Raw genomic sequence first — 64,631 nt, forward strand, 5'->3', positions numbered from 1 at the left:
GGCGCTCAAGTGCAGCGGCGGCGGCCCCGCGCTCGTCTCCCTCCCGGCGTCGTTTTTTGTGTTGTTTTCTGTGATGTGTGGTGATGTTGTGAATGATTAATTTTGTTGAGTATGTGAATTTGTGATGTCAATGATCTGTGAATTTGTGTTGTTATTTTGATATGTGAATTTATGATTTGTCGAGTTTGGCGTGAAATCAATATGCAAACAGAAGAAAAGCAATAAAAAAAGACCTTTTAGTCCACCAACCAAGACTAAAGATGAGCATCTTTAGTCCCGAATTGAGTGTCCCGGTTGCATACCCGGGATTAGAGTGGGTTGCGAACCGGGAGTCTTGTGAGGTTCTCCAATAGTGTACGATAATAGTTGCAGTAACTTGAAAAAACTGAAAGGGAATGAAAACATATGAGGACAAAAAAAAAACCTAGCGTAACCAAGCAAATAAAGTAATGTTAAAGAGGAAAAAAAAGGTTGTGATCCTAATGTAGGCATGACATAAGCATTGACATGGTTCATATAGCTTCAGTATTAATTAGTTCTCTTTTCGGTAATGAAATTTAGTCCAACCTTTTGAAATTTATCCAGACATTAAAAAGTAATGAGTTGGTGTTACTAACTGAATAATATTTACTTCGAAAAAAGGCTAACTGAATAATATGCTATGCCCCACTTCGTAGCCCTAGTTCTTCAATTTGATTACTGAGAAACCATCTATGAATATTTGGGGATAGAAAAACACAAGCTTGATGGTTTTGAAAAACCGATTCCTTCTCAGCCAAATTAAAGGATATTAAGAAAAAACTATTCTTTGAAATTTTGTTCACTTTCTCCCAGCGAAAAAAAAATGTTTCACTTTCCCCTTCAGATTCATGGGTTTGATATATCCTCTTTTCTGCATGACTCATTAGGAAGATCACACGATCATACCTAGCATACCAACCTTGAGCATCCATTCAATACGCATTGATATCTACATAAGGTTATAATGATGTCTTGGTTAGTTATGAACTTTCCTCGTATCTCTGGTATGTATACATATATAGTGCTAGAGTATTATAAGTCTCTTCATAGGACACAATATGATGTCTTCACAGGGGAAGATATGATGAATTATCATCCGAAATTACGTTTAGCACTTCATTTGAGATATTAGAGAAAACCAAACCAAAAACCACCATATATCATATAAATACCAATCTTCATGTTTAATCTACATATGTGAGGTGTTGAGTTAGATTGCCCTCCTGATTGTTATTCACGTCATAAATAAGACAAAAATCCATCCCATTTGTAGCCACATTCGTCAGTGTGACTACTGCCAATCCATGTTAAGGAGGAGCTCTCTATCTTAAATCGTCACAGTCCTTATCGATGTCAAGATCGTCGCAGTCCTTATCGATGTCAAGGAGGAGCTCCATCCTAGATCGTCGCAGATGTAGGACAGGAGAGTATCGACATCTGTGATGCCTATACACGCCATGCAAATTCAGGAGAGTATCAACATCTATGACGCCTATAGAAGGATGACAATTTATAGAAGGATTGCACTGAAATCCTGATTGCTAGCAAAAGAATGTTCCTTTTTTTACAAAGCAAGTAATTACGGTTGACGACCAAATTTGGTAAATCATGCATCAAATTCGAAGCTAAGATCAAAGCTGATTTGGCGAAAGATTGTTTCTTAGAAGCAGAGTACGTATCGGCTATGGAAGGTATCGGCTAACGACTGCATCGGCTAACATTGGATCAAACAGAGAACAGCCGATGTAGCCGATCTTGGTAAGGTAGTTCTAGAATCATCTTCGGGATCGATTGACGTGCTACACAAGTATTGCCATGATTGGGATAAACCCACGGAGGGGCAATTGTATCTATTAATTAGAATATTTTGAATAGTTTCTTTAGAAATATTTGTTGGCAAGAGTCTGCCTAAAAGGCTTGTTCGTATATTACGGTTGTAACAGATTTGGAGTCATGTCCAGCAAGGACATATTATGTATTTTGGGTACAAATATGACCCAAGACCATGCAAATAACAACAACAGTTCAATAACACTTTCGGCACATCGCCACCTTTTTCTACTTTCATTGTTTCAATGAGTTCTTGCTTTCGAGTTGGGCTGTATCAGGTTTGATCTCCGACAAGATGTAAATCTTGTCATGGCGGCTTGCGTTCTCGGGATTAGTGCTTACATATTTATGATACTCTAATCTTGGTTATGTAAATCGTCGAGTTATTATCACATGTACTATATAATCTTTATCAATATTGCTATCTAACTCTAAATTGGCTAACATCTACCATCAGAGGACAGCCGATAGGGTTAAGTATCAATGTTGATGATTATATAGTATATTTACCATCTCATAGAGGTTTTCATCAACTTGTTCAGATCTTATGTTCCTTTTTATGCTTAATGCTGCATCGGTTAGGTTCGATCTATTAAGTAATATCTAGAAGCATAATATTTAGCTTGTCTTATGATCATTGATAGAGATAGTATTAGGGTTTCAGCCGATCTTACCTGATTTAATTATCTTGCCCTCTATATGTTTACTTGATATGCTAAATCTGCCCTTTATATTAAGATCTTATTACATTGAAATATATTAGGCGTATTGTTTCGTACATTTTGTCCATTTTAAACATCTTGGTATAAGGTGATATCGGAGTACTAGCCGATACATCTTAGATTTACTTCATCGGCTATGTTATGAATATATATAATCTTTGTCTTAAAGTACTTTTAAACACAAGTGATTTATACTGTCTCGGCTCACTGTCCGATCTATCCTAATCACTTGGTTTAAATATATTTTTAGGAATAAATTATATATTATTGATATCTACAGCCGATCGAGTAGATTTAACTTTATCTTGCTTTATTCTTCATTGCCGATCTAATGCAAATAATATCAGCATAATATTAAACAATATGTCATCGGCCTCTAGCTGATCGGCTATCGTTTATGTATTTAACCTTGTTTTCTTGTTTTTCTTTTCTTGTTGATTGTAGGATCAAATCAACTAGCACGCCTTTTAATCCGAGAGCAAGATTTAGCACCTGTACTGGAGCTAAGCAGATCTCCTAGGCCAGTATGTGTTTTTTGCATCAACAATTACCCAGCATTTTGGAGAAAGCCAAAAGAATGAAAAACAGAGTCTTTCAAAAGAATCCAAAAGAGATTGTTTGTTATAAACATGTTACTGATGAATCCTGAATTTCATCTGTTGTTGCAATCGTGTTGGTTTAGTTAAAAATTGATTTGTTGTTCTTCCAAATACTATACATAATCTCTTCAAGGTGTACTTTCATGGTCATAGGTATATATTAGTAGTACATTTAAGCCTAACTTTTCTGATTTCTAGATAATGTGAAACTTCCGGTACTACTTTTGCTGAAGAAACAGTCTTTGATCAATATTAATATCGGTATGTATCATATTAAAGCTTATTACTTTCAGTTACAGAATGGAACGGTAGAAACTCAGATTTCAGAAAGAACTGATATATATAGCACATATATAAATTCAGATTTCAGAAAGAACTCTGTACTATTCAAAACAGAACTGTAAAAATTCAGATTTCAGACAGAACTGAGATATAGTACTTATAAAAGAATAAGAGATTTGCTTACTGTTTCGAGCATCACAAAATATCCACCCTAGATTGTTATTTTTTAATTATCAGCCATGGATGTATAATTCATCGTCACAATTCATTAACTCAACAGTTCGTCATTTCAAAGAAACAGAAACTAAACTATGATGGAAAATTATATCTAGAGGAAAACAACATGATATTACCAAAATATACAGATTCAGTATGCCAATTTCTTCTGTCCTAGAAAATGCCCAATTATTTTTCAAAAGAACAATCTTTCATAGTCTTTGTTCCGCTTTGCCGACTAACTTTTATAACAAAGCCTCTAACACTGTGTTCATCAGCCAAGCATTATCCTCCAAGAAAAAAGCTAAGCGAAGAATGCTTTGGTAAATCAGTTGTTCGGACCCTCAGGGTTGGTATATATATGAAAGAAGCTAGTAAAAGCATACTAGTATCAAAATATGAACAACGTCATGGAGTATTGGGGCAGCGAACATGTCTAGATAAATGATAAAATTATAGGCTTAAAAAGAATAAAAGTGGAAGGTACAATATAGTGACAGATCAAATAAAGATAATTTTCTCGCATCATTTACCTGATATGGTGGTAATTAAGATTATTTGGCTGCTCCATAGATGAAGGATTCTTTTTTCTTTTCATGTTGTTCCTACATCAATGGAGATTGGATGTCAATTCATATTAATGCGAGAGGGAGGGTGTTGTGTGTTCGTCGCGCTTTGATTTATTTTGCTAGAGAGAAACATCTAATTTTATCAATTACTTAGCTGTTAATTAATCATTGTGATGGGACAAGCCATGCAGCCGTTGATCCTACTATCTGTGGTATGGATGAAAGCAATCGCAAAGACTGCATTTGGTCTCAATGGCAGAGGATGTGGACCCAACCCTGAGCATTCATCGAATAAGCATTGATTTCAACATAAAGTTGTGATGACGGCTTAGTCAGTTATGAAAATTCCCCCTTATCCCTTGTATGTATATATAGTGCATAGAAGTCCTCCGTGTTTGATACCATATAATATTCTCACAGGGAGAGGATAGATGAATTATTATCTGAATTTATTCCACTTTTATTCGAGATATTAGAGAAAACCAAACAAAAACATCCATACGGCACATAAATACCCATGTTCAGGTTTAATTCACACATGCTGAGTTAGATCACTCTCTCAATCATTATTTATGTTATGAGTGGTCACTGGTACAGAGAGAGGCTGCCACTGCGAGGGACGAGCACGAAGCCCGCGAGCGTCGTTGTCGCTGGATCTAAGGCAGATTTACCATAGGGGCAGGGTCATAGACCCCACTACCACGAGAACACCATGGTGACCTCCAATTCCCCACTCTCCCAAATCCGCGAGACCACCATGGTGACCTCCAATTCCCCACTCTCCCAAATCCCTAGGTGGAATTGGTAGTTGGTAATCTACTATGCTTCAAAAGTTCAAAACTGTGTCTTTCAAGTTCAGTGAGGTAGTGATTGAAATTTATAATTGTTTTCTATACATTACAAGATTTGTGATAGTCAATATGTCAAAAAGAACATTGCTCACGTATTATTCTAGTTCAAGAAACACAAATACCAGTGGTCCTCCACACAATAATGAGAGTGTAAGTCAACCAAAGAGGCCTAGGGCAAACCCATTGAAGCAAATCTACGTGAAATTAGAGATCAAGTAAAGAGGGCATATGCATTGAGTGGTCCAACTCAACCTGATATTAGTATATTTCCTCATAAATGGCAATGTGGTGAATGGGTATCCTTTCAAAAAACTTGGTTCAATGAGTTTGATTGGCTAGAGTATAGTGTTTCAAAGGATGCAGCTTATTGCTGGTATTGTTACCTTCTCTTTGAATCGGGAAAACCTGAAAATTTTGGAAGGTTATGTCAATTGAAAGAAAGCTTAAGATATGCTTACTTTACATAGTAATTGCAAGACTCACAATGATGCTAGGAAAAAATATGAAGACTTTATGAACCAAAGAACAAGTGTATACTACAAAAATTGAGATTGTTAGCAAAACGGAAGAAATTCGATACATGATTTGCTTGACATCTTCTTTAGATATTGTAAGGTTTCTCATTGAACAAGGTGATGCTTTTCGTGCATATGATGAATCTAATACTTCCCTTGCTGCTTTTCGTGGACATGATGAATCTGATACTTCCCTTCCCTCAGCAAGGGTAAATTTAAAGAGATGGTTGATTGGTACAAATATAAGGTTCCTAAGGTGAATGGTGCATATGAAAAGGGTCTTAAAAATTTCCAAATGTTATCACATCATATTCAAAAGGACCTTACTAAACCTTGTGCAAAAAAGGTGACAGCAGTGATTATGGATGAGATTGGAGATAGAAATTTATGTGCGCTTATTGATGAGTCTCGAGATGTATCAATTAAGGAGCAAATGGGTGTCATCTTGAGGTAGTAGTTCGCACTATGTATTTTTATATGGTTTAGTTTTTCAAATTCTATTATAAGTACTAACTTAAAAATAATTGTTGTTGTGCAGATTTGTGAATGATGAAGGAAAAGTGATGGAGAGGTTTCTTGATCTTCAACATATTGAGAGATGTACCGCTATTGCTTTGAAGGAAGCTTTATTTGGTATGCTTTCTAGTCATAAGTTAACCATTTCTAAGATTTGGGGCAAGGTTATGACGGAGCTTCTAATATGAGAGGGGAATTTAATGGTATGCAGAAATTGATTCGGGATGAAAATCCTTATGCTTTTTATGTCCATTGTTTTGCCCAACAATTACAGCTAGTAGTTGTTGTTGTTTCAACTTCTACACCAGCAATTGCATATTTTCATAATTATGTGCCTTTAATAGTCAACACAATGGATGCATCTTATATGCAAAAGGTTGCCTTGTTGCAAAGCATCATGATGTATTGTTAGAAAAGGTGGAGAATGGTGAGATTACCACTAGAAGTGGTCTGAACCAAGAAAGTAGCCTAGCTAGGCCTGGAGATACTAGATGGGGGTCACATTTTAAAACTTTGTTTCGTATTTTGGTAATGTGGGAGGCTATCATAGATGTACTTGAGATTGTTAGGAAAGATTCTACTAAACCAACATTTAATGGTGGAGCATTTGGTTTGATGGGTAAAATGCAAAGGTTTGATTTTGTATTCATCATGCATTTGGTGATAGACATGTTGAGCATTACAGATGACTTGTCACGTGCTTTGCAAAGAAAGGACCAAGATATTGTTGAGGCAATGAGTTTGCTCAAGGATGTGAAAGAGCTCTTGCAGGAGAATGGATGGGAACCATTATTGAATAGGGTGATTTCATTCTATAATAAACATGAGATTAAAGTGCCAAAAATGGACAAGGAAGTAAATGAAAGAGGGGCATCTACACGTCGAAGGCACAAGGTAACAAATAAGCATTACTATCATGTTGAGATCTATCTTGCAGCCATCGATGCCATTTTGGTTGAAATGAATCATCGCTTTAGTGAAGTTAGTTCAGAGCTATTAGTATGCATGTCATCTCTTAATCCACATAATTCCTTCTCCAATTTTGATGTGGATAAGCTTGTGAAGCTTGCTGAAATTTATGTTGAAGCTTGCTGAAATTTATGTTGAAGATTTTTTGGTTGGTGATCTTATGCTACTACGGACTCAACTTAGAAATTTTATTAGCAATGTTAGGAGAACTAAAGAATTTCTTGGATATAAAGATCTTGCAAAGGTTGCTGAATTAATGGTTTAGATTGGAAAGAACAGAACTTATCACTTGGTGTATAGGCTCATTGAGTTATCATTGATACTTCCAGTGGCAATGGCTTCGGTTGAGAGGGTCTTTTCAGCTTTGTCTCTTACAGAAAGATTTGCGAAACAAAATGGGGGATGAATGACTAAATGACTAGATGATTTGTTACACTGAGAAGCAGATTTTTAGAAGTATTAGTGATGAAAAAATCATCCAACACTTTGAAGAGATGAAAAGGCGTCGGACGTTATTGCCTCAACAGAAATGAGCGGTATGCTCCATGCCTCCATTATCTTCTTAGTTTCTAAACTATTTGAATTCAAAATAAGTATGTTTTGTTTATTTATTAATTTGCCATTTTCTTTGTATAGAATACTAGTCATGAAGAATAATAGGCGATTGGGCGACACACGTCATCTATTGGACATTGGTTTGGTATGGACAAAATTCACTATATATCATTAATTTGGTGTATGTGTGCTTTGAACTAGACATGTAGCCAATTTATATGTAAGACATGTTTCGATTTATACTGCCCTAGTTTGTTTAGTCCCCACTATTATTTTTTCCTGTATCCGCCCCTGAATCTTGCCACAATATTTGAATCTAGATTAACAGTGCCGTGCACACAAACTAGCTACGTATGAATCTAGATTAGAAATACACCGGTCTCTTTGGAATCTGAGATTAATCAAAAGGGTTTAACTTATGCAGTCACTGAATAGATCGATGAAGATCAGTGAGGCAAAGCAGTGCAGTCACTTGATCTACACCAACGAGTCAGGGAAGATGAAGACGATCGATGTTGTGCCTCCGTGCTCGCAGCGATAACAGGACAGCGATCGAGTCGTTGAAGACGTCGAGCGGCCGCATATTATATACATTGTCCAAAAACCTTTACACCGCCCCCATGCAGGTGCATATGCAGCGAAGGTTTGAAGACACCGCTCATGAAGATGGTCGTTGCACGACGAGCACCACGGTCAGCTTGGATCTTATGGCAACGCAGCACGATGGCAATAGAGAATGTAGAGAGAAGATGATTGTTGTTCTATTTCTTTTTCAAGGACATCTCTCTGGCTCTTTTATACTGTATTTTTACGGTACAATATACTGCAAGTATATATGATCTAATGGTGTAGATTGATTTGATTTTTTAGTTAATTAGATTGCATTATAATGTTTGAAAGGGTAATTTTGTCTTTTCTTCGTTATTCTATTATCAGATCATGCTATCGTCACGTGTTTTGTCATCAAATGGCACTCAGAATGTTCCTTCCCTAGTGTACAATAAGATTTAGGACGAGGTACTCCCAATTAGATTCAATTTGAACAAAAAATTACTAAAGTGTTGTTTTATTTTCTATAAAATTTCTAACATGCCCTTCTATAGTATATTGTACCGTAAAAGTTCTCCTTTTATATAGCTCAATGCAAAACGGCAGTCCACGCTCATGTTGCTTCTCTCCCGTCAAAGCCGGATCGGCTCCGCGCGAAACGTCGCCACCAAACAGCCACTAGTTGAGGTTGTTGCATCTGCATGCAGGTGTCAATCCATCTGGCACACATATCATGCGGCTAGCATTAGGCACTGAAATTAATGAAATGATCAATGTCTACAAGCATATTATTTTCATCAGTTTGTCCTTATGCAGTGTAAGAGCGGGTACAATAACCGGTGATAGTACAACCATCTCAGCAAAACTAATGAACTGGAGAACAGAGAAGAAGAAAGGTGATAGGAACGGGCGACTATTTTGTCGCCAGCTCTACGTGAGCTCCAAGGTGAAAAAGCCAGCAAGGTAGGAATTTTTAACTTTTAAAAATGGTTATGGGTCCACACACAGTGAGATGAATACTATGAAAGATGCTTGTCAGTTGGATCCCACAGAAAAAAAGAAATGCTTCTTGGGGGCTGTGATGTACTGGATAATTTGCTCTCCATATTAACTGTTAGCTGATGTGAACATGGATATCGTCGGTAGCCGGTGATACTATTGAACCTGCTCTAAGAGGGATGGAGCTGTACACACAATAAATAGCAACTGTTTTACCACAGCATCATTGCGTTGCAAGTAGAGATGACTAGAACATGGTGATGTTAAATTGTGGTCACATTTTGCATGTTAATTTAGACATGTGAATTATTGAGATGTAAAATAGGTTATGTACTCTGAGTTATCGTTATCGAGTAGGTGATTACTAGTTTGGAATTGTGATTACTATGCCGATAAGGGTAAATAAGGGTTGGTGGTTATTCGAACGTATGCACATGCTTCCACAATCCCCACACTTATGGAATAACAGCAGATTAGGGAATTAATTGAAGTGCATGTCAAGAAAATATTAAAAAGTTAAGAGAATGTACTTTATTAGGGTCGGTTCATTTAAGATAAAGTATTTCTATTGATATGTATTGAATTAAATAAGAAAAATCGTATCACTTCTGAATAATTTGAATTGTTAGCAAGTAGGCTTAGTTCGAATAGGTTGTTAATTAACTGCAGCTTTTTATGGCACATAAAACGCAGCAAGTCATTAACACAAGAATTGATGGCACATAAAACGTAGCAAGTCATTAACATAAGATTAATTAAGTATTAACTATTATAAATTTGAAAAATAAATTTATTTGATTTTTTAAAGAAATTTCTATATATATTTTTTTGAAAAACAATACTTCCTCCGTCTCAAAGTATAACAACTTTTACCCTCAGGATTTGTCCCAAAATATAACAACTTCTCCACCAACATTCTCTTCCCAACCAATCACAACCTACCATTCACTTTTCTTAACTACCTCCACTACTCATCTAATCACAACCCTCCACCACTCACTTCTACCTACTTTCTTAATAACCGTGTCTAATCCTAAGACTTCTTATATTCTGGGATTTCTTATATTCTGGGACGGAGGGAGTATTATTTAGCATTTTTGAGAAACGTGCTAATGGAAAACAAGCTAGCAGCCAAACAGAAATCTGATTCAAACTCAGCTTAAATATGTTGGCTGTAGTCTTCCAACCGGGTAATTAGAATGGAAACTAGCCAATTGATATATAGTATTTAGTATTTACAGATAGATACATATTTGAAAGGTTCAATGTTAACCATCAAATGGCGAGAAAACTGGGCGGTTCGTTTGAAATTACTATTTAATTTGGTATTTTAGAGTTATGGGATAATTTCTATAGCTTAAAAACTTAATATTTACTTCATCCATCCCAAAATATAATAAATTCTTGCTATATTAGTTAAATATATGTTCAGATACATAGTCAAAAGTTATTATATTGTAAGACAAAGATAGTATATAGTTTTGAACACGGAAAGAACGATGGAAAAGTGAGCACGCCAGATCAAGGAAACACCGCAGGGGCCAACAAAATAACGTGAAGTATCAACCATACTAGCGTTAAGCGGGCGGAAAGCTTCGTTTCTACTGCTATCGCCCGGCTACAGATGAAGCGCCCGTTCTATTCTCTCTCTTTTTCTCACTCTTCCACCTAGGATTAGGCTAATGTGGATCAATCTACCGCCTGCTAAGTCAGTCTTACTGTACCTGTTCTAAAACCGTCCCTATCCTTTGTCAACAGCTTACGCTCATACAAGAATGTTGTTTGTCACAGTTTTGCTGCTAGCACACACTTTCGACCCACCAAACCCATTGCCTTGTTGGCCCATGTAAGCTTTTTTCTTTGATACATGGCCAAGGAGCAATGTCCTTTCAAAAAAAAAACTGACCACAGTCGTACATTTAGACTGTGTTCTTTCCCCAACTTTTCCAACTTCTAATTGTTTTTCGCGTGTACGTTTCCCAAACTGCTAGATGGTGTAATTTTTAGAAAAACTTTATATATAAAAGTTACTTTTAAAAATCATATGAACTCATTTTTCAAGTTTTTTTTGGCAAATACTTTATTAATCGTGCGCTAATAGACAATACCGTTTTCCGTGCGGACAGGTGGACTTTCCGAACGCAGCCTTAGAACCTGTCGAGCTAGCGGTTAAACTGTTAGACCAGTAAACGTGGAGCACGTACGGGCAGTTCAATGACCAGTTGGGCTTCTCCAATGAACATTGCAGCCTGCGCTTGGATGCAATTTCAAACCATAACCATTAATCAGTGAAATTACGCCTACGGTATTTAGATTTCACTAACTGTCACCTGTATATTAGAGTGCTGTTATTTCAGTGGTAACAAGCTAACTTGATGAGTAAGCAAATATGAGTAACTGAACGATATCAATATGAGTAATTGAGTAATGGAACGATCTCCTTCTACGATTTTGGTGAGGGAAAAGAGAAGCTTGAAGGTTCAGAAAATCTGAGCCAAAGGAATTTGTGAAAAACAGTTATTTTCAAAAAAAAAATGTTTCATAAGATTGATGCACAGGTTTTTCTTCAGATTCATGAGCTTTATCCTCTCATTCGCATGACTCATGAGGAAAAAATCACACGATCATACATACCTTATCAACCATGAGCAACCATCCAGTAAATATTGATATTTGCACAGAGCTGTGATGAAGTCTTGGTCAGTTATTATGAATCTTTTTTTGTGTGTGTGTGTATATATATATATATATATATATATATATATATATATATATATATATATATATATATATATATATATATATATATATATATATATATATATATATATAGTGCTTGCGCTATGCTAACCTGGCATTCCTCTATGCAGTAAATATCTAGACGAAAAGTAGCAAATATCATCTTAATCTATTTTTAGCAATTCTAATTGAGATATTAGAGAAAACCAAACCAATAACCACTGTACAGTCGATGAATACCCATGTTCATATTTAATCCATTTATTGTTAAGTTAGGGTGTGTTTGAGGAGAAGGGGATTGGGGAGATTGGGAAGATATGTAAAACGAGGTGAGCCATTAGCACATGATTAATTGAGTATTAACTATTTTAAACTTCAAAAATGTATTAATATGATTTTTTAAAGCAACTTTCCTATATAACTTTTTTTAAAAAAAACACACCGTTTAGTAGTTTGGGAAGCGTGCGCGCGGAAAACGAGATACTTTTCTCTCTTAATCCCCTGGATCGCACGGGAACGAACGAAGCCTTTGATCACTAGGGTAATAATCATTCACGTCAGAACTAGCATAAGCTCTCATCACGGTTGGCTGCTTAGCTGATTTACAATACCAATTGTCTGTTCTAATTACTGTACCAGTGGACATAGATGGGCCAAAATTTGACCAATCAGTTGGCAGGAGACCCACTAGCTTTAGATTGACAGAATGATTGTTTTGTTGATGTCTTGGACCAAATACAAGAGTCATAACTTTTGTGATTGAAAGACAAAGTGAAACTCCTAATGCTTATAAACATAGTATTGGAGCTCCTGCCGTCTGTGCCATCTGTTTTGAACATCACAAATTTTATCCACCCGTAAATTGCACCCTCAATTCTCAACCTTGGATAATTCATAAAGTCCGGAACCCCCAACGGTGGTTATTGATGAGGACTTGGATAATTCATAAAGTCCGGAACCCCCAACGGTAGTTATTGATGAGGGACATAGCCCGTAATGTCCATTGTAAACAACAAATCATAGACAAATGAACTACTCATTGATTAGCAATTTTGATGTAATTTAATAAATCAACACTTTTATTCAATATGCCTACAAAATATTACTGTAGAACTATAATGTAGTTGACAAACATTACTTCATCTTCCAAGTACTAGTAATGTCCTAACCATTTCCGCACCTAAATATTAGGACCATACCCAAAAATAACCCAACATTCATTCCTTCTCCATTATGTACTAAACCCTACCATTACCACACTAATATCCACATCTACACTTCAAACAAATGATACCAAGTAGGTCCAAACACAATTCCCCACTCCATAAAACATAAACAACGGACAATAAAACTCAAATAGATTGGAACTACTCAAAACCTAACCATAAACTCTAATCTATGGAAGGCATGAGGTGGCAATACAAGTTCCAACCTAGAATAGATAGATCAAACACTATATTTTAGATAATTGCATGGGAAGAAGTAAACTCACTTTTGAAATCACCTAGGCTCCTCGGAAACCCTTGTTTGGTTGCTAAAAAAATGAGTGAGATATGGATGGATATAAGCAGGGAGGGGCTATCAAGTCCCCTACCTTAGCACCAACGGGCCTAGCGATGAGGTTGGGAGCTCAACGCCAATCGGGTGATTGGCGTTGAGACATTGCCACGTTGGCGAGGGGATCGGTGCCCGGGCCACATTAGTAGGGGTTGGCGCCAATTCGATTGCCGTTGAGCCATTAGACCTTAGTGCCAATGGGCCTAGTGCTGAGCTTTGGCCTATTTTTTGTTGAAGTTTTTCTTTTGTGAAAGGGTAATTGAGTCAACACGATAATTTGTTTAATCATGGACCACGAGTACATATAGGCACTTACATCCTTATCTCTACAACTGACTTATAAAAACATAATCATGAGAGAATCAAGGAAAACCGACAAGAGATAAGAATACAAAATTGTATCTCTATCATTTTGCATAGTCTAGTCTGAAATAAGTTTTTGAAAAGAGCCAATCTATCATTTTTTTGGCAAAAGCGGACCTATAGCTCAGCGGTAGGCGTAGAGCATGTGGATTTTAACCATGTGGTCATGGGTTTGATCCCAACGGTCGGCGCTAGCAGAGGTGCTGACAAGCAGCAGCTATAGGTTTGACCCCTATAAATTGGTGCTCGGACGTCCCTCATCCCTTTTCGACCATCGTCGTTGCCCCTCACCCTCTCACACGAGCTCGGGCCTACCATCAAGTGCATGTGGTTTTTTTTTCGTAGTCTTCCATGGTTTATCGTTTCTCCTTGGGTGTTGGACCTTTGGTCGCCCATGTAATAAATACAATATGCTTTCGCTTATGTACTTTGATATTTATCAACTTATTGTGTACCTTGTCTCCCGATACGAGGATTTATGCATGATTGGAAAGCCTGATTGGGTTATTTCCGGTCGTGACAAACACCCCAGCTTCACTTCCAACACTGCTCTCATCGCTAGCTAGTTGTCTGCCTGCCGCACCACTCACGCTCCTATGGATGGCTGTCCACTCATATGGATTTGAACCCGGCGGGATAGGGTTTCGCCATTTCACACAAACTACGGATTGGATGTGGAGTAGAGATAGGGAAGTTGAGGAGTAGAGATTTTTTTTTCTTATGGGAACAACCTTATCGTCTGCTTTGCCTATAAACATTTTGAGGTTTGCCACAATTAATTGATGCCAATTGTTGTGAGACCCATATATATATATATATATATATATATATATATATATATATATATATATATATATATATATATATATATATATATATATATATATATATATATATATATATATATATATATATATATATATAAAACCTGATCTCTATACATTGTCTATGCCCTAAGGGTAATAGCAGCACGTCCGGGCCTCAACAAGAAGCCCAACTCTCCAGGTAGGAAAAAACAAATGAAGCTCCCATCTCCCTGGTGCACGCGTGGCTTCAGGTGGGCCCACCACCAATTTTTTTTTCCCAAGCCAGCCCCACCATGAAAATCACTTTCCTCAATCATCTCCTTCCCCCAGCAAATCTCCCGCACTATGTTGGAGGCGATAATGCAGCTTGGAACGATCATCGCGCAAGCGCCGATCCTCTCCCTTCCCTGAGAAATCCCTGACGAGAAACTCACGACCTATTTTGGCTCCCCGTTCTTCACTTGGTCAGAGAAGCATATGTGGCGTGAAATCTTTGATGTGGGAGGCTGAGGCTGAATGACACCTATACGCATTGTGAAAGCCCTAAGAAAGGGCCTGTTTGGCACAGCTCCAGCTCCACCCCTCTCAGCTCCATTAAAACTGGGAGTGGAGCTAGGTGGAGCTCTCTCACAAAATGAACGAGTTGTAGAGCTGGGTTTAGGCAGCTCCAAAACTCCACTCCAGACTCAACTCTTGGAGTTAAATTTAGGAGTTGGAGCTGTACCAAACAGGCCCAAAGTGAGCTAGTAAGGGCACCTTGATATTTTCACAGCCTTTACCGAAATTACGTGCATATTTGAAAAATGGATTTTTATAGTTGAATAGATGAACGGTAAGCAACAAAGGAATAGAGGAAAACCAGGTTACTTCTGTTTCAGGGCTAAGGTGTGCTCGTTTCTCCTGTTTGAAAATATGTATTTATTCTTGGTTTTTGCAAAAAGTGTCAGAAGCCGACCTAGCTCAGTGGTAGAGCGCGTGGCTTTTAACCACGTGGTCGTGGGTTCGATCCCCACGGTCGGCGCTTAAACTTCATTTTTGGAAAATTTTTCCCTATTTTTTAACTGTTTTCCAATTCCCATTTGGTACTTGATCATATGAATGTTGAATCAGAGTACGTCAATTCAGGCTAAATTTGTTTTTCGGAAGTTCTTCTCTGTTTCTTTAACTGTTTCCCATGTGATAACTTTATCATATGAACTAGCCATATTAGTCGCGGTTTGCGCGACTTTTTACATACCCGTATAAATGCTCTGTACATATAAACTGTTACATACGCTGATGGTATGGAGCAAAGCAGTCCGATGGACTGAAGAATTCATTAGGAGCAAAGCAGTTAGAAGCTTCCCCATGGTTAAGCAGCCTAAGAACATATTAGTCTCAATTTTTTTTTTGTACTGTTCGATGCACGAGATGTCATGCTTTTTAAATATTTGGTTTGCAGGAGATCTCATTCTTGGATAGTGAAATAACAGGGTGATTACAACGGGTAAAGTCTCTGTGTATCTCCGGTTTTTATCCAATCTGGTATTGTTTTGTGCTGACGAAATTCCTGTCCGGTTCTTCAGAGTGCTGAACTGCAGTAAAATGTCTCTATTGTGACCTGTATTGATGTCTACTACTCTTCTATACAAAAATAGCAATACCAACATTGTAAAAGTACCTTCTCTATTTTGTCATCGGGAATAGATATCATGTAGGCAATTGTCAGGAAAAATAATTGAGCTGCACCTATTTAATGCCCAATGATCTGAATGATCAATTTTGAGTTAGTGAGAAAATTTTCGATGATTCAATGAAATATTATTGTTAGAAATATCAAGAAAGGATGGCATATAATCTGCCCTCGTTGTCTCTGTCACATCCGTGCTAATTCAATGTTGAGTAGTGCAGTAAGCACGTCCACGGAGGTTTAGAAAAGGTTGATTTCCTTATTATGTAGTTTGAAAATTGCTTTATTGCTCTGCTGCAACCATCCTGCAATTTGTATGCCCAACAATTACATTGGAAACACTGACTTTTAACAATACATGGTGAGATGGAACCTCTGCAGCTTATAGCGCCTGAAATAAAAAGGTGAAGTATTTAGTACTTCTATCACAAACAACTTGAATGAGGGATTCATAACCTGCATGATAGCTCTGGATTTCCACTAAGATGCATGTCTCCATTCACAACATGAGTTAGAAAAGAAAATTGGACAATTCGACTCACTGTGATACACACCATGTCTTTGATTTTCTTAAAAGAATATCACTTTGCCTATATCCACCAAACTCCAGGAACACTTCACATGGCTTCTCTGCAAAAACATGCAATCTGAGGTGGATATATAAGAAGTGTAATCAGCTATTACCTTGGCCCAGGACCAGGTATATACGTACAACTGCTACCAGTGTGTTCATGCTGTAGATTGCCCTGAAAAGGATTATGCATGAGAGAGAAATTATGTAAACAAAATTAGGTGGTTAACGCCATGATTTTATAAGTAATAAGCCAATTGCAGAAACACTAAAAGACAATAGCAGAAGATGCTTAGTAGATTCGAACTAAAAGACCATTTATGCTCTGGAAGGGAAGGGGCATAGGAAATAAAGAATAATGGCATATCAAGCAAAGTAGCAAACTATCCTGTTAAGTATAAATAATGTCATACTCTCAACATAGAGGCTTCAACTATCCATGATCCGCCAAAAAAAAAAAACAAACCTTCTCCTAATGCATTGTATCCATTGGTTAATTCTGGATATGGCTTCAGCTTTGTTCAAAAGATCTACAAATGACAGCCATTACTGGCAACAATGAATTTGCTGCTTCCTAATGAAATTATTGATACAAAAAATTACATACATCAAATATATTGCAATCATTTTGACCCATGCTCAAGATTTGCAGAGAAACTCACGAATTACATAAGTAGGGGTTAACATTGTGACACTAACTCACTCTGATGCAAGAATAATCCTATTAAAAATTCGGATCACTATATGAAACCAAAATTAAACAACACATTTTCCTATTTTTTATAGAATTTCCCTTCTATTGTCTACACAAAGGTTCGGACACCTTCATCCGAAACAGACACTAATCAGGACAAACTCATGGTGATATTCAGAAGTAGCAAGTTGCAATTGTTGATGCTTCAGCTGAACATAAGCATCCATATTACAAATCCAAATACTACTACCTGGTAGTTCCTCAACTGTACTCAAATTACTTAATGATAATCTACAATCGTCTCTGGCCACTATCGGATCTGAAGCATTGTTCGCCACACCGGCGTTTTGGGTCTTCTTGAGCCGGCTCCGTCACTACCTCCCTCTAGTGTTGCCAGCTCCAAGCCACTAGGAGACATAACCATGGAGGAGGAGCTGGAGAGCGGCCAGGAGGGAATGAATCGACGCAGTGGCATTTTGGATGGGAAGGACAGGAGGTGTGGCCGCCGCCGGAATAGGGGATCGATGGAGGATACTGTGCAGCAGTACAGATGGAGAGGGGGCCAGTGGTGGCGATGGCGTCTTGGAGAGGAGTCGATGAGGCAGCGGCAGCGGCAGCGGCGGGTGGCTCCAAGGTCGACAACGACGATGAGTGCGAGACGGCGCCGCGAGTGCGAGAAGACAGAGCGTCAGGGTGGGTGCCTCACGGTGTGGGAGGAGGAAGGGTGAAAATGAAAAACAAAAGAGTTATAAGGATGTGTAAGGACTAGAAGTAGATAGGAGTTTCCTCAAGGGTCTAGAATATACTATGCCAATTATAGGATCCAACGACCACCAACGTCTAGAGTGAGAATCGAACGGCCCTTATTACTTTGATGACGTGGCGAACGGCCCTTATTACTTTGATGACGTGGCGCAATATGGTGACGAAAAACTTTACTTTTTTCACTACTTTAGATATTGAATCCGAGTATGTCAAATTCAGGCTAAATTTTGTTCAAAGGGTTGAACAGCAGAAGGAATGTTGAATCAGATTACCTGAATTTAGGCTTAATATGTACAAAGGGTGTTACTCCCAATTTAGGCTAAATTTGGTCAAAGAGTGAACAGCAGAAGAAATTTGGTCAGTTAGTTTTCCTCGTATTTTGATCATGCTTGCTGCGTGATCTCAACAACGAAGAAAGCGACAATAGTACAGCTTGAAATTGGCAAATAAAAACCAGCAACTTAAGAGGAACAAAGCAAATAAAAACCGGCAATTAATAGAAAACATTTGGCCAAATAAACCAAATAAACAATCAAGAAATGGAGTAAAGCAACAACAAAAAAACAAAATCCAAACAAATTCAGTTAAAATTTCGGGATCAGATGGTAAAATGATGGGGATGCCCCTGTTGTCGTAACAGGCTTGGGTTGGGGCGGGCACCCCTCTCGCAGTAAAAGTTGCGAGATGTTACCACTCCTCATCTCCCTTTAACTGCCTGAAGGATCATGCCTATGTAAGGCGAGATCGACCTCCTTTTATAGCCTGTCTCCGATGCCCCCTCGCTCTCTCCCGCCGAGGTGGGACTAAACCTGCTGCTTTCTACTGCCAAGTGAAGTGGCATCACCACATTGGGCCGTAATCTCACTAGGCCCAACTTGTTAATTTTACTTGAGTTATTATGATTTGAATTGTTTTTATCATAAAAGGGGATGTAGCTCAAATGGTAGAGCGCTCGCTTTGCATGCGAGAGGCACGGGGTTCGATCCCCCGCATCTCCAATATTTTTCTATAACTTTTTTTGTAATTTGGTTCTGAACTGAGTTTTATGTTTTTTTCAACTTCTTTTAATTTTAAAAATTTGGTACTGAACTGATTTTTCTATAATTTTTTTGTAATTTGGTACTGAACTGAGTTGTATGTTTTTTCAACTTCTTTTTTTTTTTTGTAATTTGGTACTGAACTGAGTTGTATGTTTTTTCAACTTCTATGTGATAATTTAAAAGCTGAGTTTGGTACTGAACTGAACTATATGTTTTTTCAACTTCTTTGTAATGGTCTAAAAGCTGAGTTCATATGTTTGTGTTTATCAGCTCCGTAATTGAAAACTGACCTAAGATGTTAGTTTTTTTTTTTTTCAATTGTCTACTCTGAAACTAAGCTGAGCAGCCAATTTTTGAGTGCTAGGTGTGTTATTTGGATTTGGAGTTCTTATGTAGTTTGATTTGGAACTGAAGTGAGCAACCAAAATTTGAGTGCGAGGTGTGTAATTTGGATTTGGAGTTTCTATGTAATGTGATTTGAAACTGAACCGAGCAACAAAAACTTGAGTGCGAGGCCTATAATTTGGATTTGCAGTCTTGCCTCTGTCCTTTTCCGTTGAACATTTCAATTGATCCACTCTTTAATTTCCTTGACAGTATAAAATCATATACCCCTCAAAAAGGTTGCAAATTTTGAATACAAAAACAATATAATCAGATATACAACTAACACAGACAAGGAGACTTCTCAGACAAGCACAGAGATCACTGGGCGTGGAGCTCACAAGAACGCGGCGAGATCAGCCGCGTCGGCGGCGAGCTGTGTCGCGCCGCCCTTGCGCCGCGCCAGAGCGAGCGCCAACGCGGCGGCCGCCGCGGCGAGGACGACGAGAAGCAGCACGGCGAGGCCAGCGGACAACCACAGGCGCCGCCGCCGCGCGGCGACGCGCAGCCGCTGGGCCTCCCTCAGCTCCCCCTCGGCGGCGCCCACATCGCCCGCGGCCGCGGCCACGTGCCGCTCGATGTCGTCGACGCGCGCGCCCTGGGACTCCACCAGCGCCGCCATGTCGAGGAACAGCTGCTGCAGCTCGAGGAGGCCGCCCTCCACCTCCTCCGCCTCCGAGGAGGACTTCATGGCCGCCCGCACCGCCGCCTCGGCGTCGGTGTTCGCCCCGCCGGCGGCGACGAGCCGGTCCAGCTGCTCCTCGGTCGGGGCCTCCCCGGCGACGGCGAGGTAGCAGCGCGCCGCGTCGCCGCGGCGCTCCGCGGAGACCTGGCGGCGGAGGACCTGGACGCCCGCGGTGAGGTCCTGCAGGCAGCCGCGCAGGCCGGCGGTGGCGGCGGTGGTGGCCGGGGCGGGGGCGCGGCGGTCCATGGACGCCAGCCGCGCGCGGAGGCGGCCGGCGGAGCCGAGGAGGCGGACGAGCGCGGCCTGCGTGGCGGCGCGCGGCGCGCCGGGGCGGAGCAGCGCCTTGGACGCCTCGTGCGCGGCCTGGAGGCGGGACAGCTCGTCGCGCAGCGCCGCCATCTCGTCCTTGGCGGCCTCCGCCTCCCGGAGGAACGCCTCGAGCTTCTGGTCGCCGGGACCCCCGCCGCCGTCTTGCCGATCCAGCGGCGCCGCCGCCGCAGCGGCCGCGCCGACGAAGGAGTCGGTCATGAGATCGTTCATCTTGGGCGCAATTGGGGGAGATTGCTGAGATCGATCTCGCAAATCTGGGGCAACAAAAAACGCTGACTTTTTTTCCATTTCTTTTCGATTAAAGACGACGGCGACGGCGAGGTCGAGTTGTTGGTTGGAATTTTGATTTTATAAGATAACCGCACATTCAAGTTTGAATATCCATAGAATTTTTGAGGTTTTATTTTCTACGTATAGTGCGTTACTAACGTTACGGCAAAATTTGGTAATACACGTGCAGAGCATATGATAAAAATATAAGTTAAACTGAGAGCATAAAGCTTTACTGGTAATGCAGCCAGAAAAGTTTACCTGGCACATGAAATTCATGTCACCAAGTAATAAATAAATAAGCATGTATTCAAACCACGTTGTATAAAAATACAAGTGCGTTTAAGTATACAATAATACACAGCTCCACCATTGTACATGGTATAAAATAAATGCAAAAAAAAATAACCCCTCAAAGATGAAGGAGCAGAAAATGGACACAAAAGTCACTCTGATCATCCAATGCTACTGGCCATACAAAATTTATGCGTAAAATTTGTCATTTAAATTAACCTAATTATTATTCTGAGAATGATAATACGCATGCTACAATCTGATTCAAGTGCCCGTAAAAAAAGATCTCAGCAAATTTGGTAGCAGAATTCAGTAAATTGATAATGGTCGCTTACTTATGTTTGTGCTTGAACTGTCCAAGTGGAAATAAAACAGAGAAATTAACTTACTAATTTGTCAAAATGCCCAATTGAAAACAATACAATTGAATTGCCAGCTATATCGAAAAGCCAAAAATCAGGATTATTCATGTTGTAGCTCAGCAACCAAAAGTATGAGATACGGGATTTCAAACATTACTACTAATATTTACCACATTAGCTAGAAAGGCGATAAGCTATAATATTAGGAATGATTATAGGAATATTGAACATCTGAATAGAAAATGTAGGATTATGCGATATTACTAATCTGCCATATCTGGCTTTCGTTCAGACCTAGAATACACCTGAATAAAAATACACCTGATTAAAGTTGTTGCTCCAGCCCTCAGGCCCTAATGAGGCTCATCCTGCAGCAAACACACTTAAATTGTTTGTCTAGAAGGTTGTTATTGATAGCAAAAATACAGAGCAAGCAAAGATCAGTAGTTATTTCCTAAAGGGTTGTTTTCACTCTCCATGAATCCTTCATGTCAAGATAATATAATAAACAAGCTAAGAAGCATCAATCCTAGTACCGGATTAACATAAGTAAATTTCTTTTGTAGCTGCAGCTCTTTCTCCTAGAGGCATTAATATGTTGCGGCAACTATAGCAAATCAATATGAAAAAGAAGGAAAAATATTATCCATTACCAATCAGAAAGAAAAATATTATCCATTACCAATCCTTGAACTCATGACCTCTTGAGTTAACCATTTTTTATCTTCAACGCACTAATAATCTCAACCTCATATAATTACATGTAAATATGTGATTTGTGTTATTTATATCTAGTTACTTGACATATATTAATATTTGGAAAAACGTCTTTACATCATTTTAAATGCCTTAAGAAAATGCCTTTACATATGAAACAAATTTTAAAGTGCCCAAAATATGTCTCTACAAGATAAATTTAACAAAGTATGCTAAAAATGTCTCTAAAGTGTCTCTAGACTATAGAGCTTCAAAACTTAGAGGCATTTTGAAAATTGTCTCTACAAAAGAGCCTCTACATAAGGTTTTTGTTGCAGTGAAAACAAAGGTGATACTGATCAATTATGTGATTTGCAATGTATGTCTATGGAGTGATATGTGGGAAAAATGTTTTCATCCCTCGAGGGGATATCTCCTAATTTTGTGCATGCCACCTAAATAGTTATAAACAAATTTGAAAAAAAAATCACAAGAAATGTGCACCAATACTCAAATGTATAGCTCAATGCTCAGAGCAGTAGGGTTTTTCACGAGCACCTTATATGCATAAAACTACACACAACCTATATGGATGCTTGGCACTGTTCACAGCACCAAGTCCACGAGGCCAAGGTCTGAGTGGTCGATACGGCATCATTTAGCTTTTTCACAAGCACAGCTAAGAGCTACGACCATCAATCTATAGCTTCAGGGAACAAATATATAAGAGGTAGACTTAGTGTAGAAAGCAGAAAATTGAGAACCATAGGATAAGCATGAAGAGAACCTGTCAGTCTTGGCTATTCTATACTTTACTATATAAGAATAGCACAAAATCTATCATCGCAAAAGATATGGAGAACATAAAGATATCAATTCTTCTCTAAGATCAATGTGCAAACTAAATTTGTAAACACTTTATCACATGATATCTCAAAGAAACATGTATGCTGCCCCCATAATTTCATTTGAAAATACAAGCTGATGCTTAGATTATCATCGATAGTACGATTGTAACATATACACTCTATAGTTATTATACTCTGTCTTGAGCTGCACCTCCTTCCTCGGTGCCCGCAGATTTACTGGTCCCAGGAACATCTTAGAAAAGCACCTTCCAAGCCCAAAAAGCACAGAAACAATATTAGAATATCACAAATCCCTAAAAAAACAGGTTAGACAGAAAGCAAGAATAAGTTCAAACCTTTTCTGTTGTAAAAAAGAAGAGTAGAGACGCAATGTCTCCGTCGCTTATGAGGCACGTTGCTCGATCCAAGTCCTACTCAATCTCATCAAGTCCATCCACTGTCACAATTAGCACATTGCCACGATCATTCAACAGCAAACACATTTTAGCGACACAGTGATTCAGAAAGACGAGGTGGTGTCCCGAGCTGTGCTGACGATTGAATGAAGAGTAAGGGCCACCACTTCGGCGTCAATCCCGCCAACGGGCGGCTGTCGTGGAAGCTCGCTCTCGCTCGGCCTCCCACCACCAGAGCCGCATCGTCGCGCCATTGCTCGCCCCGTCGTCGGTCGATGCATCCCACCTCCAGATCCCTCCTCCCGTTCTTCCTCGCCGAGTCGCCGGTCGCACGTACAGTGGCCGTGGAAGGCGAGGCAGCTATGGGGAAGGGATTGGGCGAGGTGGCGACGCCGTCGGCGTCCTCTGTCCGTGCGACGACTACATACGTCGCATGATGGCTGAGGGGGAGGGGAAGCTGCATGCGAAGGCCGAGGACCGCGCGATCGATCAGGTGCAGTGGCAGAAGGGTAGGGGAGAGAAGATCACCAATGCGGCGACGTGATTTGGGGGATCGGCGTGGGACAGGGGGGGGGCAGAAAATCTGGGAGAGATTGGTTTGCCGGTAGGAGGAGAGAAGGTGGGTCAATCCTGAATCGTTGGATCTCAGGGAGACGATAGAATGAGGAATGTAACACTGTGATGGTGAATTATAGGGTAGATTTGAGAAGACGGGTGATTAACAACGTTATCGTTTTGTTTATGCGCATACCAAAATTTAAATTTTAAAACATAATTTTAATTTTAAAGTTGATTTTGTGTTTGTTTTATTTTAAAAGTTGATTTTGTGTTTGTTTTATTTTAAAAATGACGTAAAGTTTTACTTACAAATATCTTTTGGCTTTTAATTAACCGTACATATAAACATAAGCAAAAGGAAGCAGTGAACCTATAACATGTGCATAGCCTCATGTGTACTTACCATGTGCATATCATGATGTGATTTTTGGATATAAAATTGGTTCTCCTTTAGAATATGATTTTTAAAACACGGAAAACGTAGAATTCAAGTGCCTTGGCACCTGAAATTCTATCAAAAATTTATGGGTTAAAAATATACTGAAAAACTGTAAAAAAAAACCTTCTAGATGGAGTGTAGAAAAAAACAGAATGAAAAATAGAGATTAGGCACATAAGATTTTTTTCCATATAGGTCGAACCTCATGTTAAAAATCCTCTAAAATAATTATGATAGATAATCCTAAGGAATTTAATAGGATATTTGGAATTTGGAATTGCTATTCCTTTGTTACAAATGGATATATAGAAAAAAAATTTCATAGGATGTGAATCCTATAAAATTCCTCCAAAATTGAAAAAAAACAGAGGAATAGGAAGAACACATGATTCTGGTAGGAATACAAGTGTAAAACAGAGGATTGAAAAACACAGGAAAAACACAGGAATGGCCGTTTGATTGGACTATAGGAAAAACGCAGGAATCAGATAAGAGAGATAAATTCAGAGGAAATGTTCCAAGAGGTTAGACCTCTTGCTAACTTTCCTCCAAAATGTACATAGGATTACTCATTCCATAGGAATTTTAAAGGCTTGGATATGATTCAATCCTTTGTTTCAAAGGCCTTCATAGGATTTTTTTACTATAGGATTGAAATTCTCCAAAATTCTTATATTTTTCCTACAAATCAAAGGGGCCCTTAGAGGGTCATTCTAATAACGGACATGAACTTAACATACCAATTTGTAGCTCAGCTGGCAGGGACCTGTTGACGAAAAAAAATCGAACACACCGGCCTAGGAGATCTGCTTAGCTCATGTGCAGGTCCAAAGATTGATGAGATGCAGGCGTGCCATTCAGTTTGATCCTGCAACTGACAAGATATGTAAACAGTAGATCAAAACAGCCGATCGGCTGACAAGCCGATGGAGTAGTTCCAGCCGGTAGCCAATAATAGCCGATGCCGATACCAGCCGATATCGATAGGGTTTAAGCAATCGGCTATATGTCCAATGTAGATAACGATATAAAGGCAATCGGCTGATGATGATGCAATAAAATAACAATATAATCCAGTATAAACCAATCGGCTAGCAATGATATGATAAATAAGCATCGATCCGAAGGTTAAAGCACACATCGGCTGGAGGTCCGATGTCATGAAATCCACAAGATTAGATTAAACAGTGAAACCTTTGTTGTCATCGGCGAAATCCAACTTATATGTATATGCAATCCTTATGAGCCGATGCAACGTCCAGATAACTCACCGGCTGAAATCCCGATGAAACCCTTATTGGCAATCAAGAAGCAGGCTAGAGATTATGTTTCTAAGCACGACTTAGTAGATCAAACTTAACTGATGCAGCACTAAGTATGAAAAGAAACATAATATCTAGACAATCAAGCTGTTGACTGAATTTTCAGGGTGGTAGATGTCTAAGCTAATCTAATCTAGCAACACGATTTAGCCGATACCGGCAGAAACCCTAAAACGAGAAGCAGCCGATAGAGCTAAATTGATATGCTAAGACTAGATTAATAGAGACATATGATAAATAGGTAAGCAAGTATATCATCCAAACCAGAGCAATCCAAGAGGTTGAATGTACTGATGCAGCCTTGAACGACGCCGATGTAGATGAGACAATTGCCTAGGCTGACGGAACATTGGACTTACCCTTTCGCCGGAGATCGAACACCGATGCAGCCCCGCGTTAGGTGCCAAGTCCCGCCGGACGATAAAATAAAGTAAAAAAGGTAAAAGGTGGCAATGCGCCGAATTGTATTGATCGTGAGATAGATTACATAGACCCTGGGTGTACATATTTATACCCAAGGGTTGATACAAGTCCTTGTCGGACAAGAAAGAAACTAACCTAAAGATAAAAAGAAAATATAAAGTCCTTATCGGACACTAAACACACTTTCCTAAAGATAAAAGGAAACTAACAAACTATTCCTAATTAATAGATAAACTGCTATGCCGCATCCTCTTTAAACTCGGTCACTTAGGGATAAGTTCCCTTTAGTAGATTGATTTCCTTAACCGAATATAGCAGGAATCCGACTATTGGCGACTTGATAACTCCCATCGGCTGATTCCGAGATGCTGCAGCCGATAATGATTCTAAGCCGATTATCAAATTTCACTGTTAACAGGACCAAACAAGAGGCATGTGCGAGTGTGCAGTCTGTGTATATGGTGGTGCGTGATTTGTGATCCGTAAGCACTTGCACCATGATGGCTTGGCTCCGATGCGCATCAATGAGACCAGCCACATTGTGAACTAAATTTAAAACTACACTAGGTTTTTTATTGGAATACTGACAAGATGTCCGTGTTTTGCAATAGGATCATAACATATTTGGAATTGAAGGTGGTGGTGGTGGGAGCGACACAATCCACGATGTGGGCCATTGCCGTATTCTTTCATGTCAACTCGTTAAAATTGGCCACACCATGTGAGCGAGGGTGACGAACATAATATCTATATATTTTTTTTAAGTAAGATGACAAAAGGTGAATTATGCGTTTAGGATGTTTACCCTCATAAAGAAATTGTTGGTGACATGCATACCATGCGCGCCGGTTAGAGGAGAGATGGTGGTCTACCATGATTTTGGTGCACAAAGGGAGTCCACGGAAATTCGAAAGCTAGATTAGATCATGATACAAGGGACAACTAGGATCAACCTATAGTTCAGATGGCTCGGATCTAAGACGGGTATACCAATCGAGATCCACATGTCAATCGACGGGCAACTGATGCATTAGACCCACCTATCAACTCGGGTGACCAAACACTACTCCATATGGTTGCTGGAGATAGTGTTGCTGGAGATAGTGCACATCAATAGACAGAGGGAACTAGCAGAAGGAGGAGAATGAAACGATTTTTACTAGCATACACGCAAAGGTAAATAACAATGGAAGACAATCGACCACGAGGTTTTGCACTGCAACTCATTTGGTCTTAAAAAAGGGGGTTCACCAGCAGGCTTCAATGGGAGTAGAGTTGTGACCAAGGATCTTGTAACTTCTGCTATCATTGAAGTGGATCGATGGTGCTTCAAAGGGCAACAATGATGACTAGAGTTGATGATGCATGATGGAGAGATACGAAACTTTGTGCTACAGCTAGGGCAATCGACAACTCTAGAGGGGCTTGAGGGTGAGGATATGGGAGCCCTATTATGAGGGAGGGGATGTTGACACAGAGACTACAGTGTGGCAGCAATATTTTCCTTGATGACGTAGCTAAGTCAAGCCTATTAACATGACGACGTCGAGGATGACATGGACTCCTACTGAGAAAGAGACATAACTTATAATTGGGCTACACCTATTACTGATAGCAAAAAGCTGGTGGCATTGGGCTGACTCGGGCAATTGCACGCATGGAGAATAACACATGCCAACGTGGTTGAATGTGCAGAGGTTTTATTCGCGTGTCACGCTTGATAGACAATGGGAATATTTTTTTTTCTAGATGTATATAAATAAGTGATCTGTGCGTTGCAATATATACCGATTATACCATATACTAATTATGACACACAGATATATATAACACGGGTATCGGATTTGGATTTGCTTGGTAACCCAACTGAACTCTCTGAACCGGTTTTCTTGTGTCTCGTCGCATCGCCTTATGTCTGATAACGATTTTAAATATTTTCGTATATTTTTCTCAAATAATTTCAAGACCGGTAATTTTTCTTAGTAAAAGATATTTTCAAATTTAATTTGATACTGTGGAGGTCGCAATTTGCAAATGCGCTAAAAATGAGCCCGTCACATGATCTACCCCACCAAAACAAAAGGAGAGTAAAGTTTGACTCCACAGTCCACCACCCGTGAAGCTCTGGAGTCGAGCGTGAACTTGGTCCACTACGCCATGGCGGCCGCACCACAGCAATCCGTGCACCCAAGCTTGCCCTCCTCAACCTCAACCCTCCGCCTCCTCATCTCCTCCTCCCCACGACGGCCTCCTCCTCCGCCGCCAAGAGCCCGCCGGTATAACAGGTTCGCGGCGTCGGCTTCGGCGGCGCGGGAGATGCCGTGGCCGCACGTGCTGACGGTGGCCGGCTCCGACTCCGGCGGCGGCGCCGGCATCCAGGCCGACATCAAGGCCTGCGCCGCGCTGGGAGCCTACTGCTCCTCCGTCGTCACCGCCGTCACCGCCCAGAACACCGCCGGCGTCCAGGTAGGTCGCCTGGTTTCTTCTTCTTGATTTTCTCCCCCGTGTGCTCCTGCCTGGGTTCTCTGGATTAAGGAGGGAGAAATGATTGGGGGTTGGTGCAGGGGATTCATGTGGTGCCAGAGGAGTTCATCCGGGAGCAGCTCAACTCGGTTCTTTCGGACATGTCGGTGGATGTGGTGAGCCCCTTTTTGCCTTCTTTTTTTTTTTCTTCCTATCTGCCTTTCCAAGTTCCACGAATCTTTACAGTTATTATATCTTAGCTGGTTTTGGTTCTTGCTACATAGCTTAGTGCTCAAAATGCTCTGTGATTTCCATATGTGTGTGATGGGTTGATATTGTGATATCGGTGACGCCCCCTGTTCCAGACACCATTTTTGTGCAGAATTACCAGCCCCTGTTGAAATCTGGTGTGCCACACAAAAATCGAATCTAAAAACTAAAAACTTGGTTGATAGCCCTCAAGCAACCAGTTATTACTTGGTTAATGGGCGTAAAAATTCTATATTTAAAATGTGAATTTTGAGTTGGACTTGACAGCCTGCTGGTAGAGCGGTTATGGGCAGTACCTGCTGGTTTTTGAAACCTTGGATGGCATGCATTTTAGACTAGCAAGATCACTTCAGAAGAACCCTGATTGCAGCGTTGTTTATCTGTCTGGAAAAGTCTTCAGAATAGCTGTGTGATCATTTCTGTCTTAATGAATTTGGTGGTGTTTGGACTTAGGAACACTGTCAACTGCAAACAACTAGCGGATTTTATATTTACAAATGGCAGATTACATTTTTAAATTTCAGAATGTACAGATTCCAAGGTTGCAAGATGTGAACCTTTCTTTGAACTGCTCAAAGTTTCGAATATGTGTTTTTATTTTCTTACCAAGAAATATTGCTGATTTTGCAAATGTTTCTAAAATTCAAGACATGAATGTTGAATTAGGATTTTGGGATATAATTTTCATGCGATGCGATTATAACTTATACAGTGTACGTTGTTACCTTTTGAATTGATTAGGTCAAGACAGGAATGCTCCCTTCAATCGGAGTAGTCAGAGTTTTATGTGAAAGTCTAAAGAAGTTTCCAGTCAAAGGTCTGGGAAAACTATCTGCATGCCTTGAATTAACGCATAGCTATGCTAGACTGCCAGCCATATATTTATTTAGTATTACTTGTGCTTCTGAAGGCAGCTTTAGTGGTGGATCCAGTTATGGTGTCCACAAGTGGAGATACTCTTTCAGAATCATCTACTCTCTCTGTATATAGGTACAGGATTCATATTTGGTTTGTTTTATTTGTATTTATAACATCCGGTTGGAATGCTTCATAAAATTTAGTGTAATAGTGCAACATTTGTTTTGTGCAGGGATGAATTATTTGCTATGGCTGATATAGTCACCCCAAATGTGAAAGAAGCGTCGAGATTACTTGGGGGTGTATCTTTGCGCACTGTTTCTGACATGCGCAATGCAGCGGAGTCCATTTACAAATTTGGTCCAAAGTATGTCTGCCGTATTTTCATGAATATTATGTTGCTGTTCTTAAGTTCTTCCAGTTACTTATTACACATGCACTTTTCTGTGCTATTACATCCATATATCTGCCCAAACAATGTTGTTAGTATACTTGTGATTAATTTCTTTTTAATTTTTCATGTATGGATATATAAATCTCTTAGTTCCAGAATAAGGAGAATTAATTTGTACCTACCTTTGGGCCTCAGTCTTACTGTTTTGCATGAGAGTGAATGCTGCATTTTATATTCTTAGGCCTTTATTCGATAAGTGCCAAAACTATGTGCCTAGGCGTTGCTATTTGCAGTATTAATGGCATATGCAAGAATGCGATATTTAGATTCCCATTAAATTGTGTCTAGACTAATGTATTATTTTCTGATGCAAATAATTTACCATTTGCAGACATGTACTTGTGAAAGGTGGGGATATGCTAGAATCCTCAGATGCAACTGATGTATTTTTTGATGGTACAAATTCCATAATTCAATACAATACTGTCCATTATCACATCTACATCCTGCCCTTTTAGCGGCCTCATATAAATTCTGAACTGTTTTCATCAGGTAAGGAGTTCATTGAGCTCCATGCGCATCGCATAAAGACCCATAACACACATGGAACTGGTTGCACTTTAGCTTCATGTATAGCTTCCGAATTAGCGAAAGGTGCAACGATGCTGCATGCTGTTCAGGTTAGTCTTCCAGTCCTTTTCCCTGACTGTACCTTCATATAGTGAAGAAACTGTGTCAAATGGTATGTCATGTCTGACCGTGTGATCTTATCAAGCAAATTATTTAGTTCCACCTCCCTTTTGTGGCATCACTAGGAATGTCTTTGCCACAATGGTAACATGAAATTGGTTGAAACAGTTCTGATAATTTTATTATTGTACCTTAATACTATTTTGTTACAAAGCTGCAAACTAAGAAAGGGTTTAGCGACTCTTTAGTAGTAAGGTTTCGATCATTTAAGGGAAATCTGTGTTATTTAAAAGTAGCACTTGACTGGTAATAACTAGAATTGTATCCACTGAGATGTTGGAGTGCACATTTACTGTATGCAACATCTTGGTTACAAACCAGCCAGTGATATATTGAAAATGTGTGTTTTGGCTTATTTTCTGTCAGAACTCGTTCTCTTGCAAGAACAGTGGTTTGTGCGAAATAATGTGTATACCTGCAAATCCCATCATATTATCAGAACAAAGCCTGCATAAGTCATCCTGAGACTTTGAGTCTTACCAAATACCAATCTAAGTTTGCTAATCAGTTCCGGTGGACATCGGTTTCCTGAAAATTTGTGTTATATGTATCTTTTCATATCCTCTATTCACAACAGTAGGCTCACTTTGTTGTTTATTGCACATGTGAACTATCCAGGTGGCTAAGAATTTTGTAGAATCTGCTCTTCATCACAGTAAAGATCTTGTCATTGGAAATGGACCTCAAGGCCCTTTCGATCACCTTTTCAAGCTCAAGTGTCTGCCATACAATGTTGGCTCACAGCCAAGCTTTAAGCCAGACCAACTCTTCCTGTATGCAGTGACAGACTCTGGGATGAACAAAAAGTGGGGTCGTTCAATCAAAGAAGCTGTGCAAGCTGCCATTGAAGGTGGCGCTACCATTGTACAACTGAGGTCTGCCTATTGAAACACAATCATGATCTTGCATGTAATGCAATCCCTCCATTTTATTTTTCTGATGCATTTTGGGTGTTTTTGATTTCCAGAGAAAAAGATTCCGAAACAAGAGAGTTTTTGGAAGCAGCCAAAGCATGCATGGAGATTTGCAAGTCCAGTGGAGTACCACTGCTGATCAACGACCGGGTAGACATTGCCCTGGCATGCAATGCAGATGGTGTCCATGTTGGTCAATCGGACATGTCGGCACACGAAGTGCGGGAGCTCCTAGGGCTGGGTAAAATCATCGGCGTCTCGTGCAAGACCCCTGCTCAAGCCCAGCAGGCCTGGAATGATGGAGCAGACTACATTGGCTGTGGCGGTGTTTTCCCTACCTCCACGAAGGCGAACAATCCTACATTGGGGTTTGATGGCTTGAAGACAGTTTGCCTGGCATCTAAGCTGCCTGTGGTCGCTATTGGCGGCATCAACGCTTCAAATGCAGGTTCAGTGATGGAGCTTGGTCTCCCAAACCTCAAAGGCGTCGCAGTAGTCTCCGCTCTGTTTGACCGTCCGAGTGTCGTAGCCGAAACAAGAAACATGAAATCCATCTTGACCAACACCTCTAGAACCTAGAGCTACTACAATATTCTTTGTTCGAAGGGGATATGTTTATCAAAATGAAGAGATGTTTCCAACTTTAATAATCAGAAGGCATTTCTTGTAATAATGCTTGATCAAAAGCATCTGTGATGCAGGGGAATGAGGAATCACAATCTTGCATCATTGGGATGTAAGGTACATTGTTCAGATTTCTTTTACATCTTTTGAGCAAATTATCCAACAAATTTTGTTGAAAGTTGGTAGTACAAAATGAAAGGGTGAAAGGCTGTAACTTTCAACTTCTTTAAGCTTTCAAAATGAATGTTGATACTATCATTTAGCTATTCGCTAGTTGTTTTTTTTTTGTCAATCAGTGAACATTTTACAACATAAGAAATTGCCACTTTACTTTGCCTTTACTGTACCTTTGACAGTTTATTTTGTTTTACGTCTCTCTACGTATCATGCGCCTTATGCCTATTTAGATTATAAAATTTCTTTTTCATACTTATTAGCATCTGGAAAGGTACAATTGTTTTATTCAAGTTTTACTGGTAAAAAAAACACCGTATGCGTATGTGAAGTTGTGAACTTTCCAAGGATGGAGACAAGGATATGATTAAAAAAAAAAATCTTGGCTGTTTGGAGAGGGGAAAGAATTCCTCAAAGCACGAAAGATTTCACAAATGATCAAAATGGAGCGCCCGATGCGGCAAAAAAATGGGGTGCCCCCCACGTGCTCCTCCGCCTCGCCTCTCACACACACGCGCCGGCTCTACCAGTACCACGTGTCCCTACCACTCGTGCTCCGTTGCAACAACTATCAGATATAACGGAAACACTCTATTAGGGGGATTTGTTTTATTTTTTTTCCACCAACAATGTTTCACTATGTATGGATAAAATATTGCAATAGATTTTAATACTGTTACATAATTTCATCTTAATGGACACGTGGTTTGTTGATGTACACGTGGTTTAAGCGTTGCAATGGCTTTAAATCGTTTGTTGTATACGTTGAACCAAATTATTTCATCTAGTAATCTTATTGTGTTTCACTTTTTTTAAGAATTGAAACATTCTTTCACTATTTGATAAAATATTGTTTTATATAGGGTGAGACAACGCCCGATTTTTTGGAAGCCGTTATTTCATACGTTGTAGCAAAATGTTTCATGAGGTGATTTAGTCGTGTTCTAGCTTTTTACAAGATTGAAACATTTTCGATCTACTCAGTGAGACACGTTCATTTTACTTGGTGAAACAATGCTCCATTTATAGGCGCCTTGGAAAGATTTGTAGCAAGATTCTGATTAGCGGCAAGATTAATATAAATCCAACAGCGACAAGTATTCGGATTGGAAACCGTGTCATGCACTCACGCGTTCGCGCCCTTCTCCGATTCGACTTCGCTTTTGATTCGGACTCCGTGTCGGACACGTACATGGCTGGCTATATAGGTCATTAGCATTAGGCCATCACTCATCAGTGCATTATCGAGAGCACGAGATGGCCTCGCGGATTCTGCCCGGCTTCTTCCGCCGCCGCCGCTCTTCCGCCGTCGTCCCGGCGGCGACTAAGGAGGAGATGCTGGAGCTGGAGATCGCCCCTGCGGCGGCGTACGAGCTGGAGCCGGTGGGACATCGCCCCTGCGGCGGCGTACGAGCTGCAGAAGCGGCGGCACTGGACGCCGGAGCAGGTGGCGAGGGAGGCCGAGAAGCAGCGGTGGATCGCCGAGGAGAAGCGCCGCATCGAGAAGGAGACCAAGCGGCAGCAGCAGAGGAGGAGCTCCGGCTTCGCCGTCGTCGTCGTCGTCGATCTTGACAAGGAGCTCGGCGAGGAGTTCGAGAGGACGCGGTTCTACGAGGAGCTCCGGCTGCAACAAGCCGAGGCTCGCCGTGCGGCGGCGTCCAAGGTCGTGACGACGACGGACGAGGAAGACGATGACGACGACGTCCCCGCCCGCGGCGACGAGGGCTACCTCGAGAGGCGCCGGGAACTCCTCGGACGTTACCGCCTCACGTAGGCCGCCGGCGCGCTGAGAAGGCGGCGCCGCGGACAGTCGCCGATGAGATCATGAGATCGGCCGCCGGCAAGACAGCAAGATGCATGTGCGCGGAGCGGCGGAGGACGATGGAGGCCTCGGCGTCAGATCAACCATGGCGCGGCGCGGCAGACTGAGAAGGCGGAGACGACGATGCGCGGCCAGCCAGTGAAGAGGAGGAGGAGCTCGCGGTCGCGGCCGGCGTCGATCGCCGGCGAGATGGGAGAAAACGAGATCAAAAGCTCGTCTGTAAATTTATTAGCTCGCTGGCTTTAGCCGCATGTATTTACTGGTCATGTAAATTAACAATCTCTGGAAATAAAAGAACAACTCCACCAGTGAATTTGTGTATGTGTTCATGGAGCGTAAGTCGAATCAGATCAAAATCCTCTCTTCATATTTATTACCTGCAAAGCACCTCTTTGAAATGTTTATCATAGAATAAGATCAATATTGTCACTACTTGCCCTGAGAAAAAAGATTAATTAATACTGTCATATTTAAAATAGACATCCATCTTGTGAAAATCAAATATTTTTCTTTTACAAAATCCACGTAATTCTAGGTACATTGAATTAACCATCAGTTTTACATAAAGGAAAAAAAAAAGATAAGTTGAGCATGGCAGTAAATGATGGCCAGTTCCTAATCTCGGCCCAGCCCAGCCCGAGTCATCTCAGGCCGGCCAAAGCCATGTCCATCGTCTGCCTACGCAAAAATGATTTGGTTTTTTTTTTTATGATAAGCTTAGTAGAATATTTGATCTTATAATTTTTTCCTTTATCCACTCTGGTAGGCTTGGTGTTCGCATTTGACCCTACATTTTTTTTTTCTTTTTGGTGCCACACACATCTTTAAACTAGAAGTTGTTGTATTTGTGTCGAAACAAGATTTCGGCAATATAAAGGGGTAGCGCACGAGACCTAAAAGTGGATGGATGCGGAGACAAGGATGTAGACAGGTTCAGGCCCTCTCGATGAGAGGTAATACTGAGTTGCATGCACCGACCAGTTCAACCCAAAAGCTTAAGCTGATGAGGAAAGGCGGGCAATTCACTTTATATTCCAACACTCCCCCTCACGCGCGGCCCCCTCAAGCCTCTATCGTGGAATAGAAGTGGGCTGCAATTTTTATTTAATTGCGTGCCAGCCAGGATTCGAACTCGAGACCTCTTCGGTGGACCATCCGTGCTCTGCAGTCGGAATCCTCGATGAAGGATCTTGGCAGCTTGCATCACTTGTTGGGCATCTCTGTTTCTCGGCAATCCTCTGGCCTCCATCTCAGTCAACACCAGTACTGTCTTGAGGTTTTGGAACATGCTGGCATGGCAGATTGCAAGCCGTGTGCTACTCCTGTTGACACCAACGCCAAGCTGTCTGCCACCGATGGTGCCCTGGTTCGTGACCCCACGGACTATCGGAGTCAAGCTGGCGCTCTCCAGTACTTGACTTTCACCAGGCCAGACATCTCCTATGCTGTTTAGCAGGTTTGCCTTCACATGCACGATCCACGGGAGCCACATATGTCCGTGGCACGGTTGATTATGGTCTTCACATCCGCCGCTCTTCCACTGTTGACTTGAGTGCATACTCTGACGCCGACTGGGCAGGTTGTCCGGACACCAGGAAATCCACCTCGGATTATGCTGTGTTCCTTGGCGACAACTTGGTCTCCTGGTCCTCCAAACGTCAGCTTATTGTATCGTGCTCTAGTGCCAAGGCAGAATATGGGGCAGTGGCCAATGCAGTGGCTGAAACTTGCTGGCTTCGACAGCTTCTCCATGAGCTCCATACCCCTCCGAGCCGATCTACACTAGTTTACTGTGACAATGTGAGTGCTGTATATCTCTCCTCTAACCCAGTGCAACATCAACGTACCAAGCATGTGGAGATCGATCTACACTTCGTTCGAGATCACGTCGCTGCCAGATCTGTTCGCGTGTTGCATGTACCTACTACGTCACAGTTCGCTGATATCTTTACTAAAGGGCTACCCAGTGTCATCTTCTCGGAGTTTTGGTCCAGTCTGAATGTCCGTTCCACCGACGTTCCGACTGTGGGGAGGGGGAGGGGGTGGGGGGGTGTCCTTCCTTAATCTTCTCCGATATTGTTTCTATATATCGGTTGCTAGATATGGAAGGCATGTACCTATATGTACTCTACCATATGTGATAATCTAATCTATCGTGTTGTGCCTATCACACTTTCAAATACCCTACTCCTGTAGGGCATTTGAATCCGCCGGGTCTAGTATTGATCTGACGTTCAGGTTGTGTCAATATACCCCCTAGAGGACCTTCTGCCCACCTTATATAGGATAGGGGGCAGGATTACAAGATACAAGCCTTAACTAATACGGTATCGGTTTCCTAAATCTACTTTACAATATTATCAAATCAGGACTTTAGGCCATTCCGTAATATACAAGGAAACGTAATACCTAAGTCATGATCCGTTACATATTCCATAGATATAAGATATCCCCTATAACCAGTCAGATAACCATTTCGTGTGGATATGGAGTACCCATAATCTCCACAGTAGCTCTCGAGACCTTTAAAATCGAAAAGATAATCTTCTCTCGAACTAGATGACTCCAAAGCCGAGTGCTTCAATCATATTCGCCATGGTCTCCCGAGTACTTTACCAAATTTGAAGACTGTGGAGGCCTAAAAAATAATTAAATATAAACTTAGGACTTAGGTGCATCGACTAGATGCACCTAATAGGTGTAGCCCCCGACTGTGGTTTGTTGAACAAACTAAACATATAGTCAAGGAGTAAATAATCTAACCAACCGAGTGGCTTTGATAATTGTAGTCAACCAAGTGACTTAATATTAATATATAGCATATGCGGTGTGAATCCCCGAATAACATGATCCGAGTGATATACCGACTGCTTTGTAAAATATGATGCGTGCAACCCAAAGTTGACTACATCATTGAAAATTCACATAACAAAACAGCTATAAAGAGGCTTGTATGCTGTGAATAAAGAAATTTCCAAAGTATCGGGCACACACACCATGCGCACATTGCTTTAACAAATGTGCTTAAATCCCTAAAAGACACATGGTTTCATCACACCTGGAAATATATGGCATATATAGTGTAAAATCTGAGTAAATAAACTCATAAAAGATTTACCAATTGCCTGAAAAATGACCAAAATATATAATCAGCCTGAGCCATAATATTGGTTAGTAAAAATACACACTTACATGGTAGAAAAGCAATGATATTGTATCCAATCGATCGCTTTATATACCCAAATAGTGCCTTGACTATATAAAGAAGTCAGCGGGGCAGCTATATAAAGTTTCACTGTTTGGCACCTTTTAAAATGCATTATACCAACTCCTAAAAAGTTGAGTAACAGCGGTATAAAAAGGTTTTAAGGTATTAGGCACTTGATCATGCGCACTTTTGCCTAAACAAAAAATGCCTAAGTCCCTAAAAGAACGTGACATGCTGCACCTGAAAATATAGGCTGCAAACATCTTAGGCCTAGACCCAAAATATGCCTACCGATACCCTTAGAATATGACGTATATAACACGCCTATCAATATGCTCCCGAGTGACAAATCTCCTGGGTGATGTAGATCAACTTCATCTCATCTGAGTAGCTTCTAATCCAAGTGGCTATCCCTCACGGATTGTACCAAAGTAGATATGATAATCAAATCCAGTCTGGCTCAAATACTCAGCTGATGGCCCTCGTGGGGAATAATGAATAGTCTAGTCGTTGAGCATAAGAAATCGACTCATGACCATAAATTCATGTTGCATGTATCCGAAACAAGTCCAAGTTGAAGATATGATCCTTGCGCTTGTGTTGATGAGCCCTCTAAGCATGTAGCCTATACTTATGTTGTAGTCGTAATTGTCCATTGACGGTAGTTTATGCAATCGGCATGGAAACGAGATGACCAACATAGGGATGACATCGCCCATCAGAGGTGACGAAGATTATTGGTGGTGGTAAAGACAATGACACTAATCAAAGGTGATGAAGTCGCACAGCCGTGGAGTCGAAGAAATCAGTCGACAGCAGTCAGGTCAGCCAACAGAGAAGATGAAAGCGCCTAGCAATATTGACAGAGTTGTGTAGCCATGGGGGGCAAAATAATTAGTCGGTGACAGACGAGGCAGCTGGTGAAGAAGATGAATACGCTCATTAGCGGCGGCATAATAAGCCAGCTATGAAGGCAAAGATACGAGAGTCGGTGGCGACGAAAGCAAGCCAATGATGAAGACGTAGATGCGCATCAACAACGATGGCGAAATCCACCAATCATGAAGATGAAGAAAATAGTTAGCGACGTGTCACGCCCGGAATTTCTATCCAAAATTCCAAACGCTTACATGTGTGTAAACCCTCGTCCAGGAATCAGCCGAGACACACAATAACAAATTGATAATAGAGTACAATTATTACTCTAATTAATAAGCGAATAAAATGTCATTACAGAGGTAGATAGTTCCTCTCAAACAATAAAGTTCTAAGCAGCGGAAAATAAGATAAATAGCGCAGACGACTCCATTCCACAGGCAGCTTGACCAGGGCTACGCCTAATCATCCACACCTTCAGCATCACTGTAGAACTCCTCCTCTGATGAATGATTGCAAGGTGAGTATATGACATACTCAGCAAGCCACGCAGCAAATATGCAAGTGTACAGGATAACAAAGGAAGGCATAATATAGGCTCATTTGCATAAATAGCATTTAATAAACATTTCAGAATTTCATAAAACAGTAAAGTATTAATTAAACAATATTACTCCAACACTATACAACATACCCTGTTGCATAGGCCCAACCATTCTGAACAACCAATTCCGGCTGCACAGTTCTATCTTCAAACCAGGAATATACCATTCCAAACCAGGAGCTAAACAAGTTATTACCAATTACAGCATCATTTATTATGGTGAGAAGTGTGGAACTAATCACGAAAGACATTGTTAGACCCGCCTATAACCGCGGGCACAGCTATTCGAACAGTTTAAACTCTGGCCAGAGGTGTACCACTGTACCCACAAGACACAACCTCAACATCATGTCAACCGTGCGTCGCGATACTTAACAAGTACCTGAATAGAGATTGTAACAATACCCTCTATATAATACAATTCAAAGCAGTGCACCGTTCCCGGATCATAATCACCCCCTTAAATAAGGCATGGACTCCCCAGCGACCCCTGTGGTCTTATCTCTGCCACTTCACAGTCTGGTGCTCTACAATGAACCATACTATACAGAAAGTAAAGCCGTTGCCCACGCTGGCTTGTGGTTGGCACGGTAAATGTTTCACAACCGAAAATCGTGAACCGGTCCTTAATTGTCATGAGCACGACCATCAAAACCATGTGCTCACAATCCACCATTATCAGGTTTTTAGTTGTCAAATTAATTAAGTAACCAATCACGATTAATCATCGTGAGCTATCATTAAGCCATCCTTAAATAATAGTGAATCATAAGTTATCCCATTTATATGAGCTAGTGTCTCTAAGCATGGCTAAGCATCCTATTCACTTTAACTAAAACCATATAATGTTCTAGCTAATCAATTTATTAACCAGATGACAAAGAATAGGGGATCAATAGCAAAAGGGCTATAACAAGGCAATAGGTATTTCCACCAAATGACATTCAAAAATAAATGCAATAGTTGAATAGAAACAATAGCTTTAAATGGGATCAACATGCTCAAAGGGTTGTTTGGGATCTGTGTGACTTGCCTTGCTGGCCTTGGAACTCTTCAAAGTCTTCTCCTGCAAAATCGGACTCTCCGGGAACGTCGGAATCTAAAGAGAAAAGAGCAAAATCACCAAAAAAGCACATAAACAAGCATGAACAGTACATGTGGATATTTTTAACATGTAGATCTCAATTTTAGAAAAATTTAGAGACTTGAACCAACTAAATCCGAGCTAAGATGAATTAGTTATGAATTTTTAAAGATTAAATCGGATTAAATCATTTATATAGATTTTAATTGAATTATGACGCAATAATGAATTATTTTTGAAAAGTAAAAGGGGATTTATTGCGTCAGCGGCTCGGGTTCACGGTGGACCGGGTGCACGGCGATGGTCTACGGAAACGAACGGCCGAGATCTATCCTATCCAAAATGAACGGCCGAGATCTAATCGGTCTACGGCGGCTCACGGGAAACGGCGATAATGACGTCAGCAGTGATGTCACCACCGGCGGCGGCTCGGCTTCGCATGCTCGCCGGCGAACGACGGTGTGGCGGCGCAAACGGAGGGCATCTACGTGTTGCGGGCGACGCGATGAAACTTACCGAGGCACGAACGGCGGCGGACGGTGACCGGACGACGACGGCGACGAGGAAGAAGCGGCGGCGACCTTCGGCTTGACGACGACGGCGGTGCTCCGGCGATCTACGGTGACGACGGAGGAACGGATTGGCGGCAACTCGGCGAACACGGTGGTGGCCTTCCCACGCGACGACGACGACCGGAGCGACGGCGGCGCACGGCTGGACGAACTGCGGCGACGGCGGCGCGAGGCTTCACGGGGCTAGGGCACTACAGACGGCGGTGGGCTAAGGCGAGGGTGGCGGCGGGTAGAGGAGACACCGGGGGTCCTTTTATAGCGGCTAGGGGGCGGCGACGAAGGCCCACGGCGGCCGGCGACGGGAAGGAAACTTTAGGGTTCGGAGGGGAAAAACGAATCCGAACCAAACTCGAATCTAGCAATTTCCAAACGAAATTAGCGATCGATTCCAAAAGGGAAAAGGTAGAGGAGATCTCGGGGATCATTTCCCCTCTATTAATTTCACCGAAGAAGGAAAAGCGCGGCCGAATTGGAAGGGCGGCGGCGGCGGCGCAGCTCGGTTAGGGTTCGGGTGCGGCGGCGGCTAGAGGTAGACGAAGACTAACAGGTGGGCCCCACCTGTTAGCGGGCGGTCGCGCGCGCGCAAGCAGCGGCTCGGCTGCGGGCTGACTGGGCCGACTGGGCCGAGGGAGAGAGAGAGAAAGGGTTTTGGGCCGACTTTCGGCCAAAGCCAAAAGAGGATTTTAAAAACCTTTTTTTCAATTTAAATTATTCATGAAATGCAATTCCATTTATTAAAAATACTTCCTTGGCTCAAATAAATCCCAGAAAAATCTAGGAACTATAGAATCAAGTAAAGTATTTAATAAAATTTTATCTGGCCCACTTTTATATTGGAATTTATTATTTTAAAATTAGATCTTCTCTTCTAGGCTTTTAAAATTATTTCTAATAATTCCAATTAAACAACAATTTATATGTTTGGGATTTTTAGGGTGTGACAAACCTACCCCCCTTAAACGGAATCTCGTCCTCGAGATTCGGAAGAACTGGCGAACAGATGCGGATGAGCTGACTTTAATTCATCTTCTCGTTCCCAAGTTGATTCTTCCTCTAAGTGATTACTCCATTGAACCTTGAAAAAACGGATAACTCGATTCCTGGTTCTTCTCTCATCTGTTTCCAGGATACGGATGGGTCTCTCAACATATGTCAGATCCTCTTGGACTTCTATCTGTTCAAGATTAGCTTCTTCAGTAGGTACCCTTAAACACTTTTTCAACTGTGACACATGGAACACATTATTGACTCCTACCAAAGATTGAGGTAACTCCAACTGATAAGCAACATCTCCTCTTCTACTGACAATCTTATAAGGTCCCACAAAACGCGGTGCCAATTTTCCTTTGTTGTGGAAACGATGAACCCCTCGAAGAGGTGTGACACAAAGATACACATGATCTCCCTCTTCAAAACTTAGATCTCTACGGTGATTGTCGGCATAACTCTTATGACGAGACTGAGCCACACGCAATCTCTCTTGAATGATCTTTACTTTTTCTTCTGCTTCCCTCAGAATATCGGTCCCGAAAACCTGGCGTTCTCCCGTTTGATCCCACAAAAGCGGAGTGCGGCACTTCCGACCATACAGTGCTTCATAAGGAGCCATTTGAAGACTAGCTTGATAACTGTTGTTGTATGAGAATTCTGCATAAGGCAGATTCTTATCCCAACTTCCACTGAAGTCTAAAGCACAAGCTCTTAACATGTCTTCCAAAATCTGATTTACCCTTTCAGTTTGTCCATCTGTCTGCGGATGATAAGCGGTATTGAAGTTCAGCTTGGAACCCATCTCTTCCTGAAGCTTCTTCCAAAATTTTGAAGTAAACTGGCTACCTCGATCGGATACTATCTTCTTAGGCACACCGTGCAAACACACAATTCTTGCCATATACAATTCCGCCAAGCGACTTCCGGAATATGTTGTCCTCACCGGGATGAAATGAGCCACTTTGGTGAGTCTGTCGACTATCACCCAAATGGAGTCGTGGCCCGATGACGTTCTGGGTAGACCAGTGATGAAATCCATACCGATTTCCTCCCACTTCCATTCTGGTATCTTCAAAGGCTACAACAAACCTGCAGGTTTCTGATGTTCTACATTGACTCGCTGACAAACATCACACACGGCTACATATTCCGCTATCTCACACTTCATACTTACCCACCAAAATCTTTCCTTGAGGTCTTGGTACATCTTAGTACTACCAGGGTGGATAGAGTATAAAGTGTCGTGAGCTTCTTTCAGAATTGCATCAATGGCGATGGCGAAATCCACCAATCATGAAGATGAAGAAAATAGTCAGCGACGGCAAACGCAACCAACGATAATGACGATTAGCAGCAACAGAGATGATCGACTACGATGATGAAGTTGCCAATCAATAGCAGTAGAGTAGGCTATTGAAGAGACTTTACAGAATGTTGATGAAGATGACAATGTCGATGATCCAATCAATAGTAGTGTAGCAGCCGATGATAATGACGAAGACGCTCATCAGCGTTTGCGTAGTAGGTCAACCGTGAAGGTGAAATAACAAGTCGGCAATGACGGAAGCAACCGGAGGTGAAAACGTAGTCACCCATTAGCAACGGCTGAGACGTCTGGGCCGATGAAGTAGAGGTGCAGGTGATGATGTTAGTGAAAATAATCCATCAAACTGTTGAGAAGATACCGAAGCTCGAGTAGTTTCCTTGATGCGAGCGTGTGCATAATGAAGATTGATGCAACGCCCCTTGATTTATAAAGATGGCAGTAGAACTTGGTCTTATAGCTGTTGCAGATGCTTCACTTGGGGGAAAGTAGATGCTGTTGTCCAACTCATCGAATCTGAGTTGATTGGTTGATAACTCCAAACTGCTTAGGCCCGTACTTGGGAAGTCCAGAAGCCAAAATTGTCGGTAAAATAATTGCTAAAGTAGAACTCTTGCTCTGAAGCAAAGATGAAGATAACGACTCTCAGAGTTGACTCGTTGGCTGATTAATTGATTGCTTTATATTGACATAAAACTTGTCGAATTTTGAGCCTTGTATTTGTGTAGCCCCCGACTCTTTGGTTAGATGGGAAACAACTGAACATAGAGTCGAGAACTGTAGCTTGTCGTCGAGTAGCCATCACTTGAGTGAAGATATGCATTGAGGATGTCTGGGTAGAAATCTTGAGTATTGGAACACCACTTGTTATAGTAAAATAACACGACATCTTATTTCGTGAAGCATGCCAAGATGTCGAGGCTCTTGTAGACGTCGTGGTTGGTGAAGTAGTAAAGCTTGCGATGTAGAGGCAATGGAGTTTGTCAGTGCCGAAGACAACAAAGATGAAGTCGCTTTTCAATGGTGATAGAGTTGCACTATCGTGATGACGTAGACACAAGTCGGCAGCAACAAAAGCAAACTGGTGGCGAAGACGCATAGTCGTGAATATAGAAACACCAGTCGATGATAGAAGAAGCAGATGGTGAAAACAAAGACGTCCATGAGCGGCAGCATAATAGGCCGACCATCAAAGCAGTGACACCAATCAGTGGCGGTGAAGGCAAGTTGGTGTTAATGATTACGCCAGTCAATGGTGACGAAGACGTGTAGCCATGGAGGCGAAGAAACTAGTCGGTGTCAGGCAAGGCAGCCAGCAATGAAGACGAAGGTGCCCAACAGTGAATCAGTGATGACAGAGTTGTGTATCCATGGTGGTGAGATAATTAGTCGGCAATAGAAGAAGCAGAATGATGATGAAAACGAAGACGTCCTTGAGCAGCGGCATAATAGGCCAACCATTAAAGCGAAAACGAAGACGTCCTTTAGCAGCGGCATAATAGGCCAACCATGAAAGCGAAGACTCCATGGATAGCGGTGAAGGCTAGTCGGGGTGAAGACATAGAGGCCCATCAACAGTGGTGTGACCAACCAATCATGAATGCGAGGACACCAGTCGGCGGTGACGGAGGCAAGCCGACGTTGAAGATGTATGTGCCCATCGACGGCGGTGTGACCAACCAGCCGTGTAGGCGAAGGTACTAGTAGGCGGCGATGAGGCAGCCGGTCGATGAAGACATAGACGCCATCAACGGTGATGTGACCAAACAACTGTGTAGGCGAGGACACTAGTCGGCAACGGTGAAGGCAAGCCAGTGGTGAAGACGTAGGCGCCTATCAATGGCGGCATAATAGGCCAGCTATGTAGGCGAAAACATCAGTCGGTGGCGGTGAAGGCAAGCCGGTCGGTAAAGACGTAGACGCCCAACAACGACGGTATAATAGACCAGCCGTGCAGGCGGAGACACCAGTCGGCGGCGGCGAAGTCAAGCCGACGGTGATGTTCTGACTGATACATTCTTAAAGCGTAGGAGATAAGCTTATAGCAATGAATCCCTACTATGCACATCTGGATTTGGATCCTGCAGAATAAACATGTAGAATGAGTAGTATCTTATTTAAATATAGGACTTGAGGAAAATTCAAGCATTTAAAATATGTTTATAAATATGTATTTCTCCTCTTATCAATTTTAATTTCCTCGAGCAAATGATTCCTTACGTTTAAATATTTTGCCCGACTAATCATTGCCCACAAACACCGGTAATCGGCATAGGCACTTCCCAAACGTTCATATGAGTGACATGAGTTCGTCATTAATGGAACAAGTTTCACGGATCAGAATTTACTACTCGGGTACTTTGGCAATTGTTAAGAGTAGAAAGCAAATTATCTTATCTCTATGCTTTTGATTTTATCCGAGTAATATTTAGCACCTTGCATTATACACTCCATCCAACGAGCCCCCGGGTGATAAGAATTGGCCCAAAGGCAACTATCCATCAACAAACCAAACGGAAAGTATAGGGAAATAGAGCTCCATAACTCGATAGGCACATTTTTTACTCGGATTATTTCGCAAGCAATCAAGATAAAAAAAGTTGAAAAATATGATATAACATCTGTAGCTCCCGACTCACTAGTCAATGGCGAACCAGATGATGTAGTGAGGCAGAAGTAAAGGAAAAATATCATATAAAACACAATTAATGATGACTTAGCTTTTTGTATCTCCTTGGTGACGGCAAAGGTGGTCGGTGTGGAGATAAAAGTGCGCATCAACGACGGCGGAATCCACCATCCGTATGGGCAAAAACACCAATCAACGGCGGCGAAGGCAGGCCAGCAGTGAAAACATAGACGCCCAAGAACGGGGCTGTGAGCAGCCAACTGTGTAGGTGAGGACACCAGTTGGCGGCGGCGAAGGCAAGCCGATGGTGAAGACTAGACGCTCATTAACGGTGTTGTGACCAACCAACCGTGAAGGTGAGGATACCAGTAGGCGGCAGACGAGGTGGCCATTGGTGAAGACGTAGACGCCCAACGACAGTGGTTTGACCAACTAACCATATAGGTGAGGGTACCAGTCGGCGGCAACAAGGCGGCCGGCCAGTGAAGACGCAGACGCCCAACAACGATGGTGTGACCAACCAACCGTGTAGGTGAGGACACCAGTCGGCGGCGGCGAAGGCAAGCCGGTGGTGAAGACGTGAACACCTAACAATGGTGGTGTGACCATCCAACCGTGTAGGCGAGGACACCAATCAACGGCGGCGAAGGAAGGCCAGCGGTGAAGACGTGGACACCCAACAATAGTGGTGTGATCAACCTATCATGTAGGCGAGGTCACTAGTTGACGGCGGCGAAGGCAGGCCTGCGGTGAAGACGTGGACGCCCAACAATGGTGGTGTGATCAACCAACCGTATAGGCGAGGACACCAGTCGGCGGCAACGAGACGGTCGGTCAGTGAAGACGGAGACTCCCAACAGCGGTGGTGTGACCAACCAACCGTGTAGGCGAGGACACCAGTCGGCAGCGATGAGGCGGCTTGTCGGTGAAGACGCAGACGCCCAACAACGGTGGCGTGACCATCAAACCGTGTAGGTGAGGACACCAGTCGACGGCGGCGAAGGCAGGCCGGCGGTGAAGACATGGACGCCAACAATGGTGGTGTGACCATCCAACCGTGTAGGCGAGGACCAATCAACGGCAGATGAGGTGGCGTTAAAGCTGAGTTGCCCATTAGTAGCGCTAGAGTCGGCCAGATCGATCTCATCATGCAATGAATCCATCATATATGCAAAAACAAAGCAAGCATATAGATTCTGTTAGTAAACATGAAAATATGGATGCATATCATATACAGGAAAACATCTATTGCATGGCATATTAAATATTTAATCCATGCGTGTTGATTAGATCAGCACGTCAGGCATGTTTCCTGGGAACCGTGATTTCCTAGCTTGAGCTTTCCTGTGCACGGTGTAGGCATGGCGAGAGCACATATGCATATTAAATCACAGGCATGCCTGCCAGCTTCAGCATGTCGCATGGTTCCCATGAAGACACGGCCGGCTTACGACTTGTCTTGCATGGCAGCGCTGCAGCGGCTTGTCAGGTTGTTGGCACCCATCGGAGCAACTTAGCCGCCGGTAGTATATATGCGGACAAGCAAAATAGGAACCAAAAAGACAATATCAATCTCTGATTAGAAATTAATCTAACAGAAATTAGATTAGACCGATGAACCGGATCGTGTAGCTTGGCTTGCATCGTGAGCGAATAAAAAAAATAGCCACTAGATATTGGTCTCTCTGTTTGCATGCCGCATGCATGTGCACACCCCTGGATGGCCATCCGGTATGATGCCGTCATTGGAAGTAGTCGGCAGAGCTCATCAACCACCAGTTCATGCATGCAAACAAAAATCGAATAGCAGACCAATCTAGATTAAAAATCAATCTAATAATGCTGTATTGAAATGGCAAACCGGTCGACTTCAAAGATTGAAGTCGTCGAAATTGTTGAGATTAATCCCAGTTGATTCCATCGCACTTTCTGACAGGTAAACTCAACGCAACCCCTACCTAGCTGTTAACAGTGAAATTTGGTAAGCCCGGAGTAGTCATCGGCTTAGAGTCAGCATCGGCTTTGAAGTCCTAAGATTACCCGATGAGAGTTGTCAAGTCGTCAGTTGTCGGATTCTTGCTATAGTCGGTTAAGGAAATTGATCTACTAGAGGAAGCTTATCCAGAAGAGACCGATTTCAAAGAGAATGCGGCATGGCAAGTTATCTATTAATTAAGAATAGTTTGTTAGTTTCCTTTTATCTTTAGGAAAGTGTGTTTAGTGTCATATAAGGACTTTATCTTTTCCTTTTATCTTTAGGAAGGTTTCTTTCTTGTCTGACAAGGACTTGTATCAACCTATGGGTATAAATATGTACACCCGGGGTCTATGTAATCTATCGCTACGATCAATACAATTCGGCGCATCGCCACCCTTTTTACTTCTACTTTTGTTTTTACGTTCCGGCGGAACTTGGCACCCGACGTGGGGCTGCATCGTCTTCGATCTCTGGCGAAGGGATAAGTCCAATGTTCCGCCGGTCCAGGAAATTGTATCATCTACGTCGGCGTCGTTCAAGGCTGCATCAGGACATTCGAGATCTTGGATTACTCTGGTTTGGATAATATATTTGCCTGACTATTTATCATATGTCTATGTTAATCTAGTCCTAGCATCTCAATTTAGCTCTATCGGCCATCTCTCGCTTTAGGGTTTCTGCTGGTATCAGCTAAATCGCCTTGCTAGATTAGATTAGCCTAGGCATCTACTACCCTAAAAAATTAGTCAACGGCTTGATTGTCTAGATATTATGTTTCTTTTCATACTTAGTGCTGCATCAGTTAAGTTTGATCTACTAAGTCGTGCTTAGAACCATAATCTCCAGCCTGCTTCTTGATTGCCAATAAGGGTTCCATCGGGGTTTTAGCCGATGAGTTATCTAGACGTTGCATCGGCTTACAAGGATTGCATACATATTGGATTTAGCCGATCGCAATGAAGATTTAATTGTTTAATATAATCTTGTGGATTTTATGGCATCGGACCTCCAGCCGATATATGCTTTAACCTTCGGATCAGTGCTTATTATATATTGTTTCTAGCCGATTGTCTACTCGATTATATTGTTATTTTATTACATCAGCCGATTGCCTTTATATCATCATCTACATTGGAAATATAGCCGATTGCTTAAACCCTATCGCTATCGGTTGGTATCGGCATCGGCTGGAACTACTACATCGGCTTGTCAGCCGATCGGCTGTTTTATCTGCTGTTTACATATCTTGTCAGTTGTAGGATCAAACTGACTGGCACGCCCACATCTCATCAATCTTTTGGACCTGCACAGGAGCTAAGCAGATCTCCCAGGCCAGTGTGTTCGATTTTTTCATCAACACTAGCGCACCAACTGTCGAAACAAAATTTCGGCAATATAAAGGGGTAGCGCACGAGACCTAAAAGTGGATGGATGCGGAGACAAGGATTTAGACAGGTTCAGGCCCTCTCGATGAGAGGTAATATCCTACTCATGTTGGGGATTTGAATCCACTGGGTGTAGTATTGATCTGACGATCAGGTTGTGTGAATTGGGGCAGGATTATAGGATAGAAACCTTAACCAATATGGTATCGGTTTCCTAAATCTAATTTACAATATTATCGAACCAGAACTTTAGACAGTTCCGTAATATATAAGGAAACGTAATACCCAAGTCATGATCTGTTACATATTTCATAGATATAAGATATCCTCTATAGCCAGTTGGATAACCATGTCGTGTGGGTATGGGGTACCCATAATCTCCACAATTTGGGGGAGTTTATCTGCCTCCAGATGATCTTATATTCCTTAGTGCTTAAACCTTCTGTCCAGGTGCTAGGACTAACCTAAAGAAATCTTGAAACAAGAAAATTATATAGAACTTACATGATGTGTGGAAATCCTGATTATTCTTCTATCATGCCCAGTTTGAAGAAAACTAAATAATGTACTGGTTGCGAACCAAGTTGGTACTATTTTTGCAATTTCTCCTAAACTGTTTAACCTAATTAAAATTGGGCACTGCCGGAAAGATTCTCACAAGGAGAACAACTTCTATTTAGAACACAAAATTTGATTCCTTATGGATTAATACAAGATTTGGAAAGAATGTTTTGGCCTACCGGTCAAGGTTAAAGTTTGATAATTTAGGAACTAAATTCTGAATTTTATTCTGGAATATAACCAAATTGACCAAGCCACGAAACCCTAAATTTTCCTCTTCTTCCTTCTCCCTCTCTCCCTCCCTGCTTCCTTCAATTCTTTCCCTTGAACAACAGTAGCACTATAGATGGCCATATGGCCCGATGCCTACGGCCCGGCCCAAGGCACGCCAATTTGGCCCAGCCCAAGCATGGCATGGCCCGACAGCCGGGCCATGCTTGGGCTGCTCCCTCGGCATGGTGGGCCGGCCCGGCACAGCAAGATAAAAAAAATAGCAGAGGGATTTAAGACCTAATATCTTTGAAAGAAAAATTGTATTGAACAAGCAAACAAATGAGTCCAATTAGAGTTGTTATGAACAGACTTCAGATGTAAGTATACGTATGAGTTATGATAAAATTGGGAAAATGACCTACCAGTGATTGTTCAGAAGTACAAAAAAAGGAGGTTGGAGACTTGGAGAGTGGACACACAACTATGAAGAGGGAAAGATTTTAATAAATATTACAGACTATGGTTTCTAGTGTCCTTGTGTAAGTACGTACTATGGATTCAAAAGCTCCTAGGAATCATTCACAAAAATGGATACTATTAGACGTATAGATTCTACTGGCCTATATAACAAAAAGAAATATCACTTGCTAAAATGGGATACTATCAATACTCAGTAGACCCAAAATTTTGGAGATGGTGTTTCTGGAAAAAATATATATTTATTTACATGTTGGTATACCTTACTGAACTATACTCCTTACCAGGAATGCTAATTGTTTAGGGCCCATTGTAAATTTTCTGACAAAAAAATTATTTCTTTCGATTCAAATCCATGGAGTGTAAGAGGCAACACAATCAACATGGTACACTCAAAATGTTTCTCAAGGAGGAGAACCTTGATATGGAAGGATTCATATGGAAGTCAATGCTAAGGTTTTTTATGTTGGTGAACTTGGCCAAGGGGAGTACGATTATGATAAGATGCTTTTAACTTTGAAGGAAAAAAAATGATGGGTATAAATGGAATCTTATTGTGATCTATGTGGGGCTGCATATCATAGGACAGAAAAGACCCTAGTTGGGCTTGTGCATGACAGTTTCAATGCTATTGTTCAGAATGTCAACCTCATGGAATTGGATTTTCCTTATAGAAGATATACTAGTCATAACCTCATGGAATTGGGTTTGTTTGTGTTGGAGGCATGTCACGAGGGCCTTCGGTCGAGCCTGTCGAAACACCTCGTCAAGCTCTTGGCGGAGCATCAAGAGGGCGAAGCACCTACTAGAGCGAAGACCGAAGCCTTGGAGCAATATTGCTAGGCGAAGCGCCAAGGGTGAAGCAAAGGATCCTCGACCAAAGGGAGACGAAGAGAAAGGCCTTTGCCAGTAGGGGAGGCGGACCAAGCCCCAAGTGGGTCAACCCCTCAGGAAGGCCCACTTGGAATAGGTCTTAGGGCCGAAGGCCAGCTATATGGGTCAATTGTCCATATTATAAGGGTAGCCATGTAAATTCCCCTTTATATAGAATCCTTAGGGTTACCTATTTACTTTCCACCTTTTAGAGTGAAGCATGTCCTTTCGACAAACGCTATTCCGTTCGACAACAATTTGTTTATAAAACTAGATAAAATTCTTATTAGTCAGTCCAGAAGGGGAAGATATGTGTCCTTCAATGTTTGTCAGTGCTCTAAACAGAGCTTTATCTAAGCATGAATGCACCTTTTATCATACTTGGTTGTTGTTCAAAATGAAATTTAAATTTGAATTATCTTGGAATACACATACTAGCTCTATGTGTAATATAAATACCTATCACTTTACGTTAAAACTTGTAATAAAGACTTTTAAAGATTGAAATATAAATTGAGGATCAATACAAATAACTAAATCTGACATAATATACCAAATAGATTACATAGACTACATAAATTAAAGGCTTATTAAATGTGAATACGAGACAACTGAAATTACAGCTTCAGAAAATCTCGAAGGAAAATTACAACTGAAATTACAGCAATATAAATTGGGCTGTTAGTAACAAAAATTTCGAGGGAAAATGGTGCTAATAAATTTTAACTCAAATCTCACGAATTTATTATAGCATGCATTTTAGAAATGGAGAAATAATTTCATAAGCATTAAAAAAGTAAATAAGGTAAGAGTGGTAGTTTGTTAATACCTTCTCACGGACCTTCCACTAAGAATAGAAGTAGGGATGAGCTGCACAATATTTGAGTGGTAGTTTGTTTTCTCACGGAACTTCCACTAACAATAGAAATAGGGATGAGCCGCACAATATTTCTGACGGCTTCACAAATCTGATGTCCAAATTTTAAGGTAAGAGTGGTAGTTTATTAATACCTTCTCATGGAACTTCCAAAGTAGGGATGAGCCGCACAATAATTCTGATGGCTTCACGAATCTGATGTCCAAATTTTAAACACGAATCTAATATCCAAATGTTAGATATATAGTAATTTCTAATGGGTGTGCCAATTTTGAGTGTAGACTAAACAATGTATAAATTCAACATTGGATAATCGGTAAAGAAATGTTACAACTGGTACCAGTAACTACAGCAGATCACTAATTTTGTACCACCCGTAAATCAAAAAAACGAGTATAAAGCTGAGTTCTTCCAAACAAAATTGATAACCATTGCAAGGCCATAGTTAGTGTACTTGTAATTATCTACTATGAGCAGCTCCTGCCCTTTTGCAACTCCCTGTTGCAAATCTTGAAGACAAATTGGTCACCTTGCTTATCATCGAAGTGATTAGTAAACTACGATCTTGTCAAGCATTTTCTTGCTGACTTTTGACATGAGACTTAACGATTTGCACAATGATCGAATTTGACCATGATGAATGCAAGTCTCTATCTTCTCGTTAGAAATCTCAAGGGTGCATAAATCATAATAGATGATAACTTTTATGCTAGCAACACACATCCTATAGTACTCATTCTATAATACTTGGGTAACGCAACTCTTATACGTGTAGAAGAGATCTTCAGTAGAAGTGTTGACAATAAAATCATGTAGTCTATATAACTTGCGTGATGTGTAATTTTTCCCTTTACATCAAAATCACATAAATCTTTGGATGATCCCTTGATCTAATGGCAAGTTGGGGCCAAAGCCCCCGGTCATTTTTACAGTGAGTGGGAGCAAATGCGGATAATCCGTTGATCTAATGGCAAGTTGGGGCCAATGCCCCCAGTTAATTTTAAGTGAGTGGGGGCAAATACCACTCGATAATATTGGCAAGTTGGGGCCAAGGCCCCCAGTCAATTTTATAGTGAGTGGGGGCAAATGCCCCCTCGATAATATTTACTTTGTTAGTCGACTTAAGCGGTAGATCTTGGGCTCTACTCATGCTACTTCCTGTTCCGCCCCTGATCTAATGACACCAACTTCGATGGCACATTGATGATTACCAATACAAATATTGTATCGATACCATACCCATTTTTCTGCTCACGGAGCACCTAAATGCAATAAGATATACATGTGAGACTGAGATACTATATACAACTGAAACCTTAAAATCTAAGATTCGTCATGATTTATGCTTGAGAATGAATAGAACCCTAAAGGCATATTCATCTGTCTCGTCATCTCCAATGTAAATTGGGAGAACATTAGAGTCATTTAGCCCAAGTGTCCCTATAAGATATTTGATCACTTTACCTTTGTCTGCAACATCTTCAGGTCGAACTTCCAGAACCTAAAAATTTTATTTTTATATAAGTTATGTAAAACATCGTTGAAATGGACTATAAGTTAAATACCGGGTATTGAATCTTCGTACCATTTTCCCGGGTTTCATCTCAAGACTAGGACATCTTTCAGTGCATTAATAACTATTTCTTTAACCAACTCCCAATCCTACAGTTAAGACAAGCATCATTTGTTAAACTTGACCTAAATTGATAAAAGAAGAAAAAAAACTAAAAGTAGATCCATATTTTACTTCTCCTCAACATTCTTTGTCTTCGATCATTGCCCCCTCAATTTTTCCAATAGGCACAATTATAGACTTCAAAACTTGTTTTATAGTAAAATTGTAACAATATTGTATTATACATTCATATAAAATTGCACAAGTCATTGTTTTGCATTTATTAGAAATATAGATTATACCTGACTAATCATAGGGACAAACTTTCTCCCAGGCTAGAAGGGATTGGCTTCTTCACTATGTAGAAGTTAGAAACAGAAATTTTAAAAACTAAGCATGAAGTTTCACTACAACACAAACATCATAGTGAGGTTAATTTCTACGACTAGCAAACTGGGGTGAAAAAGCCAATAGTTAATTATGTGCTTTTTTTTTGCTATGATCTTTCCTCAATCTAAAGTCCTTTTGGAAAATTAAGGCGAACCTTATATTCAATACACTAAGCATCTTAACCTCACATCATGGTTTGTACCTCTGTCTTTCGTTATTTATATTCACTTATTACTCAAATTAATTAAACATCTAAAAATGCCTCTAGAGAGGTAAACACGTTTTCAAGAAAATGTCTTCCACATTTGGTGAATTAGGGTGCCTTAAAAATGTGTATACCAAATAATTAGCACAGATATCTAAAAATGACTCAAAGTTGCTTCTAAAATGTCTCTAGAGTACACACATTTTGACAATCTACAGGGTATATCAAGGAAAAGGTCCCTAGATTATAGAACTCGCTTCTTAAAGCTGATTTGAAAATCCTTCAAGTATAATAAATTGTAAGAGATTGTAAGAGTACTATGAAAATTTTGTTCTAAAATGTTGCAAGTACTTACTATTTCACTAGTACTTCCAAAATCAGCCCTTTGATGCCATGATATCCAACCTGTGACACCCAGCATAGTAGCGTTCTACTAGTTTTACAAATTCAAACACCTGAGTCAGAAAGACAAAACTCACAATTATTGATCTACCACATATAGTAATAATTTGAGTATAGCTCGTCAATCAAAGGGGTTGGTCGTTCCTACCTTTCTGCGGGATCTCCCGGTGACTATTGCAGTTGGAAAAATCTTCGCTGCATCCCTCACGGTCTCACGCATCTAGCAGTAATTAGAATTAAACATAAATAATTGTTACATGCATTTACAAGTATTTAATTGCCAAATATTCTTATTTGACTTACCTCAGGGGACATAAATGCCATCTCAGGATTATTTACGATTGGCGAAAGTGTGCCATCATAATCCAAGAATAGGGCAATCTTCTTGCCTTGAGCATTGGATGTGATTTCATCAAATGAAACCAAGGTAGAAGTACATTGTGTCTGTTATAAATAGACATGCGAAAATTCTTCAAAACAGCATTCATTGGATAGCTAAAGGCTAGTGATTCAAACTATGGAGACTACAATATTAGAACATGAGTAATAAGAAGAAAATATACCTTGCAAGTATCATTTTCACACCCTGAATCACCTGAGCCTTCAATAATCCTTTTATTTTCACCTCCTAAATCATTAGAGCCTTCAATAATATTTTTACCCTTAACTAGTTCTGCATCTAAATGTTTAGAAACAATCTCCATAAAAGTCTATCTTAGAATGAAGTATATGCACTGCATATTATTGTTCAATATTTTATAATTAAGTGCTTACTTGAGAGCTTTGTGTGTTTTCTTGACACACGTTTCTTCCCCCAGAAAAAAACTTAGTGTTAGGACTACTATGATGACCACAACACTCGGCCTACTATTGCCGCTATGAGAGCAGCTCTATGTTTTGTATGATGTGCTCCTGCATATATGTCACGCCCGGAAATTTACAAGTAATTTCCGAACTAATTTGTGCATTAAAATCCTCGCCCAGGAATCAACCGAGTTACACAAACTAACAATTTAATATACAGATTCATCAAAATAACCAAAGTGAAAAATACTTACATAAGAGGCACTTAGTCCTCACCATGAAGAAAAACTGCAGCGGAAAACAAAATCTAGCGAAGCTTCAACTCCACCCCCACAGGCAGCTCAACTGGGGTATAAGCCAAACAAAATCTATGACTTACTAAAGAAAAGTTATTATCTAATAAAAATATTCGTCTTTTGCTCCACTTATCTTCAACCTAGAATGTAGATTGATCTATGGACATGTTCAGCATTGGAAGGCCCATGAAGAATGAATACAATTGGTAGCGGAAATTGCACCAAATTATTGATGCTCTTGCACCTTTTGATCCCAGCTTACAGTTTGGTGCATAGCCAATATCATTGAAACACTTATGTCATTCTAAACTTGTCAACTCGGATGAGCACTCTGCAAGGGCATATATGGTGTAGTCGTAGCCTTTGCTATGAGATTTTCCTGTCCTGTGGCGAACCTTGTAGACAAGTTAGCTGCCTTATTTGTCACAGCAGAAATAAGTGATAGGACAACATTAACATATAATTGGTTCTGAATGAAAGATGGGTCGCAATGTGATGCTATATGGTCTGTCTTTAGAACTATTGAAACTAATAATGTGACTAGAAATTCTAATGCCACAAAAGTCATAAAAGATGATAGCCTCCATCTTTGAAGCACAAACCACCTGAACTTTCCTTAGTGCATCGGTAACACAACTCTTGCATGTAGTATTATCAATATCAGCATGACACCATCCAACCGCATACATCTCATCTTTTGCTCTGTTGGCCATGATCCTACCAAAAAAATCCGGGATGGAGGAGACATTATGTGGCAGTGTCCTTTATAAAAAGTGCATGTTTCGCTTGTATATGTTGTCTGCTGAGTAATTTGTGCCTTCACAATTTGAATACCAAAACTCATTGGATAGTCCCGTGGCATATCCAGATAATAGGTGTAGAAGATATCTTCAGTAGAAGTGTTGATAATAAAACCATGTAGTCTATATAGCTTGTGTGATGTGTAATTTCTCCCTTTACATTAAAATCACATAAATCTTTGGATGATCCCTTGATCTAATGGCAAGTTGGGGCCAAACCCCCCGATCAATTTTACAGTGAGTGGAGGCAAATGAGGATGATCCGTTGATCTAATGGCAAGTTGGGGCCAATGCCCCCAGTTAATTTTAAGTGAGTGGGGGCAAATGCCCCCTCGATAATATTCTACATTCAGTCTTATCATGAAATGTGTTTCAACTTTATTTGTAAATTAGATCATGTTTCAACTGTTGCTTTTCATCATAAAGAAACTTATATGGTTGTTGGAGAATGAAACCTCCTCATTTAGATAGTGCTAGTTCCATTTCTCTTTTCAAATCTACATTTTGATGTAGGTTTTTAGAACTTTGTGATAATCTAACAATATTTGTTATGATTTATTTATTTAGCTGATCGTTTGCTTATATATTTCTGTTGGAGTTAGCTAACTCGGCGCTCTATAGACAATTGGGCTTGGCTACTTCCTCATTTATTGTGAGCACGTTTTTTGAATTATTCGTAAAAAAACATTTATATAGAAATTTCTTTTAAAAATAATTAAATCTATTTTTAAGTTTATAATAGTTAATACTTAACTAATCCTATGCTAATCACCTGGTTCGATTTCCGTTTGAAGAACTAATTAAGCCAAATTGTAGTATCGAAGAAAGCCTAAGACTGCATAGCCACTTGCAAAATAAGAACATGTGACTAATTGAATATAGTATTTTAAGAAAATAAACATGTACTTTAACTAAGGGATTAGCTTAAAAACTGTCGAGTGTTTTTTGAGAGGAAAACTTTCAAATCTAACTACAGTATATAATTAGCAATTCCGTTTACTAATTAGCTTCATTTGCAAAAAAAGAAGGCACCTGTCAAATACTTGCAACTTGCTGCCATGATAAAAATGCCCTTTCTCTCTCGTGTCATTTTGTTTCCAATCTATCTATTCTGTCTTTTCTGTCTGTCTATACCTATACTAATCATACTAATCAAACACTTTCTAGCTACGAGCTCCCACGTTAATTAAAAAGATCTAGCCATTGATTAGATGGATGATACTATCATTACCGTAGATCCTATCTATATTTTATGTTGTGGGGCCCTACCATCAATCGGATATAATGACATGTTAAACAAAACATATTAATTTACCTTCTAATCATGTCACCTAAATCAATTAATTAGAATCAATTACGGTACAAGGTGGGAATTTCTCTAAGACGTAACAGCCAATGCTTTCCCATCTAACCTGCAATTACCATCCAAGCGACATCACGTAAATTAACTGGAGTCATATACGGTCTCTCTCTCCCCTCTCTCTCTCTCTCTCTCTCTCTCTCTCTCTCTCTCTCTATATATATATATATATATATATATATATATATATATATATATATATATATATATATATATATAATTTTATCAATTATATATATATTTCTTGTGTGCCCTAATTAATTAGTTGGAAATTGCAATAATTAAGAAGCTGGTGTGGAACTGTGGGTGTGTATTATATTATACTACTTGTATACTACATTCATCTCTGGATGTGCTAGATAGTACAGTCTGCTTATCTTCCTCCATGCATTAGCATCATAGCATGTGACACCTGAGGTGAGCAAAACTTGCATTAAATTAGCATGGCATTCGTACTCCCTGCTTTTCCCACGGAGCGATCATCTTGGAAAACCTAGCTAGCTCGCTGCTGCTGGTGCTGGTGCCGTGGTACACTGGTGCATGCGCATTCACTTTAATCGTACACACCAACGTTCAAAAAACAAACCCAGCCACCGAGCCACGTGGTGTGTAGACCAAGTGACTAACCGGTACTATATGCTTTCACATTTGGTTAGCACATATATGTACCAAAAAGAACTCAAAAAAGATCATGGGAGGAATTAATTAAACCATTTAAATCAATTCATGTGTTGATCCATTAATTGAATTAATTTATACTTGATAATATAATACTACTAAAATTTTTCATATAATAATATTGATTTCGGTCCATAAATTAATACATGCATAGGCAGTATATGATGATACAACGTAATACCACGAGAAGACCCTCCTGCACACACCTTTTTGTTAGATAGATATTCATATGCATGCATATACCAAACGATCAATAATTTATAAACTAGAAGAAAACTCCATATTTACCCTATGAGTTTTTTACCCCTGATTATCTCATCTTATGAGAAAATTCCAAACCCTTGGGTTATCATTTTGATCTCCTATATGTATATATGTACTACCTCCGTCCCAAAGTACTTGTCACATTGAGTTTTTGTTTGTAAATTTTAATTATTCATCTTATTAAAAATTATGAAATTATTATTTATTTTGTTTGTGACTTGCTTTATTACCAAAAGTACTTTTAAGTATGACTTGCCCTATTTTATAATTACAATAATTTTTTAAATAAGACGAATGGTCAAAAGTTGCAAGAAAAAAGTCAAAACGACCACAAATTTGGGATGGGGGTAACAGTTGTGAGTTGACCATTGGATTTTTTTAAAAAAATTACTTCATTATGCGCTACTTACATCAAAAACATAAATCTCAATATAAATAAAGTACTTTAAAATAAAACTAAATGAACAAAATTATTTTCCATCAAAAACTGAAAAAATAAAAATAATTATTTTAAAAAGTTTATAAATAAATTTATTGACTCCAAACAAGAGTTCCATCAAGATGTTGAACACCAAAATGATTGTCTGTTTAGGTTTGAAATTTGGAGAAAATATAATACGGGTTTCACATATTTGACTTGAAATTTTATCTAAAAAATTAAAATTTTGATTTTACAAATTTTGGTCAAATAATTATATCTCCTTATTTTACATCTGATTCTATTTTTTTCACAATGAGAAAATATATTTTTTATCAGTAAAATAGCACATAAGTTAAGTACGAGAGTAGTTCAATATAGTTATATTGAAAAGAAAAAAATAATGGTTAACACATTGTAAACTAAAGGAATGTGTAGAGAGGGGATAAGATAAAAGGTCGAGGGCTTATTAACTCATTTTTTTAATTAAAAAAGGTTATTCCTTATTCAGATGTAACCTATTACAGCTCATATCTATTTGAATATTTTCAAGCATAGTAGCAAACTATATTATATTACGATAAGGCCATAATCTTAATATTATTCTCATTTTCTCTGTTCTCTTCTCTCTTTTTCTTCCAACTTTTCACCAATAATTTCTCCAGCCATTTTTCATCAGTATTTGCATTTTTTTTAATTTTAATAAAAAATAATAAATGAACAAATGCCCAAGCCAAGGTCACTGCTCGCACGGCACGCCTACTCCTCATAACTGTGTGCACATGTTCAGTAAGTGTATAGCTCACGTGGACCGGGATGCCGATCCAACATCCAGCAATAAAATTTCATTAAAAAATCAACACGCCGGTTGGCGCTTCTACTGATTAATCTATGTGTATGACCTTTAAAAACCATATATTGTTAATATAGTAATATTTTAGTTTTTTTTTGTGATTTTTAGCATCAGAGTGCTTAGATAAGACTCTATATATGGATCCAACACCAGTATTGTTTATTGATTTTATCAGAATTGTAATGTTTTTCAAAAGTTGAAATATCTAAATATTATTTATTTTATAGTACAAATAAAAATACATATATTTAGAATCTACATATTATTTATTTTATATTATAAACAAAAAATACATATATTTAGAAAATTGTTATCAGGGTTATAGAGATCGATTCAATCTTAAAAAAGAGCAAATTGTTCCTATCATTTATTTTTCTATTTACCATTTTTAGTTTATTGAAATATAAGATATGTGGTCATGATACTTGCCCCGAATAATTTGCAAATAATTTTAGAAAAAGTATTTTTTTTCCCTTTTTTTAATTTTTCTTCCCTCTTCTTTTAGGTGTTTGCACTGGTTTGATCACGCATTGTTGGATTATGGTGCCGCATGGCCCATCTACACACATGGAGTAGCTCTTATTCTCTCTCTTTTCAATTCACCATCGTAACTTGTGCGCTTCCCAGTTTTAGATAGATAGATAGATAGATGGATAGATAGATAGATTGCAAAGGGGAAAAATATGTTGGGAAACCTCTGGAATCTGGATGATGTGCCTTTTGTTTGCTTCTTGGTATTTCTTTTCATAGGGATATTCTCTACATTTATATCAAAGTGGATAGATAATTGGGAAGTCTCTATAAATTGGATTTATCTTTTTCTTTTATTTTGCCTATTTCTTATGCTTAATTTTCTTAGATTTATCTTAAAATTTAATATCGCCATGTGGCTCAATAAGATGGCTCGAGATACAAGCTAGTTTTAGAAAGATAGAAATTCTGTGCGTCTTTTGACGTGCTCATGTTATAGCCTGTCTGCATTGTTTATGTGATTAGAAAGTAGAAATTTTGAAATTTTTTAAAGTATAATTTGCTTTTGTTAATTTTTGAAAATCTTTTAAGTTTCCTCTATTTTTTGTCTGAACTATTTAGGGTTCCTTTGTAGAGTAAAATTATAATTGTATTGTCTATTAATTGACAAAATAGGTGATAATATTTTACTCCCTCCATTCCATAATACAAGGTACAACCACTTTTTTTAATGTTCCATAATATAACGCATGCATGCATGCAAGCAATTAACTATGATCTCTTCTCCATTAAATTATTACTTTTTTTAAATCCTCTACTCTCATGTTCTCTAATTCTATTAGATACATGTATTATATTTATTAGGATGATCCAAACTATAAGATGATAATAATTATTTCTTGGTCTTTGGGTTAGAGGTAGTTATGCCTTATATTTTGGAATGGAGGGAGTAAAAGGCATTTGTTTGCAAATATATATATATATATATATATATATATATATATATATATATATATATATATTTTATGAGCTAAAGGATTTAATATAAGTATCTATGTTGGAAAAAATTATACTTGTTGATAAAAATTAAAGTCTAACCGGACCCCACTGATCTATACCTGATATTTTGCTCCTTAGTAAAATTCTTTTAAGCCCCATCAATCCTTCTAGATCCTTCCCCACTTCTCCTTTGCATTTTCTCTTTTCTCTCTGTGTAAACTATAGTATCTAGGTCTTTTTTTTTTCTTAGTCATGTTTGATTCTCTTTTTGCCTATGGATGTTTACTTCCTTTTTCTATCGAGCCATGTAGGACTCAGGAGATGGTTCAGCACTTCAGCACTGTTACCACATTTTTGCGCTTATTTTTTTCTCTCGTATAATTTCAAGATTTATTTGTAGTGTGAAAGGTGCCACGTGGCCCAATCATCGTTTGCATGCACAGCCAGTATTAAAAGATAATACTAAAAAATAGACACGCCAGTTGGCGCGTCCTCTGATTATATAACATGCGTGTGCTATTTAGTGCTTCTTCCAAGTGAGGACACATGAGCTGGCGTTTTCCGCGGATTATACATGCCCATATTCTTCCTAGCAAGGACTATTTAAAGGTTTCTAAATTTGAAAACTAAATCAAGTAAAAGAGTAATGCATTTGGTCATAATTCCTCCGTTTCACAATGTAAGTCATTCTAGCATTTTCTACATTCATATTGATGTTAATGAATCTAGCTAGATATATATGTCTAGATTCATTAACATTAATACGAACGTGAGAGAGCCTAGAATGACTTACATTGTGAAACAGAGGGAGTATCATTTAAGTTTAATGAATAAATAAATGTAGCCTAAGAGAAAATATTTTGAATATTAAATAATATTTAATTTTGCATTGAACATGCATAAATACTGATTATGTATTTTTATTTTATTTTACTTATTATTCATGTCTAGTTGACTTTGATCTAACTTGGTCAGTTGGTCTCATGGTCCATCGCCCCAATCGGAATATATTTGGCACAATTAGTCAGTCCAGGAGTAAGGAGACCACCAGACGTCTTCTCGTGTTTCTCAATGGATCGATGGACCTCTATCTCTCTAGCTTAATTCTTTTTCTCTCTCAAATAAGTTGTTTGGGATTTATCTGTTAATTCAGAGGTGACACGTGGTCCAATCAATACTGCCGCCAGCATTAGATAGATTGATTAATAACTCGCCAAATTTCATAAATCGGAAGGAATCCGCGTGCTCTTCGGATACCCGCTTCAAATCGGACTCCGACTCCGACTCGCTATATAACCCTAAATCCCCTCCCTATTAGCCCTAATCCCCTATTAGCCCTAAACTTCTCAAATCACAACCGCATCGATCGACTCGACTCGAGCCATGTCGTCTTGGATTCTCCCCAGCTGCTTCTTCCCCCGCCGCTCTGCCGCCGCCATCGCCGCCGCCGTCGTCCCGGTGGCGACTAAGGAGGAGTTGCTCGAGCTGGAGAGGCGGCTGTGGGACATCGCCCCCGCGGCGGCGTACGAGCTGCAGAAGCGGCGGCACTGGACGCCGGAGCAGGTGGCGCGGGAGGCCGAGAAGAATCGGTGGATCGCCGAGAAGAAGCGCCGGATCGAGAAGGAATCCAAGCGGCAGCAGCGGAGGAGGAACTCCCGCGACTCCGCCGCCGCCACCACCACCGTCCTCCTCGACGGCGCTGGCGTCAATCTTGACAAGGTGCTCGGCGAGGACTTCGAGAGGAAGCGGTTCTACGAGGAGATCCGGCTGCAAGCCGAGACCCGCCGCCGTGCCACGCCGGAGGAAGAGCCCTCCACCGCCGCGGTCGTCGTGACGGAGGAGGACGACGAGGAGAGCGACGACGACGACGTCCCCGCCCGCGGCGAGGAGGGCTACCTCGAGAGGCGCCGGGAAATCCTGGGACGCTACTGCCTCACGCCGGCGCACGATCCCGCGGGCAGCCGAGCAGACATCAAGATCGGCGAGGAGGATGGAGGCAGCTGGTCGCCGTTTTTGATCGCTCGCAACCTCGGCCGCCGGATCACCCTCCGGGCGGCGGACTGACGCTGACAAGGCGGAGACGACGACGACGACGCGGCCAGCCAACGAGGCACCGAGATAAGATAGCTGCAGGGCTTCTAGTTGGATGAACTACTAGTCATGTAATCTATTGATCCCAAGTTGTGATCAACATGGTTTTGCACGAATTTGTGCTATGTAAATGCTAAGAATGTATACAGTAATGTTCTTTTTGTAAAAACACAGGGGATTCATCAAAATCCCCTGTTCAATTCAATTTATAATAAAATTTGGTGAAAATTACATTGCAACTCAAAACGAATCTTGTGCTTTGATGATTGGTTCTGCAATTTTACTGCAAGTCTGAAATTCTGAAGAGTGAAGATGGAAGTTGTCTGATGTATTCAGCAGAGAAACCTGACTAAAAACCTGACATTAAGTCATGGACTAAGACACTATTATGGTAAAACTTTTTTTGTGAAGTTTGTTTTCTTTGAGGTAGTAGGAGAACTTTCTAAAATTGTTGTATGTTGTTCAGAAATTTAACTCTGAGATGTAATTCAAGTTTGATTAACTTTGTACTAACAACATATGTTCTTAACCATGTTACCTTTTTTACATCTTGAATGTAATTACATGTTAATCTCTCCAGGGAATATGGCACACAAAAAATTATCTTATGCACGTACATATGAACTGAATTTTTAACCACA

The 64,631-nt window shown here is 40.3% G+C and overlaps 4 protein-coding genes, 1 long non-coding RNA gene and 3 other non-coding genes across 9 annotated transcripts; 4 read left to right on the forward strand and 4 right to left on the reverse strand.

Moving 5' to 3' along the window:
- Window positions 1–5,828: 5,828 nt before the first annotated feature.
- On the forward strand, window positions 5,829–7,216 carry LOC127757385 (uncharacterized). The gene is made up of 3 exons (XM_052282884.1): window positions 5,829–6,055; window positions 6,144–6,238; window positions 6,498–7,216. Exons 1-3 carry the CDS (start codon window positions 5,829–5,831, stop codon window positions 7,214–7,216), a joined length of 1,041 nt encoding a protein of 346 aa, XP_052138844.1.
- Window positions 7,217–15,607: 8,391 nt separating this feature from the next.
- TRNAK-UUU (transfer RNA lysine (anticodon UUU)) lies at window positions 15,608–15,679 on the forward strand. Its single transcript has one exon. It is a non-coding gene; the product is annotated as a tRNA-Lys (tRNA).
- A 3,272-nt stretch (window positions 15,680–18,951) lies between these two features.
- On the reverse strand, window positions 18,952–19,063 carry LOC127758276 (small nucleolar RNA Z279/snoR105/snoR108). Its single transcript, XR_008013699.1, has one exon. It is a non-coding gene; the product is annotated as a small nucleolar RNA Z279/snoR105/snoR108 (small nucleolar RNA).
- Window positions 19,064–19,282: 219 nt separating this feature from the next.
- TRNAA-UGC (transfer RNA alanine (anticodon UGC)) lies at window positions 19,283–19,355 on the forward strand. Its single transcript has one exon. It is a non-coding gene; the product is annotated as a tRNA-Ala (tRNA).
- A 570-nt stretch (window positions 19,356–19,925) lies between these two features.
- On the reverse strand, window positions 19,926–21,094 carry LOC127757837 (syntaxin-related protein KNOLLE-like). The gene has a single exon (XM_052283421.1). The coding sequence runs from the start codon at window positions 21,082–21,084 to the stop codon at window positions 20,119–20,121; it is 966 nt and encodes a 321-aa protein (XP_052139381.1). The 5' UTR covers window positions 21,085–21,094; the 3' UTR covers window positions 19,926–20,118.
- Window positions 21,095–22,766: 1,672 nt separating this feature from the next.
- On the reverse strand, window positions 22,767–24,253 carry LOC127757838 (uncharacterized). Its single transcript, XR_008013544.1, has 3 exons — window positions 23,823–24,253; window positions 23,623–23,723; window positions 22,767–23,532 (listed from the first exon to the last, which is right to left on the reverse strand). It is a non-coding gene; the product is annotated as an uncharacterized LOC127757838 (long non-coding RNA).
- A 4,264-nt stretch (window positions 24,254–28,517) lies between these two features.
- Window positions 28,518–33,067, forward strand: LOC127758225 (probable thiamine biosynthetic bifunctional enzyme, chloroplastic). Of its 2 annotated transcripts, XM_052283851.1 has the most exons (9): window positions 28,518–28,890; window positions 28,989–29,063; window positions 29,899–29,974; window positions 30,072–30,147; window positions 30,248–30,382; window positions 30,801–30,865; window positions 30,962–31,089; window positions 31,778–32,034; window positions 32,127–33,066. In XM_052283851.1, the coding sequence occupies exons 1-9, from the start codon at window positions 28,582–28,584 to the stop codon at window positions 32,650–32,652; spliced, it is 1,647 nt and encodes a 548-aa protein (XP_052139811.1). In that variant the 5' UTR covers window positions 28,518–28,581; the 3' UTR covers window positions 32,653–33,066. The 2 variants fall into 2 exon arrangements, with proteins under 2 accessions (XP_052139811.1, XP_052139812.1); XM_052283852.1 differs by lacking the exon at window positions 29,899–29,974 and having other exon boundaries at window positions 30,068–30,147; window positions 32,127–33,067.
- Window positions 33,068–54,931: 21,864 nt separating this feature from the next.
- Window positions 54,932–55,660, reverse strand: LOC127757386 (probable trehalose-phosphate phosphatase 5). The gene is made up of 4 exons (XM_052282885.1): window positions 55,520–55,660; window positions 55,260–55,400; window positions 55,105–55,176; window positions 54,932–55,009 (listed from the first exon to the last, which is right to left on the reverse strand). Exons 1-4 carry the CDS (start codon window positions 55,658–55,660, stop codon window positions 54,932–54,934), a joined length of 432 nt encoding a protein of 143 aa, XP_052138845.1.
- Between the last annotated feature and the right edge of the window lie 8,971 nt (window positions 55,661–64,631).

The sequence above is a fragment of the Oryza glaberrima genome, chromosome 12 (assembly GCF_000147395.1).
Source record: "Oryza glaberrima chromosome 12, OglaRS2, whole genome shotgun sequence".
Lineage (NCBI taxonomy): Eukaryota > Viridiplantae > Streptophyta > Magnoliopsida > Poales > Poaceae > Oryza > Oryza glaberrima.

Coding starts and splice junctions, on each gene's coding strand:
- LOC127757385 (XM_052282884.1), top strand. CDS start 5,829: ATGGTTGATTGGTACAAATATAAGGTTCCTAAGGTGAATGGTGCATAT. Junction 6,056..6,143: donor CAAATGGGTGTCATCTTGAG/GTAGTAGTTCGC, acceptor GTTGTTGTGCAG/ATTTGTGAATGATGAAGGAA. Junction 6,239..6,497: donor TTTGAAGGAAGCTTTATTTG/GTATGCTTTCTA, acceptor TATATGCAAAAG/GTTGCCTTGTTGCAAAGCAT.
- LOC127757837 (XM_052283421.1), bottom strand. CDS start 21,084: ATGGAAAAAAAGTCAGCGTTTTTTGTTGCCCCAGATTTGCGAGATCGA.
- LOC127758225 (XM_052283851.1), top strand. CDS start 28,582: ATGGCGGCCGCACCACAGCAATCCGTGCACCCAAGCTTGCCCTCCTCA. Junction 28,891..28,988: donor AGAACACCGCCGGCGTCCAG/GTAGGTCGCCTG, acceptor GGGTTGGTGCAG/GGGATTCATGTGGTGCCAGA. Junction 30,866..30,961: donor AACTGATGTATTTTTTGATG/GTACAAATTCCA, acceptor TGTTTTCATCAG/GTAAGGAGTTCATTGAGCTC.
- LOC127757386 (XM_052282885.1), bottom strand. CDS start 55,660: ATGGAGATTGTTTCTAAACATTTAGATGCAGAACTAGTTAAGGGTAAA. Junction 55,177..55,259: donor TGGCATTTATGTCCCCTGAG/GTAAGTCAAATA, acceptor AATTACTGCTAG/ATGCGTGAGACCGTGAGGGA. Junction 55,010..55,104: donor CCGGGAGATCCCGCAGAAAG/GTAGGAACGACC, acceptor TTTCTGACTCAG/GTGTTTGAATTTGTAAAACT.